General features: G+C 41.8%; 1 protein-coding gene across 1 annotated transcript; it reads left to right on the top strand.

Annotated features, from left to right (window-relative positions):
- The first annotated feature begins 3,235 nt into the window (after window positions 1–3,235).
- AP1S3 (adaptor related protein complex 1 subunit sigma 3) lies at window positions 3,236–60,144 on the top strand. Its single transcript, XM_032480343.1, has 5 exons — window positions 3,236–3,407; window positions 43,231–43,409; window positions 45,252–45,360; window positions 53,705–53,842; window positions 58,182–60,144. Exons 1-5 carry the CDS (start codon window positions 3,405–3,407, stop codon window positions 58,215–58,217), a joined length of 465 nt encoding a protein of 154 aa, XP_032336234.1. The 5' UTR covers window positions 3,236–3,404; the 3' UTR covers window positions 58,218–60,144.
- The last annotated feature ends 3,418 nt before the right edge of the window (window positions 60,145–63,562 follow it).

Below are 63,562 nucleotides of genomic sequence, written 5' to 3'. Positions count from 1 at the left end.
TTTGTTTTAAAAACTAAATTTCTTTCTCTCCCCACCTCTGTGCCTGTAAAATTCAAATCTGAAAGTAAATACACCAAATACAACAGTAGTTGTTCCTTGATGGTGGAATTAAGAATAGGGCTTTAAAACAACACTTGCCTGTGTTTTCCAAATTGACGATGAACGTATAACATTTTTTAACCAAAGTTTTTCTTAAAATAGTCTTTAGAAATATTTTGGATAAGGTTCTTTTATTTGGAATAAAAATGTACAGTTTGGAAAGAAAAGGGGTTTTCTCAAGAACATAAGGCCTCAAACCAAAACTTTCTCCATGACAAGGGAAATTCCTGAACACCGCAGAAGGGATTGCTGGAGATGCTGATTACCTAAGACGCTAATATCAAGGCCCTGAAGAAAATAGCAGGGCCAGGCTTCAACCAAATGTCTGCAGCTGGGGAGGAATGGCATAGGCTGGCTTTGAAGTTGGTCTCTCTTTGCTTCTTTTAGTTTTTTAAACTCGTAGTTCAATTTCCAGAAAGTTGATATTTTGGTTTGTGGACTACCATCATCACTTTATTAGCATGTTTCTGATTTGTAACCCTCGCTACCACCAACTTCCTGGACTCCATGGTGGCTCTTTCTGGATTCTCTGTACCTTCTGTTACTATGTAGTTAGGGAATGATGTGAGAAGTGAAACTCATACATTGAGTTGACCTAATACCAGGGCTTTTGTTGTGAGTAGATGTACATGCCCGGAATCATACCCATCAGCTCAGAGACAGCCCGACCTGAAGTATATCACACACCGCGCTCCCTGGCTTCTGCTTATGATTTGGAATCTAGAGGCCCCTTCAGAACTGGACCATCTTCGCTGTGGAGCATCTTGATTTACAGGGTCTCTGGGTCTTCACTGGGATCCGACTCATTATTGGTGGACCAGCTGTGGAGTTTGAAAAGGAGCAGGGATGGGATGGGGAAGTCAAGATTCTAAAATGCAAGTTATGCCACTAAGACCCATGGACGTTCTGAATAAACAGTGCTTATCCCCCACTGTGTGTCCTAAGCAGTCTGCTGGGTGTGAAGCTTCTGTAGGAACCAGCTCAGTGCCTCGATTCCAGACTCAGCTCTGCCTCCGATTAGCTCTCTGTGCCTGCGTTGGCCTTGCCGACTCTGAGACTGAGGCTCTCATCTGTTCAGTGGGCACAGCACCTGTTTCTTGTAGGTTGTTTGAGGGTCAGATAAGAGAACCAATGTGGAGTGTGGAGCCCTGAGGATGATTTGAGGTGTGATGTACGAATCTGGAGGGAAGAACATTAGGGGCAGAGGCCCAGGAGAGCGTCCACTGCCCATCTCAGCGAGGTCGTGAGGGAAGTCAAAGATTCCTCTCATTCTCCAATCACCCTTTTCCTAACATGGGCCACAGAGTAAGGGAAGTTTCTTTTACCCTTTACTTAACAAGAGCATTGAGATTAGCTTCAAGGCTCATCATTAGCCTTCCCCTCTCTTTCCACCAGCAACAAAATCTTTAACGCACAAGCTTCACAGATCGGGCAAGGTAGGGGGAAGAGGGCTGGGGCCTGCCCTGAAGTCAGATGGAGGGGAGGCGGCACAAAGCTTAGACAGGAGCCAGAACACCCAGCAGGGGAGGTAAACGCACCCTGGGGGTAGAATTAGTTTAGCAAGCAGCTTTCCTAAATTTACATTGAATTGTGGCTTCTCTGTCAGGAGGCGAACTCACTCCATAGCCTGGAGTTTAATTATTTATTAAATAATCCTCTTCTAGAGTTCTCTGGCAGATGCTGTGACACTAGGGGTGGAAGCCATCGGGAGGTGTGTAGCATCTGCAAAGCCAGGGCTAGGAGGCAGTTGAGCTCATTGAGTTTTGAGGTTGAAGGCTGAGGTTGTCTTGGGGCTTTTAGTGCACAGGTTGCCTAAAGGTGGGTGGCCTCCTGGCACCCTCTGACCTCCTCTCACTTAACTCCAGCCACAGAGTCCCTCTTTGGGTCTTTTGAGGACAACTCTTTTTTTCCCATTCAGGGCACTGGCTTCTTACCTCTTCTCCCATGTCACCTCCTGGGCAGCCACCCCCGACCCACAGCTACATAAATAGCTTCCCCTGTGCCTGTGCCTGTCCCAGCAACCTGTCCCCATCGTCTTTATAATCTCACTTACTTGGCGCTCATTACTTTGTAATTGTTTATTTGCTTGTTTATTATTTGTTGGGCCCCTCAGAAGGAAGCGGCTTGTTTGTTCCCGGCCGGACCTCCCACGATCCTGCAGCCTGGCTCGGCAGCACCAGTGCGCGGAAATAATGCAAGCCACCTGGGCTGGACCACACCCCCCGGAAAACATCCTGAGAAGGACTTTCATCAATTTTGGCTTCCAGAATCCACTCAAGCAAAGGTTCTTTACCTTTTTAGGGTCACAGGTCTCTTTAGGTATTTGATAAAACTAACCGACTCTCCCAAACGAACATTAAAATGCACTCAAAACTCTGCTTACAACTTGGGGGCTTGGAGACTCCTAAGGCCCCACGTGGAAACTCCAGACTTAAGAAAAATCAAGGGGAGGAGGAGAGATTAGAAACTCGACTCCACACTCTTAGGGGAGACTCTTAAAACCGGGACTGCTGACGTGACATATGTCCTCGGATTGCAGTTATATTATGTAATTTACATATGTAAAGAAAGAAATCGGAGGCAGGAAATCGCTTCTAGTTCCGGCTCTGCCAAAGGCTCCCTCCTTTACGCGGTTTAGGGCAAGACAACCTAAGACATTTCCCGCAAGTCAGGTCTGATGAAACGTTTGTGGAATGAATGAATGTTACATTCGCACGGCAGAATCAGGAAAGCAGCCCCCTCGTAGAACCCGCGGGGGCCGGCCCACCCGCGCGGGGGCAGAGCAGGCCCCGCGCCGGGGCGCGCGCGCAGGTGTACTCGCACCTGCGGCGGCCAGCGCGGCGCGGGGCGGGGCCAGCTGCGGGCGCGGGCGGGGCGGGTAGGAGGAGGGGAAGAGGCGTGAGGGAGGGGGAGGAGATGGGAGGGGGAGGAGATGGGAGGGGGAGGAGATGGGAGGGGGAGGAGATGGGAGGGGAGAAGGGAGGAGGGAAGAAGAGGGGGAGGAAGGAGACGAGACGGAGGAAGAGGAGGAGGGAGAAAGAGGGAGGTAGGAGGAGGGAGAAAGAGGGAGGTAGGAGGAGGGAGGGGGAGGGAGGAGGGAGATAGGAGGGGCGGGAGGGGCGGGAGGGCAGCGGCGCGGGGAGGAGTCTGCAAACTTTCACTTCGAGGGCATTGTGGGAAGCAGCCATGGTCTGAGGCGGGCTCCTCACCTGTCAGCCGCGCCGGCTCCTGCGCTCGCCTCTGGCCCTCGCGTCCATCACCGCGCTCACCTCTCGCCGGCCGGGGGCCGCGGCGGCCCGGCCACCATGGTGAGTGCGGGCGAGCGGGGCGGCGGGGCGGACCGGGGCGGGGGAGCGGGGGGATGGGGGCGTGTGTGCGCGCTCCCGGGAGGCACATGCTGCGCCGGGCCGGGCGCGCGGCCGGGTAGGGGAGCAGCCTGTCCCGCCCGGCCCTGCTGGGCACCCCTCTGGCCCGCGCTCGCCTGTGGTCCTGGCGCCCGGAGGATGAAGACGCGCCCGGGGCACCAGGAAAGCCGGCTTGGGACGCTCGCGGCCACCGAGCGCTGCCGCTTCATTCATTCGACCGTTTGCTGAGCGCTTAGTTTGTGCCAGGCAGGGTGCCAGCCACTGGAGATGTCGCGGGGACCAGGTAGATGATAAGCTATCCGGGACTTACCGTCTGGGAGGAGGATGTGGAGGCAGGGAGTTGAGTAATAAATGCACTAGTAATCAAGGTAACTTCCGAGAGTGAGTGTTCTGGAGTCTCAGGTACAACCGGATGGAGGGATGGAGAGGCAGCTCCACAGAGGGCACACAGCAAAGGCCTCTGAGGAGGGGACATCTGAGCTGTTGGTGGTCCTGGGGGGAGCACTGAAGGTAGTGGGCGCAGAAGGGGCAAAGGCCAGAGAGGAGGGACTTGTAGCGAGAAAAGTAGGCAGGGGCCAGATGTTATAAGCCAAGTTAAGGAGACTGGTTTTTATTCCAATGGAGTGGGGGAGCCTTCGGAGCGTTTTAAGCTAGAGAACTGACTTTATCTCTTCTGTACCTTTAAAAGCTCGCTTTGGCTGTTTGTGGAGACCAGAAGGGTGGGGTAGGAGGAGGGTGTCAAAGTGGAGACAGGGAGACCAGTTTGCAGTGCTCTAGGTGAGAGATCCTGGTGGCCGCACTTGGGCGGAAGTAGTAGCTCCAGGTTCCTCTTGTTCTCACCTTCAGCTTAGGGTAGTGTTTTGAGAGGGCAGTGGGCTGAACTCACGACCCTCAGTGAGCTGGCTTCCCAAATCCAAGGAGAAACAGAAGTGACCTGCGCCCTGGGCAGGCAGGGGCAGGAGCGCCATGCGGGTTAAGAGAGGCAGAGCTGAGCACTTAGGCAGGAAGACCACAGGTGCTGGTTCTTAGGAGAGGTTTGGCTGCCCAGACTGGAGGCACTATTGTGGTTTGTTGAGGGTTCCTTGTAAATACAGCGTGGTGTAAAAAGGAGGCTGTAAATAATGGAGCAGCTCTCTTGGCTTGCTCAGGTTTCCCAAGGAACAAGGTGACATGTGTGCAGCCTGCTGCATCATTTCCCTAATGGAGGGTGGAATAAGGTCCCAGAGTTTCTGAGCAGCAAGACACTGCTTTCACCCTAAGGGCTGGGGCTGCGTCCATGCTCTGGACAACACCTGCAGTGGAGTTTTATTTTTTCTTGCTGGTGTGCTGGTGTCGAATGAGTCATTCATCAGAAATGTGCAGTTTCCCTAGCTTTTCCACTGTCCCTTGCACAATGGGAAATACTCATGTTACTGAGTGCTTGTGATAACCAAGCAGAATGGTCAGCTCTTTACATTCATGATCTCAGTCAGTCCTTGCAACAAACAACCAAACAAGGGTATTATGCTCTTTGCGTTTTACCTGCTCTGACCTGTCCCAGCAATGTGTCCTTGGACCATGCCTTGACCTCCCGATGCCAGGTTGCTCATATGTAAAGTGAAAGTAATAAATGTTCCAAACTCGTAAGGCAGTGGTTCTCTAAGTGTGGTCTGGGTACCGTTCGGAATCATGAAGACTTTCCAGAGTTCGACAAAGCCAAACCTATCTTCATAATAGCACAGTGATATTATTTGCCCTTTTCACATGACTGTTCCAATTTTCTTGAGGCAAACGTGACCTGGGAGAGGGCAACAGACTGAATACAAAAGCAGTTAGGAGAGTCCAGCTGTCTTCTGTTGAGTTAGGCATTAAGGAAATTTGCCAAAATGTATAACAATGCCTCTCTTCTCACTGATTTTTTGCTTTGTGAAGTATTGTTACTGTTCATAAAAAAGTTATTTCTGTTAATGTGTGATAGATTGGTTATAATTTTTAAGTGAATTAATAAGTATCTAAAATTTTTCTCTAGTTAAATTCATAATACAGTAAACATCAGTGGTTACAACCTACATAAACAAAAGGTTTTTGGGGCAGAATTTTTAAGAGTGAAAAGGAGTCACAGACAGGTTCTGGTACGTTAATGCAGGTGTAAGTGCTCAGCGGCTGTTGCCTCTCATCTGCCATTATTGTCACGTGGTAGGGAAGCAGAAGTGGCCCTCCTTATTGCCTGGCACCTCTAGGCCTTTTGGTGAGGGCCACTTTGTGACTCCCTGTATCTCCCCTGCTTCAGTCCTGACTCTTGCTGACTCTTACACTAGGAAACTAGAAGATGCTTACAGCATCCCGCCTGGTACCTACATACAGAAGATGGTCCTGGCTTCCGCTGGGCCAGTGATCCAGGTTTTTGGTGCAGAGATTTCATACCTTGTGCATCCTGGGGATGTGTTTGCACCTGGATATTGCTGGTTACATCAACCTTGTACTTCTACACCCTGCCTTTGTTTAGAAATCTCTGCTCTGGAAAACAATGCTAGGGTTATTGTGTTTGGGGATCCCCATGGTTCTGAGCGCTGTGCACTTCAACATTTTACTGGGAAGAATTTACTATTGAATGATTGACAGTGTTGATGGAAGGAAGATTTTAAACATTTGTTCCTTCATTTATTTTCTTCCTTCCTTCCTTCCTTCCTTCCCTGCAAAAAGACAGCAGCGAGGATTTATAGGGTGAAGTTTGAAAGGCTTTGGGAACACCCTTCATAAAAATGCATGTGGATATCGCTTAATGCAGTCCGAATGCTTCTGAAAAGTTGAGGTGACTTTTAAAACCATGTTGTGAACAAAATAGGGAAATTACCCCTTGAAAGAAACTCAAACGGTGCCCCCTTTTGAAATATGAGTAAGCATCTTGTGTTGCAAATCCAATTCTCATGTGTGTTATTTATCTAAAGTGAGATAGACTTATGCTAAAAAAAAGAGGAATTTTTGTGTGTGATTTTTACATCTGACTTGAGAGAGAGAGAGAGACCTTCTCAAGCTGAACTGTGAAGTCATTCCTTTATTTGAAATCATGTTGAAAATAGCATGAGTTTTCCTACATCGAGTAATTCCAAGTTTCTCATGTTCATCATAATCTCATTGTATTACAGAGAAATAGGAAAGGTGAGAAGAGGTTGCTGAGGGTGAGGGTGGAGGTACCTAACTGTGAGCCGGGAGATCCTGCCATGACCCCCCCTCCCCATCACAGTATATCAGTTTTATTGTCTGAGGCTTAATGGTGCTAAGTGTGTGGTTATTTAGGTGGTTTAATTTCCAGCTGAAGAGTGAAGTAGCCTGTTAGAGCCGCGGGAGCTTTCCTCCTCTGGGCTTGGTCTGGGCTGCTGGCCCACAGTTCCCGTGGGGTAGAGGGGTTGCGAATAGGGTTGGAAATGACCCTCCATGGGGTTTTACTTCTCCCAAGAGCGCTCACCCATAACAGGCCCTTCCCCTGGGTCTCCCAACACCACCAGTGAGACTTGTATTCACCCTTCACCAGGATCGTTACTTCTGAGTTCCCAATACTGGTTTTTGTGACAAACACTGTCAACAGCTTACAATTTTTAAGTAGTATTTTACTAACAGCAAGTGGAAGGAAATGTTCAGCAGAGTGCAGATTTGCCACACTGTTTCCAATGTCTGTCCTTTGGGGTCCCATGAATTATTTTATTACGGACAAAGACATAATAGATAAAGGTAAACCTCCCCACCACACAAATAAAGAAACGCCCTGTAGGAGTCCCCAGAGGTAAGTGTGTCTTGACATCTCTATGAGTCATTCTTGAGTTTTATTTTGCTGTTGCTGCACAGAGATTCTCCCAGGGTCCGAGACTTCCCTGGGGTTCCTGCTTTCCTGGGGCCTTTCCTTGCGAGCCATTTGCCCAGGAGAAACTCCTTTTCTACCGTTTGCAGCCCCAGATCCTGTGATGTAAAGGAGTGTGTGCAGATATCAGAGGCAAACACCCCTAAAATCCTCTCAGGGATCTTCTAAACTGTCTTGGCAGCACTCTGGCTAGCCAAAGAGGACTTACTGCGTGGCTGCTAACAGTGGGCTAGAGGAAGGATTTTAACAGTGGCAAGGGGGTACTGCAAATTGTTGACGTTAGAAATGAAATGCCACTGACTGCTATGAGGAAGCTGGCCTTCAAAAAAATCTCTGACAAAGTCCCAGGTCTGAAAACTTCCCAACAGGTAGAGCTGGGTTCTAAAATAGCTCCCTCTAAAAAGTTTCTGAAAACTGCCTGGGGGAAAATAATACAGTCAGCGCGCTGGGGCGTAGACCTGTGTTACATTCAGTCAAGAGCAAGGACGTCAGGATCCCACTTTTTTTTTCTTTTACTATATTTGTTATTAAAGTATAGTCAATGTACAATATTATATAAGTTAGAGGTGTATAATATAGTGATTCACAGTTTTTGAAGTTTAGACTCCATTTATAGTTATAAAATATTGGCTATATTCCTTGTGTTATACAATATATCCTTGTAGCTTGTTTTATACATAGCAGTTTTTTTTAACATTTTTTATTGATTTATAATCATTTTACAATTATACATAATAGTTTAAAAAATTTTTTTTATTGAGTTATAGTTAGTTTACAATGTGTCAATTTCCAGTGTAGAGCACAATTTTTAAGTTATACATGGACATACATATATATTCATTGTCGCATTGTTTTTCACCATGAGCTACCACAAGATCTTGTATATATTTTCAGGATTCCACTTTTAATGCTCTTGTTGGATCTCCTCTAGCAGGGCATCTGGACTGGTGAGAGATGGTGGGTGTGGGGTGAGGTTCTGTGACCTCTTAGATCCAGTGGGAGCCTTCCTTTCACACTGGGTCTGTCAAGCAGCAGGAACTCAGGCCTCAGTTTACAAACTTTCGAGCTTGGGCCCTTTGCATACTCGTCCTTGTGTGGTGTGGAGGTGGGTGGGCTCGGGTGGAGGCAGGGGATGGGGGACCTCAAGGAATAAAAATGACTCATCCAGATCATTGTAGATTAAAAATTTTGTTTTGCATTAAAACATTAATATATTTGGGTCCAAGATGCAAAATTCACATAAACTTTAAAGATAAAAACCTAAAAAATAGCTTGTTTATGGCTAGTGGCTTAAGGCTTACCCTCTGGGTCTCACAAGGCTCCCTGTCTTTTCTGCTGTTACAGTTATTTGGGTAGAAAAATGTGAGACAGTGTTCCAAGGCAGGTGTCAAAAACATTTTCCCGTAAAGGGCTGGGTTGTACATATTTTGGGCTTCATGGGCCATGCAGTGCTCAGTTCTTCTACAGTGGAGCAAAAGCAGCCACGGACAAGATGCAAATGGCTGTGACTGTGTTTTAATAAAACTTTACTTACAAAAACAGATGGCTGGCCAGAATTCAGTGGAGGCGATTGTTCTTTTCTTTTCTTTTTTTTTTTTTCAACTTTAATCTAATTTAACTTTTCATGAGGGGGGAGGTAATTAGGTTTACTCATTTATTTTTAGAGGAGGCACTGGGGATTGGACCCAGAACCTCCTGCATGCTAAGCATGCACTCTACCACTTAAGCTATACCCTTTCCCGCCGTTTTTTAAAATTAATGTTATCTTTTTATTTATTTATTTTTGTGTGAGGGGAGACAATTAGGTTTATTTTAATTTATTTATTTATTCTTTAATGGAGGTACTGGGGGTTGAACCCAGGACTTTGTGCATGCTAAGCTTGTGCTCTGCCACTGAGCTATCCCCTCCCATGATGTGGTGGTTTGTTCTGTAGACCCACGTTCTAAGGCAACGTCCATTAATTCATGCATATGTGTATTTGACAAATAAATTGGTTACCTGCCCTATGACAGGCAGTGTTCCTGGCGGGACTGGCTACATAGTTTGTGATGCCCAGGGCAAAATGAAAGTGTAGGGTCTCTTCTTCAGAATTTATTGAGAATTTGGAGACAGTGGCAGCCAAGCGTTAAATCAAGGGTGGTGCCCTTCTGAACACAGGGCTCTTGTGTCTGCAGAACCAGGTCTGGGTGTAGGCCCCTGAGGTCATGCTTGACAAGCCAGGAGCTCCCCTGTTCTCCTGGAGCCTGCATTCTCGGGAGAAGGTTCTCCAAACTTTCTGAGTATGTATTTTGTACCCAGCACAAAGAGGGTTATGCCGTAAAGCATTCGTTACTCATCATCTCACTTGTACTTAATAGGAGTTGCAGATGTGGTGTGGGGGCCCCTTCCAGGCCTGTGGAGCAGGGAGCAGGACTGGCCTTGGTGGCCACTGGGGGCCCTGTCACCCCATCCCTTCATGGCCTGAGGGCTGGGGCCATTCCTGCAGCTCTCTCTGCCTGGGCTCAGTTACTTCCTGAACCAGTTCTGACCGGACAGAGAGTTTAGAACCACATCCATCCTTCCGCCTTTGCCTTAAATCAGATCCTTAGATTAGTGCTTCTGCTGCTGGCGTTGCTTTTGTCCGCGTTCCCTTGAAGCACTGGGCACAGGGCACCATGGCTTCCCTGGCCCCTCCCACATCTGCCCCGATCATCAGATCTGGTGTAATTTTTCAGCTTAGACCTCGTGTGTTATTTCCCCGTTTGCGTAAAATGAGACAGGTATGCCTACTTACAAACAAAACACATCCAGAAGGATATACTAGAGACAGTGACTGTTTCCGGGAAGGGCTCTAAACATCTGGTGTGGCAGAAAGATTCACTCTTTATGGCATGTTCTATTAGACATTTCAGGTTTTTCTATTTGGATGGAATTCCTTTTAAATTATATGAAAAATGACTTTAAAAATATTTCCATTTATACGACTTCTCCAGCAGAACTCTGTTTTGTTTTTACCTTCCTACGCTTGGATGTGTCTGGAATTGGGATGGAAGCAGAAGTTTCCTTAAAACACATACACACACGCATGCATGCATACACATCCATGTACACACATCCACGTATACGCACACAGACATGTTCTCTCCTTTTTCCTCTTTAACTTGGGCTCTTGGCCAGGCTTCCAGGACTGCTGATTGTACCTTGCTTTTGAATGAGAACAGAATAGCTGAGGGAAAAAACGTGATCCATCTTTCTCACTTCACCGACTCTGACCACTTTCGGTAATGAGATAAAATAGCATTTCTCGTCGCTTCAAAGGATGGAGCCATTAGAGTACAGAGATGCTTGTCAGGTCATCTGGGTTTGGCCTCCCTGCATTCTGTAGGCAGTGGAACATTCTCGCAAGCCCGAGAAGTCATGTCCCTGAAAAGTCAGGAAGGACCAGTCAAAGCCGGTATCAGATTCAGATTATGGCTGAGTGTTTCCGCCCCAATTTCAGTGTCTGCTGCCCACCCACAGCTTCCCTCGCCTTCCTTGAGGAAAAAAAAAAAAATCAAGGAAGCGACTTTTCTTTATGTAACCAAAGCTATGAGAAGAGACGTGGAAAAAAATGGTTTCTTTCGGGAGGAATGTCAGAATGTCTTCCGGTGGCGGAGACGTCTTTGTTGTGTGAATGGCGAGCTACCCAACATACATACAGCATCTCAGGAAGCCTTCAGGTGCTCACTTGTAAAGGCGGGTGTGGGTTGTGGGTGTGACAGGCGGCAGGAAATGCAGTGAGGCAGATAGCTCCGGGCCCTGTGTGCAGGCTCTGTGATCCAGACACTCTGCTCTTTGCTCTCATGACCAGGTCACTTCTTAAATTTTCCTGAAGATTAAATGAGCCAATATGGTTCAGCCCTTAGGTGGGGCCTGGTACCTGACATGCACTCCCTAAAGATTAGCCAGGCTGTTTTTAGGAGAAATAGGAAAAAAAAAACTAATGAAAACCTTAAAGATGGTTCTTAAGTTTGTTTGTGTTTTAATGAGAAATTTATTTGAACATATGAAATAAAGAAACAAAATATCACAGACTCCAAATATTGGAGAGGTGGGAGGAGATGAGGGTTAGCGTAGCATCACATTAAAAAATAAAGTGTGATTCCAAACTCACTGTGTGTATACAACGTTTTCCTTTTATTTCTTTTTTTTAATTGCGATGCTTTTATTAGAATATTGTTAATTGCAGATAAAAGAAACTACACGCATGGAAAAAGGAAAACACTCAGAAATGCTATTACAAATTAGTCAAATTAGTAGGAGGAAAATGATTTCTTCAGTGTATACCAGATATAAACACCTGCCCTGAGATTTCCCACAGATGGCACAGTCCACAAGGACTTATTTGGAATAAAAATGTCTATCGAGTCTCCAGTAATAGCCTCTATAATGCCTGCAAACTTCCTTTTATTTCTTGAACAAGTACTTACCTTCAGTTTCTTTATAAGATGTTAGATTCTCAGTCCCAAGTGCCCTGTGTATGAGTCCCACCTTTCTAAGTCTGCTTGGCCTCACGATTTGGATGCCTTAAGAATTCGGAAAGTCCCAGCTACACGAACAATCTTGGCAAAAAGTAAGGGGGCACGGGGAGGCTTGACTGTGTAACAAGGCCAGTCTGTCTCTCACATGGGATTTGGACTTTGAAAGGACGTGATGGATGTGATGGATGTACCACCTCCTACTCTCTTAAATTCTGTTCACGACTGTAGGCATGGCTGTCAAGTTGTGAAGGCCCAGGGGACAGACTTTTAATGAGTGTTGAGTAGGCTGCAGTAGGAAGAGAAAGGAAGGTTCTTAGTAAGTGTTTAGGTGGTCATTACCATGCACAGTGCTGCGTTTAGCCTCGCAATCATAGCCTCTTGTACAAAGCTGGTCCTGACCTCAAAAAATTCACACTAAGAAAGATCAAAGAAAGCACCACTATGAAATATGAATGGGATCCCAAGTTATTAATGTTTCATTCAACTTCAAAGTCATATTGAACATTGCCTGGAAGTTCTGCTCCCTATTTCCAGGTTCTTTTTCCTCCTTGAATGATCTGAAACAGAACCAAAGGCCAGTCTGCCTCTCAAAAGACTCCCGGAGATCTAATTAGGGGCATCGTGACTCTAAGGCAAAATTAAAGCACCAACACGTATTGTTGATATATCCTGAGTTGATTATTCTGTCCAGAGGAAATGATAAGTGGAGAAATAGTATGTGAATCACTTTTGAGGTTTTTTTTTTTTTTTTTTTTTTTTTTTCCCATTTGTTAACCTTGTGCTCTTAACTGGGCAGGCTATTAGAAAAGAAAAGAAAATTCTACAAGTATAAGATCTGTTTCTTGATTACAAGATTATTTGTGTTGTTGGAAAGAAATTTCTTCCAGGCATAGCAAATCTCAACAACTATGAGAGTGGATAATTAAGCTCCGAAGTCTGTCATTCAGATTATATAACCACTGCAGGAATCCGTGGAGGAGGACAGGGGAGGGGCTGAGGGGAGAGACAGGCGTTGGGCTGAGTCTGGAAAGGAGGCAGGTGACCCTGCCTTCAGCTTTTCAGAAAAGGGTGTGCGAGTGTGTGTCTGGTATGTATGTGAGTGGGAAGGAGTTAATACATAGACTACAGGGAAAGGTAGTATTAAGGAAATGCAAATCCAGGAGGAGAGCCAGAACATCTACCACCAGCAACTGGTTTCTTATTGTTTCTTCCATCTCCAACTCCATCCTCCAGTCAACCCCACCAGGAAGTTTTTCACTCAGCATGTGTAGGGAATGATGGCTCTCACATGTGGACTTTCCAGATAATTAAAAATGATGAACTTTTTTTCTTGTTCTTTTAGAGTTAATAAACAATGCCTTCCTTAAACATTTTAGGAAATGGGTCAAAAGTAACTTGAGGCTTGTCCAACGTCAGGAGGAACCTCCCTTCACTTAAAACTTGGGGTTTTGGAGATGAGTTATCTTCTTGGCAGCCAAGAAACAATGGTACTGAAGTTGCAGGTGTATTTAGGCTTGTGTGCGTGTATTTTGTCTCTGAGTGGGTTAGTTTCCTTGTGTATCTCTGAAAATCCAAATGCTGTTACATCCTTGCACTGCCCTCTATATCTGCTCCCACGCTGTCTTCCTCCACCATGTTCATGAAAGTTTTGAAAAAGGAAGCTTATTTTCATAGCATGAGACAAACATCCCTAGAAAGACAGAGGAACATGACGCTTGGATGGGTTGCAGGACTGGAGGATAAGGAGATTCAGGTCCTGCACCCAGCTGTAGGTGGTCACATAGCTGTGACCTTGACCAGGTGGCATGACTTCCTGGTGCCTGTCTTCACCTGTCACTTGAGGTGAGCTGGGGCCCGAGGGCTAATCTTGAAAATCCTTTCTGGCTCTCACAGTCTGTTATCAGCTACAAGAAAGTCATATGCCTCTCCAAGGCCAATGCACATTGTTTTATGAATGTGTCAGAATCAAGACGCACAGACCTGATGCTAAGTTGTTGATCCTTGTGCCCTGGTGCCACTGTGGATCAGGAGCTGGGCTCGTCTGAAGCGCAGCTCGCAGGTGGGGGTCATCGCGGACCGTGAATGTGCCAGGGCCGTGCCGACAGAGCCCATGTCACTGTATGCGGAGTCATCGCGTTGCTCACAGACCTGTTTGTGTATGTGTTGAAGTTCTGGAGAAAGTGCAGTTTTGACTTCAATCAAGTAGAATGTAAAAGAAGCGCAGTGTTACTATTTTGCTGTAGGTCTACACTTCTGAATCCCGACTGCGGCTTTCCCCAGGATTAGAGATGGTTAAGAGATACAAAGGAGACAGAAATGATTTTGCTTCTGATCCTACAGGGAGGGAAAACATAAATAGAGCAGCTGCGTGCTACCCCAAGCTGTGGGTTTCTTCCAAGAAAGTTGGAAATAAAGACTTGGTGGGGAGGGTTTAGGGTACACGGGGAAGTGTACACTGTATGAGAGGCTCTGAAAGGGAGTTTTGGGCTTGGCTCGGTGAGGAGTGTGTTTCAGGGATGGGGCAGGAAGTGGGGAGCTGGTGTGTGAGATGGGTCCTAACAAGACATATTTTAGGGCCTGCAAGCAGGTTGGCAGGGCTGCCTGTGGGAATAAATTTGGAAATCGCATCCAACACACATGCACCCCTCCTGGAAACCTGGTTCCTGAGAAAAAATGGAGTCATTTGGTGGAGGATGTTGAATGACAGAGATTTTCTCCTTGTCATTTTTCAGGAGGACAGTCCAGGAAGGTCTGGCTTTTTTGCATTTCTGTTCAGGAGGATTTTAAAGTGAAATTTAAAGTTTTATGTTCATTTTCTTTTTTATTAGCTAAGTTGAACAATCACATATATATCTTAGAAAAACGAGTCTATCTTTGGTAATTTTTTTTTAACATCTTCTATTGCATGAACCTACTGATTGTCAACTTGGATGTTGGCAATGCCAAATTGCTATAAAGTTTTCCTTTGTATTTCGAGATATAACTGGACATACAACATTATATTAGTTTCAGGTGTATAACATAACGATTCAATATGTGTGTATATTGTGAAATGATCACTGAATGTCCATGATCATTTTTGAAGGAATTCCAGGTAATAAATATTTATATGTTATTGCTTGATAAAATTGAAACCATTAAACTTATTGAAGAAGAAAACACTTTAAAACATAATGGACCAAATGTGAACATTTCAACTCTGGCTCCTTGTGTAAAGCATTTGGAAACAGAGTTATCCAGTGTCAATTGCAAGTCAAATAACTTTTAGTCTGAGAAGAAACCTTTTTAAATTGACTTTCTTTGTAGTAATGGATTTGTCTGAGTAACTGTTGTTGATCCATATTTATTAGTGAAAGCAATATCAAAAGTGCCTTTTAAATCATGATAGAAAGTAATTTTTGGAGCAACCAGCTTAGCAAACGTTGTGTCAATTTTGTTGATAAAATTTGCATTGGTGCAATCTCTCCTCCACATAAGTCAGTTTTGGGGTCAAAACACTGTTATCTGAAAGACTCCACTAAATCCTTCTAACAAGAGTTACATCAAGACTTTTAAACAAAACCAGCTTTTAAATCCCATTTTCCTGAGCTCCTTTTTATAACCAGTGACGATAATTGTGTTTTATCAGTAAGAATTCAAAGAAAAGAATGTTTAAGATAACTAACTATAATAATCATTCTATTTTTAGCAAATATTTACAACGTGAATGCTTCTATGGTATAGTTCCAATTTAGAACTATATTCTGTCCTAGAGTCTTGGCTACAGAAGCTAAACACTTGAGCAAGTGACCAAAAAAAGACATAAATTCTTTTTTTAATTAACTGTGAAATAAGATTCTCACAAAAAGAATAGAACTTCCTTTTCTTTACAAAGCATCTTTTTTTCTCCTTACTTTTACTGAGATATAATAGACCAAAGCATCTTGGGGTGGTACTTTTTTTGGTAACACCCTTGATGGGTTTATAATTAAATGTCAATTTTACTGCCAATTGCCGTAATTATTTATGGGTGCCAATGACTTTATTCTGTAGCTGCACATTCCTAAAATTAGGTTAGATTTCTGAATTTTAAGACAACTGTATAAAATGTTGGACAGGGGAAAGAAATGAGGAAATAGAGTGTGCTTTTCTCCCGCTGCCTGGTTCTCCACCGGGTGGCATGAAGAATGGTTACTTCCAGTAAAAGTGACCCCAGACTACCTGTTGCATCCTCCCTAAAAAAAAAGTCATGCTATTTGGCCATTCTAATGAAAAAAGAAACAAGCGTCCAACATTGACGATGTCAAGTCCATCTTCAGCCCTCTCAGCACATGGCTGAGTGCTCTGACCCCAGATGGGCCAGGCCAGTGCTGGGCGGGGGCTGATGTCCCCTGTGCTGCTTCTGTGTGGGGAGCCGGAGGCCAGCAGGTACAGAACACATGTAACCCTAGCCAATGCTTGTTTATTTACTGCCCACCCTTAATCATATCGCATTGTAAGAGCAGAAAAAGGCCCAGAGAGGAATTATATGCTGAGATTTGAGCAGGAGGCCAGGTTCACCATCAAGTAATTAGCCCTGGAATTACTTGAATGGCAATTAAAATAGAATTAAACTATTTCCCCATGACCGAAGCTCAAATCTGTGACGGTGAAATAATGTTCTCTTCAAAGTAGCTGGTAGTTCTTCATATTTTCTGGGATAAGAACCCTTTTGGAAATCTGCTGAAATTTCTTGACCTTTTCCTTAGAGCAATGCCCATAAATCCAAAATATGCTTTTAGGAAGTCTTCTGACACCCTTTTCTCTTCCAGATTATCCTTAGACTTTAGACGTTTCTTGTAAAGCTGTAGAATCCTACCTGCATTCAATACCTACCCCTGCCACCCATAGTGTGATGACTCCGGGTAAGTCCTTTAAGTGTGTCAGCAATTTAATTACCATTATTATTATTATCATTTTGACTTCAATGTTGGTACATCTCCTAGTTATATGGATTAAACAGTGTAGTGTATATACATGTGTCCTGCCTTGTACCCCCATGCAGCGGGTCATTTTTACTGAGAAATATAATTGTCATGTGAAATACCATGTTTGTATTAATTTGTCAGCAGATTCGAGTCTTCTTGGAGGAAAGTCTCCCTGAGAAGTTAGATGATGATCAGAAGATTCTTGGGGGAGCTTAGGACCAGAGAAGGGAGAGTTCGTGGCCAGTGACAGCATCTCTAGTGTCATCTAACTCATAGCTGTTGTATCTGTCTCCTCTTGAGGTAACAAGGTCAACAGCAGACACTCATAGAGTCTGGATGGGCACCTTTCCCCCGGAGGTGTGCTCACACATTCTTCTAAATTGTCTTCTCTTCCAAGGACTCTAAGTAGACCACTGCTGTCAACATCACTTTTTCAGACAGGCAGCTGTAGACCTGGGGCCACTTTCTGGTTGTCATTCCAGCTGTGTCGTACTCTGACCACACCATGGTCATGTCCATTGGACCAGGTCGTCTATCTTCACGCTGCCTATGGGCTCTTTAATTTTAATTGCCAAGCTATGGGGATTACCTGTAGTCTTTTGTGAATAGTCAGCAGTATGGTTGAGTCTAATGCTATGCATCTGTGTTTAACACAGACGCAAAAGACTCGTGTCGTGTAACCAGTCCCATCGACAGTGTGTGCATATGAAGACTGCTTTTGACTGTGGGGAGGACTGATGTGTGGATGTTGGGAAGACCTCAGGCTTTACAGTCAGATCTGTGCTGGAATCCCTCTCCGCCATTTACTAGCCTTTCAGCTCAGTTGTTAACATGGGTATCAATGGTGCATCTGCCCATGGCCTCGAATGAACACTCACTATCTGTTCCTTGCTGGTGGTTATCATTATTGTGATGGCTGGTGGCTACTTAACATTTCCTGTTTCTCTTAGCAGCGCTGTGGGTTCATGGCCTGCAAAGCCTGGCTTTGCTCAAAAAGGGCCATCAGATCTGTTGATTCGCTTCTGACAAGTGATCGGTTGAAGTCATTGTTTTACAAATGCACAGGGACGGAAAAAATAATCATCCACTGTCTGTCGTGGAGGTTTATCATTGAACATACTATTTACATTCCTAATTTAAACAATTAACCTGGTTGATGACAGAGTTCGTTCTGGTAGTATTGTGCTCTGTGGAATGCAGAGTAGTGTATAAATAAGAATGCTTGGGTTATTTGCTGTCACATTGAACAATTATTAGATTTCCTAGTTAACTAAGGCCCATTACCTTAGTTTTTCTTACAAGGTTTACACATTAGGTTGGTTTCACAAATCTATGCAATGTTCCTGTTAGGTTTGTTTCTACCACAGCCCTTAGGAATTTGAAGATGGTTCATTAACTTAGGAGGGAAGGTGATTGTTATCTGAGAGTTGGGTTAGACCCTAAACAATCATTACTCGGGTCTGTCTGGAACTTAACAGTCTCTCGCTTTCCTTGGATTGTATCCAAAAGCTACCCTGGATGGTTTCTCCTAGAGTTAGTTGCTCCAAGCTCTTCCTCTCTAAGAAAATGTGTTGTATACTGGAGACCACGACTGGAATTTACCAAGCAAGGGGACCAATGACTGTCCTTAGTTTTATAGCAAAAGATTCTCAAAGGTTTTCCAGTGTGGTCTATAGAACTTTCAGAATCAATGATATAGTTTTACTAACTATCCACCCTATTGGTAAGAAGTTAAAAGTCCAGGTCAAAAACTAAATCACATTCATTTAAAATAAAGATTACCTTGAGCAGGGTTTGACTCACTGTTTTTAAAAGTATTTATAAAGTTCACTGTTTTATAAATAAAGTTGTTTTTGAAATAAAAAAATGAAATAAAATGAAATAAAGATTGAGTCCTTGACAATTATTGTTAGCTTGAAATCTCCTGTAGTCTTAGAACTCTTGTATTTTTTAATTTAATGTACAAGCCTCGTTTTGATTGAAGTACAGCTGTGTTTGAAACACGAGACTATACATATTTTGCAAATGATGGATTGTCACATGATCAATGAGAATTTTGTTTGTGAAGTTTGGTAGGGTCCTTAGAAAACCATTCCTGGACACACGTCCCTGATTATTTTGGCCTTGAAAGTGGCCAGGGATGGTTTACATGTTACCTTTAAAGCATATTTAGTTTCAGAATTAGGTGATGTCTGAGAAGCAAAAAGGCCAGCCCTTTGTCATTTTTGCTTCTTTGTTAAGCTCAATACTGATGGGCGGGGTCTCTGCTTGTAGGCTGTGAACTAGACAGAGCAGAACAGAAAATGAGAGGCTGAGAACAGCTGCTTCCCATTGTTAATGGGCAAAACACAGAACAGATTGTGAGATACGCAGCGATGCCAGCCATGTCCTACCGTGGCCTCTTGCCCATGATTTTTCTCTAACTTACTCAGTGCAGCCTTACTCCCAATGAGAGCCATGGGGGTGTCAGAGCCTGGGGACGGTGTGGGTGCAAAGCCCAGGCCACTTCCATATTCTAAAGCCTCTGGCGTGTGACAAAATGAAGAAGTGCTCAAGTAAGGATATGAATATCGTGGCACCTTTTCAAGCCTTATGCTTAACAAGATAACACATGCAGGATGCATAAAATACTGCGCAGTTTCATTTTGCCTTTTGCAAAATATTTTAGGATTTATAAAAATGTATTGATTCACCATGTTTGCCAGGATCTTGAACTAGTAACGGGGCACAAGCTTCTAGCCATATAAAGGATGAATCTGTCTTTCAGCCTGGTTAGAGCTTCTCTGACAGCCTAAGTAATGCACGATTCTAAGTTTGAGACCATATGTGGATATGAGGCCTGCCCCTTCCTGCTTCCCGCTTGCACTCAGTGGGGCTGCCTCTGATTCCGAGGCTGATGTGTTTGTCTTTGCTGTTCTGTACGTTGGCACTCATCATGACCATATGTTGGAAAATGGCTTACAAGGAGGATACAGGGGCTGTGTCACAGAGTGGGCTTAGCCAGGCTGGGTCCTCCAAACAGGGCTTTAGTTAGTAAAAAATACTCAGAGTCGGGGATCTGCTGCTCACCTGCCTAGCTTACAGGCTCAGTTCTACCGTATAGCTGTGTGACCTTGGGCAGGTTACTTAACCTCTCTGCCCTTCAGTTACCCCAACTTAAAAGACGGAGAATAACACAATTTCTTGTAATAACATATAATAGAAAAGAATCTGAAAAGAAGAAGTATGTATGTATATGCAGAACTGAAATCACTTTGCTGTATACCTGAAACTAACACTGTAAATCAACTATACTTCAAAAAAAAAAAAAGATGGAGAATAACTGTTATCCATCTCATGTGTTTGTTGTGGGGATTAAATGATGTAAAGTACTTAGCACAGGGCCTGACATGGAGCAAATGATAGTCCAAGTAATGTACAATAGTAATAAATACTGTTGTTTGTTGTACTATTCATTCTTCTTCCCAAGATTTCAGTATGTTTGTTCTCTTGTTCCTGGGCTCATATAAGGGATGAAGGCCCATGAGTATCCTGAATGGAGATGCTCTGGGCATAAATTCCAAAAGACAGGCTTTGGAAATCGTAGAACAATTGCTCACTGAGATTTGTAACATGCATTCTGCGGTTAAAAGGGCGTACACAAGGCAATTGTAGAAGAAAGCGAATTTTTTTCATTGTTTTTATTGATAGTTTTGAGTTCAGTGTTTCTGTTTTTGTGACATCATTACACATTCCTAATTTTACATTGCCCCTCTCCCTCCACTGTTTGAACAATAAGACAGTGACATTCAAGCAAAGCTCCATGGAGTTCTCTGAAGCCCTCAACCTCTCTTTAACCATAGCTGGTCAGATTTTACTTTTTACTCTTTGTAATTAACTTTTATTTAGATCTAGAGTCTACATTTTTTTTTTAATCTCTCAAGCTTGAAGACTACTTCTCCCAGGGCAAGGGGTAGGAAAGGGAACGCAAGCTTACTGCACCTGCCTACCTACGCCAGGTAAACAGTGGCTCACACACCTACATGCGTAAGTGGGGGAGGACTTTGGTCAGTAAATGTATTTGTGTTTTTCTGTAATATATGGTTTCTGAGACATATGTGAAAATGCTTTGGGACTGCTGATCTGATAATCACTCTCTGTATCCCATTATTTTAAAGAATGTGTGGTTGTCATTGCCTTGTGTGATAGATGTCTAGTGTCAGACAGTTAGAGTTGGAAAAAACCTGGGGAATTATTTCAGGCCCAGCATCCCAGAGGTGCTGGTCAGCTTGCACAGTCACACAGAACTGCCTCTTGGCAAAAATCTGGGCTTGTAACCACATTTTATGCCACAGTACCGTATTGGTTTTCCTAAAACTATTATTTTACTGGATCAATTGTAAATAGAGAATAAACAGGCCTTCAGCTACTTGTAGGACACCTGAAAACTACCAGATCACATATTCTAATTTCTACACCTTATGTCCAAGGGCCCCAAGACATAAACACAACTCCCAAGTCCAAGTAACTGTTAAACCAGAATGCCTCCAGCATCCATAGATTTATGTAAGTGGAGGTGTTAAAATATGGAGTAAAAAATGGCTCAACAAAAACACGGGCAAAGGGCCTGAATAGACATTTCTCCAAAGAAGATATCCAAGTGGCCAGTAAGCACAATGTCACAATGCTCACCATCACGGTTCATTAGGGAAATGAAAATCCAGACCACAACAAGATAGCATTTCACACCCATTAGGATGGCTATGGTTAAAAAAAAAAAAAGAAATAAGAAGTGCTGGTGAGGATGTGGAGAAATTGGAACCCTTGTGTGCGGCTTGTGGGTTTGTAAAATGGTGCAGCTGCTGTGAAAAACAATATGGCAGTTCCTCAAACAATTAAACATAGGATTACCATATGCTCCAGCAATTCCATGTCTAGGTATGCACCCAAAACAACTGAAAGCAGGGACTTGAAGAGATATTTGTACATCCATCTTCATAACAATATTATTCACAATAGCCAAAATGTGGAAGCAACCCAGGTGCCCATTGATGGATGAACGGATAAACAAGATGTGCTATTTAGATGCAATGGAATACTATTCAGACTTAAAAAGGAAGTTCTGACATCTGCTACAACAGAACGAACCTTAAAGACACTATGAGAAGTGAAATAAGCCAGTCGCAAAAAAGACAAACTGTGTAATTTCATTTATAAGAAGTACGTAGTCAAATTCATAGGGACAGAAAGTAGAATGGTGGTTACCAGGAGCTAGGGAAAGAAAGAGTGGGGAGTTATTGTTTAATGGGTACAGAGTTTCATTTTGGGAACAACATTATGGATGCATTTAATGACGCTGACCTTTACACTTAAAAATGGTTAACATGACAATTTTATGTTATGTGTGTTTTTTTAACAGTAAAAATTAAAAAAAAAAAAAACTTAAAATGAAGCCAAAATTTAAACCATAGTAAGTAGATAATGTATTTTCTGAAAGAGTATTGCAGTGAATGGGTCTGTAAGGGAGAAGCCCTAAATGGTCTCTTACAATGCAAATAATGACTACCTAATTACTGGGAGTTTTCTACCCTCCACAAAATATTTGCTGAGCATTTTCTTTGGAGTATGTATATTTTTAAGGTGGGACAGCACATCTTTGCATTTAGGTAAGCAGGCATTACCTGATGTGTTGTTTCAGGAAAGGAAATAATATTGCTTCTTTGGGCCAGGTACAAACTTAAGAGTAGTGCATTTAGAAGACTATGAGAGAGAGGGCGCTGGGATGGGGCCAGGTATCGTTTATTTTTCCACAGTCATGTATTAAGCTACTTCATCTACATTTTCACTGACCCAGCTGTATTTTACTTTGGTCAAAAGACAACCATATTTGAAGTCAGGGTCCCCAGGCTCTCATCCTGACTCAAAAGCTTAATGGCCATGTGACTTTGAGCTGAGGCTTTTCCTGTAAAACTGAGTTTCCATTAGATTCTATCCATCTTTAGCCTTTTGTGAACTCCTCGGTCTGTTATGTTGGGGTTTTTAGTGCATACACAGATTTTAAAACATACTGTTCTCTGCTCTTGATCCGTATAGCTCTTTTCAAATTTCTAAACCCAAAAAACTCCTCCAAGACTGCTTCTGAATGAACTCTGGGAAACCCAGCGGACCCAGTTCTTGGCCTTGAGTTGAGAAGGCATCTTGGTTTTAGAAGCTGTTCTGTTACATCATTCTGCGTATCATTTATAGAAGCAGTGTTGTGAAAACTGTTGGGAAGCCCCTGACACTAGTGCTGATGGAATCAATTATTCGCTCACTCTAGAGTTCCAGAGCTGGTGGACGCCACGCTGTCCTGCCTCTTGTCCTGGAAAAATCATAAGGAGAACAAATGGAAAGGGATAGATGGTGACAAAGGCTTGGATCTTCATTCTGAATTTAGTGGCTTGGAAATTAAAACTTGCGTTTTTCCAACAAAACGAGAAAGGAAAATGACCACCTCTAACAATGGCTTTAAGAAAACCCTTAAATGTCGTGTTTACCTACAGTTTCAAGAGTCCTTAGAGGTTTGTTTTCCGCTTATTATACCGTGGTAACTCTTGGCAGCTAGCTGCATCCTAGACGTACAGTCCGAGGTACTTTTGTGTTGTCAAGACATCTCCTTTGGCCGTTATTTGTTTTCTGATTGCTTATCGTGACTGTGTCGTTTTCTGGGAGGAGGTAATGTTATTGAATATGTTGGAAAACAGATATTTGGCAGCCAGTTGAAAAGTTAAATGTTCATTTCTTCATTTTGCGTTAAACTGAATGTTAAGTCCCCATGGCAATTATTCATGATTGTTAGTCTTACCAATGAATGGGCCAAGGAGATTTTTTTGACTTGGCTGTGATAGATTTTTACTTTTTTTTTCACAATGATGTTTACAGGAAGAAAAATTCATAGTGTTATGTTGCTTTTGGTTGTTGTCCTAGAGTTATCCATCAGAGACTGACACCAGATATACTTGTATGTTGATAGTGTATCAACAGTTTCCAGAGAAAATTAATTTACTTCCTCTCCCACAGGCAAAATCTACTTTTAAAATGCGAAGCAGTCATGGATTTACACATAATTCGAAACCCCTCAATTTTCTGAACATAAATCTAAATTCTCACAGTTCCATTGTAAGTTAATGAAGTAATTACATTCTGCACGTTGTATTTTCTGTATTACGGAACTGTTAAGTAAATCATTGCTTTATCATCTTCACATGAGGGTGGATCTGCCATGGCACTTCATTCATTCATTCAGAATGCACTAGGAAACGTCAGTGAACAAAAGGCAAAATCATTGCCTCCAGAGCTTACACTGTGGAGTGCAGAATAACAACAAAATATAGTAGCAGGTCCCAAGGACTGGGAAGGCCAGTGGAGTGGGGTTTAGTACTAGGAGTGCTGGGGTCGGGGACTGACAGCAGTGCATCTTATATAGAGAGTTCAGGATGGGCCTTACTGAGAGACAGATTTTCTTTAATAGACTTGATGGAGTTGAAGGAGTGATCCAAGCAGATATTTGGGGAAGAGCGTATTGAACAGAGGGCAAGAACAGATGACGACGTCAGAGGCAGACAGGGGCTTACTGAATAGGGCTTTGAAGGTCTTGGTAAGGACTTGGCTCTTACTTGGGGAGAGGGCTTTGAGCAGGGGAATGACCTGCTCTGACCTACAGCGGATCTGGCTGCTGAATTAAGAACAGATGGTGAGGGAGCAATGGTTGAAATAATTGCTCTGATCTTCCTAATGAGGGCTCTCCTAACCCTTCACCAGCCTGTCAAAATTTTATTGAAAAGAAAATGTTGAGTATTTCTAAGGAAATTTAGCTGCATTGTTTTCTGGTTCATTAGTCTACTGCATTCTGGTTGATTTGCCATCAAAGAATCAAAATTGAGGGGCCTCCTTAGGTCTGTCTAAAGGAAAAGATAAGCCATTTAAAACTAGAACTTGTACATGATACAACTTTCTAAGGTAAAAGTGACTGGAAAGAGTCCTTGCTTTTCTAATGTTTCCTGTGGCCTATAGAGTGACTGAAAAAAACAAAAAGCAAAGAACCCTCCCCTTCCATGTGGCATTAAATTCCCATTAATTAGCCTAGAATTTAAAACTTATCCGAAGGGAGGGGGCTGCACAGGGAGAGCAGAGGCAGCCCTTCTCAGCCTGACTTCCTGGGCCCTCAAGGATGACATCGGCCCGCAGCTGCCAGCGATGGGATGACAGCAGGATGGGGTTCTCCAAATCCCTGAAGCTCTCTTCTACCCACGTCACCTTACCCTGCCATCGGGAAGAATTTATGTTACCTGTTTTCTTTTTCACTGCTGATTAAGGACGTTGTTACAAGTACTGGTCATTTCTTGACCTAAACCAAACAACAGCAAAGCCCTATTTCCTTGGGTGGAGGCATCGGGCGGGGTGAGTGGCGGAGTCCTTGCTCCCGTGTCCCTGAGTAATAATAGATCTGCGTCCAGCCATCCAGCATTCCAGAAAGCCCAGTTCTTCCCTTCCTGTGCTGGAGTAGCTACTGTGTTCTGTATTTCCCTGGGGATTGACATTTAAATTTTTTTAAAAACTAATTCATAATTATTATAAAAGTTTTGGAAAAAACCCAGAAATGTAAAGAAGAAAATAAAAACCACCTGAAAGAATGCCTTGGGAGAACCACTGCAATGTTGTTTATACTATTATTTTTTTCTTCAAATATTATAAAAAGTAAACATAAACAATATCTCAGCATATATATGTATGTATTTATAGATATTCTCAATACTGAAAGTATAACGTTAACTTCCAAAGGTAAGAAAAGTAAAAGGGAGAATCTAAAATGATATGAAATGGTATGCAGCTAAAATGATATAAAATACAGCTACGTGATATAAAGTGATATAAAAGTTATCAGCTAAATATGTGAAATGTGTACAGCTTAAGGGATGTAAAAATAAGTCTCTGTTTATACCAAGACCTGAAATGTGGCCGTGAATTTCACAAGTGTGCACCGTGATCAGCAGGAGGGTTACTCGGGTTTGGTACTTCCCGCAGTGAATGTGTGCTGTCATCCACTCAGTTGGAACCTGTCTGGCTTCTTTTTAACTTGGCAAGCATGCCTGCTGGACAGCTTTGCAATTTTTCTAGTGTGTGTACTCAAGTCTGTCTTTATTTTTGTTTTTCTAGAAGTAAAAGTTTGACAATTCTTTCTCTGTCTCTCATTAGGTTACACCTTTACTTGGTACAGCACCGACTCTCCTGTAACATTTGATTCCGTTCTTGATCAATCAGTGTTCGGAATGGAGGTTTCTGGTGTACTCACACTAGTGAAGGCACAGGACGTATTCACGGTTAACCGCAGATTCATCACCATTTGCAAAATTTCTGAAAAAAGTTATAACTAAATTATGTATACTACTTGGGTAAAACAAATACAGCAAAAGGAAAAAGCTCTCTGAAACTTTAAAGTAAAGTAGGTGGAAGAACAGCCTGTGAGGAACCAAAATACATTTTTTCAAATGTATAACAAGTTAGATGTGGTTCTGAACGACAGTGAGGCATTAGCATATTTTTGTTAAAGTAATTTGGAATGGTATTAATACACATCTAAAGTATCTGGTGGATCACTTCCCAGGCAGAATAAACTTTGAGACTAAATCACTTTGTTTTGACACCAGAAGTGTAGCACTATGTATTGTAGACATAAAGGCATAGTCTTCAGAGGTATTTTGGGAAATTATACATCAACATATGTTAAAACTATAATGATCACTATTTCCTACTTCCCATGCCCACTGATGGGTTTAAAGGCTTCTGTTCAACGTTGGCCTTTACTTTGCTGGCCTTTCAGAGGCAAGTTCTTTCTGCACTTGCTTCTCCTGGAATGTTTTCTCACAGGTTTGTTCTCCTTGACTTATTGTTGTACACACATGAGCTTAAAGCCTATGTAATTTCAGCTGTTTAGTTCAAGGTGGTTTTCAACTAACTAGCAATGAAATGCCCATTTCCTACAACACTGCTGTAAAATCCAGTCTTTCCCTAGGATGCAGTGTTGGAGATGGACCCACAAACCCAATTTGCAGATTTTACCATTGATTATTCTTATTTTAGAAACTCTATTTCCTTTCATTTGATCCAGATGATCCCAGTCTATTCTAACCTCCCTAGTTTGGAATCAGTGACCTGGAAGAAAGGGGACTGTGGCTTTGGCTGAGCGGGCAGGCTCAGCTGAGCGTGCGTGGTAGGGTTAATGAGCGGCTCCACCTCTGGCTGGCAGCGCGGATTTGCAGCCACTTGTTTGGAGGGTTTGGCATGCGTGCTCAGCCACCGCTTGATGGCTGCTCTGTCATGCCGGGGCCATGGGTGGGACCTACATTTAGGAGCGTGAACCTCGGCATCACTTGGGAGGTTCTCCACAGTTAGCTTTACCTGGCTGTCACCACACATTGTTCTTTGTTAAAGGGCCATTGTTCAGACTATGGAAAAGGGAGACGCAGGGTCTGTTGGGTCAAAATTCAACATTTAAGTTTGAATAAAGACGTCCTTACACCCTACATTTGTGCTGTCCATTCCACTTTTCAAAGGTCAGGGAAACTGTACTCAGTGTTAAGTATCTTTTGGAGACTTGATTTTCACACCAAAGATAATCAGTGACCTGCCATCCTGAGACTTTGAAGAAAATTTTCTTTGAGTCTGACCCGTCCCCTTTCCTCCCATGCTGGGTGCCGTGCTGTTATTAGGATAAAGCCAGTTTATTATTACATGAAGTGACAGCACTTTCTTGTGGAATTCCGAGCAGAAACATTTGGTGACACTGAACTTGCACCATGAAATCGGGGCATTATAAACCTTGCTAACAGTCTTCATTTTTTTGGTATGCGGTTTTGACTCTTCTTGATTGTCTTGGATATAAATTAAAAAATTAACTGGTGAAAAAAACCCTTTCACTTTCTGATAGAGGAAGACTTTCACTTTCAGAAAGTGAAAGAGGAAGATAAGTGAACTTATGCTCTATTTGAGGATAGACGATTTTGGAGTTGGGGTGGATTGTCTTCCTTGAGCACTAACGATTTATAAGAAGAAAACACCCGACTGCTGATAGATGTGTCTGTTTGCATTTGATAGCATCATTGCAGTTTAAAGTTTCTCTAAGGGGGTTCAAGCGGTCATAGAAAAAGATTAGTCTGATGGAAAACAAACTTATGGTTACCAAAGGGGAAAGGGAGTTGGGGAGGGATAAATTAGGGGTTTGGCATTAGCAGATACAAACTACTATATATAAAATAGATAAACAACAACGACCTTCTGTACAGCACAGGGAACTATATTCAATATCTTGTAACAACCTATAATGAAAAAGCGTATGTGTGTGTAACATGGTTTGCCTTTGCTGCATTTAGGATTTGTGCTCTTAAAATTGTTTAAGAGCTAGTCTTCTTTAATTATAGTTCCCATATTGCCTAAGAATGTAATTTATAATTTGGGGAACTATTTTTTAAAGATAGGGTTTATTACTAGGAATGAAAAAGGCAAAAGGCCATTAATAATTTTTATACTGTTTTATAAGAAAATACTTTTTTTTTGTCGTTATGTTGAAGAACTTTGAAATGATTTAAACAATCTAGCAAAAGTCACTGTTAGTTTTTTCTTACCTGTGAAAATAACATTATTTGGGATCCTCCGTATAAGCATCGCTGATTATGTGGTTTCTTGTTGGAAAATGGTTCATTATTGCAAAATACTGAGATACTCTCAATCTACATAGTATTATTATTTTTTTTTTGAGATGTTTTGAAATGCTCTTCTTTAATGAATCCAAAGTTTTAAAGGAATAGACAAGCAGTGCGGGATATAACTAATGCTGTCTTTCTTGTCAAATTGGGTAGATTTGCTCTAGGGCGGTGATGGGAAGGGGTAAAAAAGTTCGCCTCTTGCTTCATGAGAAACACTGTGGGGTGTTAAACATGGGCTGGATGCTACATGTGATTTTACTCACTTCCTGCGTGGTTTTGGTGAGTCATTTCCTGTCTCTGTGCCTCGGTTTCTTTATTTAAAAACATGGGATGAGGGCAAATGATGTAGAAAGGTTCTTCCAGCTGGACCTCTGTTGGAGGACAGTCTCTGCCTTCCAGAGGAGCTTGAAGCATGACCTGGTCGAGTCTCCAAGCCTGTTGCCACTGTCATGACTGCCCCCTCCTCTTTGGTTTAGCTCCCGGGGTTCCTTGGCTCAGAAAATTTGTCCCCACTCTTGGGAATGATTCTTGAATCTCCTCTCCCTCTCACACCCTCAGCTGACCATGTCCCATTGGTTCTACTACTTTAGTAGCTTAGACCCCTTCAACTTCTGTCCATCCTCACTGCGGCATCGATGGAAGCCACTGTTGTCGTCTCTTGATGTATTGCTCCATTCTTGAGCTTCTTCATTCCCATCCTCCTTAAAGTCCAAGCTCCTTACCACAGCTTACAGGACCCTCCTTCTGTTGGCCTCTGCCACCTCTCCTGTGCCATCTCTCCCCACTCTTCCTTTCCAGTCAATCAGCCAAATGCACTGTCCTCAGTTTGCAGAAGACGCCATATCCTTTCCCTCCTGTGGCTTTTCTTTCCTCAGTTCCACTGTCTGATCATTCTTGCTTAGCCCTACCCTCTCCTTTTGCTGTTTCCATTTGGCTAATCCTCTTCATCTTTCAGATCCTATCTTTGTTTTTTTTCCTTTTTCAGTTTTATTAGAAAGAATTGTTACAATTTGGCTGTACATATACAATATATTGCATGTAAATACATAAATACAATATACTGCACATATTTTTGTAATTTACATATATGTACTGTTCATTGTTTCTAAGAACATTTAGAGCTTTAGCTTTTTAAACTTACATAGTTATCAAAGGAATAAAGCCAACCACAAAAGAAGAATTAATTAAAAAAGATAAATACACCCCGTTATTAGCAACATTATTTATAATTACCAAGATATGGAAGCATCCTAAATGCACATCAATAGATGAATGGATAAAGAAGATGCAGCATATATATGTAAGGGAATACAACTCACCCATAAGAAAGAAAGAATATTTTGCCATTTGCAGCCCTTAATTCACTTTTTTTTTTCACTTCAAAAACCAGAATTTTATAACTGGCATATACATTTCCACTGCACCCAAAACAGCAAGATACCTAGAATAAACTTAACCAAGGAGGTTACCTATACTCAAACTGTAAAACATTGATAAAGGAAATTGAAGATGATACAAAGAAATGGAAAGATGTCTTGTGCTCTTGGATTGGAAGCATCAGCATTTTCAAAATGGCCACACTACCCGAAGCAACCTACATTTCAGGTCCTGTCTTGAAGGTCACTTCCTCAAAAGTTCCCTGAGGAAGGGACAAGTGTAGACAAGGTTATTTTATTTTCTCATAGTTCTTTGTGCTATGTGTGTGTTACCACATCAGGCGCGGATATAATTCATACTGTTTAATTGTCCTTCTCTCTCTGTTGGAAGGTGTGCTCCATGAAGGTAAGAGCTTTTCTGTCCTGTTCTGGGTGGTATCCTCAACTCTTGGCACAGTGCCTGGTACTTAGTAGATACTCAGTAAGTACTTGCTGAATGAATACGTGAAAGAAGGAAACAAAGAAAGACAGAATGCATGTTCAATAAGCAGGCAAGCCCAGCAGGCTTCAGCGGTATTTCTTCCTCTCATTTCCTGCCATCCTCCTCATTACCTCCCACCCCATTTCTGTTAGAAACAGGGACTTCCCTGTTACAGTTATCACCTCAAAGGAATTTTCCCCCAAGTTCAAGTTCCTCATTGCTCTCATTTATATGAGAAGTGGTAAGGGCCCGTGTTTGTTCTGGCTAAACTGCATAGATGGCTTCTGATGATCTTTTTCTGCTAGCAAAAAGTTTCAAGTCCAGGAAACTTTGCTTCAAACTTTTCCCACCCATCTTGGTGTCCCTGCTGTGATCTGTTTAATAGTAGTGACCCAGTGTGATTCCTTGCTGCTGTCATTGTTACCTTCAGTTGAATATTTGTTTCTTTTATTTTAATCTCGATAAGCACAGGCCTTTTGGGCCTTCCTGCTCATTTTTAAGATTGGTACAGAAACTCTCGGTATTGGATAGGGGAGCTTCAAGAACTACCTTCTAGTTATAAGGATGGTCAATATCATATTGACTTTAAAAGTGAAAGTCGGAGCATGGGTAGAGCTCAGTGGTAGAGCGTGTGCTTAGCATGAACAAGGTCCTGGGTTCAATCCCCAGTACTTCCATTAAAATAAATAAATAAACCTAATTACCTCCCCCTACTCAAAAAGGTGAAAGTCAGTGAGGGTGAATGCAGCCTCATTGATGCCAGTGTCTGTATCTTTGCTGTCACCCCACGAGGTGATGTTCCATAGCCATTTATACAGTGGGTTGTAGGATCAAAGCCCAGCTCTAGAACTTTCTAGCTGATTGACCCAGAGTAAGGTACTTAACTTTTTGGGGCCCCAGTTTCCTTATCAATCCAGTGCAGGTAAAAGTAGTATCTATATCTTAACGATTTTAATGAAGATTAAATGAGGTGCTGCATGTAAAGTGCTTAGCATGGTGTTGGCACTTGTTCACATGTCAGTGCTTATAAGTAGGTCTCTGGTATTAGCTTAAGACTTTCCTGATTGTAATTATTCACATAAATGGGAAAAAAAACAGTAGTAGTTTTAACTCTGCCAGAAAAAAAAGTGATTTAAGGTTGCAAGTGCAAAGAGCCTTGGACTGGGAGCCAGGCGGGAGTCTCAACTCTGCCTCTTGCTAACTACACAGCCTAGGGTCTCTGTCTTAAGATGAGGCTTGCACCCAGCCAGCTCTGCTGTCCTTTCTAATGTTACCATTTCGTGAGTCCAGGAATGAGTGGTGATTTCATTTTAAATACCTCAGTAGGGTAGACACTGACTAAATATTTGCTAAGTTGAGTGAGGTCTGCTGACTTTATCTCTGGAATGTAGGTGATTTGGTTTTATGATATTGAACTGTAATGACATAGAAAACAATGGTGGTGATTTTGAGATTGAAAAAATGAAAGACATAAAATTCAAAGCCAGAGACAAGCTGTGCATTAGGGCTGCTGTAACAGCATCACACGCTGAGGGGCTTAAACAACAGAAATCTATAGTTTCACTGTCCTGGAGGCTGGAAGCCCCAGATGAAGGTTTTGGTTCCTTCTGGGGCCTGTGAGAGACAGGCTCTTCCATGCCTCCCTCCCAGCTTCTGGTGCTTTGCCTCCAGTCTTTGGTGTAGATTTCCCTTTTTCATAATGATACCTATCATATTGGATTAGGGGCCCACCCCACTCTAGTATCATCTCAACTCATGACATCTGTGGTGACCAAGGTCATGTTTGGAGGTTCTGGGGTTAGGACGTCAGCATAAGAATTTTCAGGTGTTGCAAGTCAGCCCGTGACAGGCTGCTTATCTGGTCCTTGTCATGTAACTACCCATCTATCCATCCTTCTCTCCTTCCTTTCCTCCAATAAACATTATTGTGCAATACAGGTGGATGGATAACAGACCGTTTTATGAGGAATTTTCTTTACAGGGGAACCTTTAAAGTTTTGCATAAATGGCTATGAACTAATTCTCAGAAGTTGACCTTTTAATTTGTGGATTACTTGTGACTTCTGTTTCTGTCTCATTTCCCGCCCCTGTTTTTTTCTCTCTTACTGTCCCTCTGACTCTACTCTTCCGAACTCTTTCCTCCTCACCCAGTTCACCAAATTCTCCTTCTTCACTGAGCATTTCACTTGTTTTAAGTAGACAGTCCCGCCACCAGATGGTGTGCAAGGACTGGGAAAGCGTATGAAGCACATTGGCCAGTGTAGCAGCTTGTCAACATTTTATTTCAGGAGGAAGCTGGAATAATGAGCCAAAAATGAGGTCCTGGGATTGTGTGGACTTTACTTCTCCATAAACAGTGTCTCGTCCTGTACTGTGGAGACAGAAACCTGAGCTGGAAATCTTGAGGAAAAGAAACCTAAAACATTTGATGAATCAGAGTTAATAGGAGAATAGAAAACACACTTATGGTTTCTAGGGGAAGGGATGAATTGGGAGTTCGAGATTTGTAGATACTATTCTAACTACTGTATATGAAATAGATAAACAAGTTTCTACTGTAGAGCACAGGGAACTCTGTTCAATAGCTTGTAGTAACCTGTAATGGAAAAGGATATGAAAGCGAATACATGTATGTATACATATGAAACATTATGCCTGCACACCAGAAACTGATGCCACATTGTAAACTGACTGACTGTACTTCGATTTAAAAAAATAGAAACAAAAAGAGTTAATAGGAGATGTTGATCTCCGAACAGTTTCAACAATAATATTAGGCCCAGAGGCGGTAAGCAAGGTTCACGGGTCTGAGGGCCACTTCCTCAAATGGGTAGATTCAGAGATCACAATAAAGGGGAAATCTGTCGAGCACAGCAGAGCTGTGGAACGGCTTCCGTGAAACCAGGGGCAGCAGCTGTCACCCCGTTCGGCCGTTTCGAATGAGGCCTGCGGCCCAAATGTAGCTCACGGGCCACAGCCACCCACAGTGTGTGCTTTGTTCAAACAGGGTTTTGTTGTCAGGGTTCCTGTTAATTGCCAATATTAAAATAATCCCAGTACTTCCCATAATCATCCAGATTTCAGGCTTCTTTTGGAAAAAGAAAAATCTGGAGGCCTGGCAAGACTGGCTGTTTTTGTTGGCAGTACGTTGCTATGGCTGAGCTGAGGCTGTGCCTCCAGTGGGAACCTGTGATTTGTAGTTTGACTTTGTCTCTTCCACCCCTTGTTGTATGATGCGGAACCTTGGCCCTCACTGAAAATGTGGCCTGCCTCTGCCCAGCCCACGAAAGGTATCTGACTAGTTGACCCTGCTCTCCTGTTTCTTAGGCAAAGAGATGAGGCCTGGAGAGGGGAGCTGACGGCTGGTTCGGTGCCACACCTGCCCTGGAATTCCCACTGAGCCCTGCTGCCTCCGTGAAAGAGAAACTGGTGGGGCAAGACGGAGAGGGACCCACCACAGACAAGTGATGCAGTTCAAGTAGAGTCGGGAGGGAAGGCGAAAACCTGAACTGTTGTGACTCAATGATAGAAACACAAGTGAAAAAATGGGGAACCCTAAAGTAAACATCTTACAAGGAACTTGGAGAGAATTAATAAATACATGATCGGAACACCGTTGGTCAGCAGTCAAAAGAAATAAAGAAACCCTAAGTAACTTCCCTGCATGTTTGGGCTGTCTTTGGGGTAAACTCCTTGGAAGGTGATTGATGAGACAGGCAAGGTAGCAAGTCAGCTAGAAACTGGGTGGTTTCTGATTATCCAAAGGAACGGCAGAATGCTTTTCTGGGTTCCTGCGAAGTAGCAGTCACAGGCCCTTTCCTTCAGAACATGGGGACCAATTTCTGGAAAAGTGATGGAGTGGACATGGAGTGAATTCAAAGGAGGAAGCAGAGAAGTTTTTTCTTGCCTTAGTGAAGATAAATGGGGCTATAAATGGGCGGGGCTGACTACTGGATGATGTGTTAGCTGTAGCAAGTATGTATTGAGAGCTAACTCTGTGCTAGACTCTGCACTGAAAGGTTGACATATGTGATATCATTGTGTCCCCCTAATGTGACTGATGTCATTACTGTTGTCATCCTCATTTAACAGATGAGGGGACTGAGGACCAGAGAGAGCAGGTAACTGTTCCACATTCACTTAGCTCACAAATGTCAGAGCCAGGATTCAAATGCAAACTCGCAAGCTGCCCATCACCAGAGTCATCCCACGTAATAACCTACTTGCTTAAATGTCCACCACTCGCACCCCTCCCCACCCCTCTGCCCTTGGCCCCTGGGCCAAGGATGTGGCCTGGCCTAGTGATAAATGCCCCACATTTATCCAGTTGGGCTGGCCTAGTGGCAAATGCACACCATGTCCTGGACCAAATCTGAAACAGCGGTTGAGATGCACCATTTTGGCTGGATGGCATATAATGAGTTTGAAAAAACTAGAATTTTAATTTCCATACGGTCACTGTTGTTAGAGGAGTCATTACTTGTCAGTGAATCTTTGTCTTAAGAACATGTATAAATGAATTCTGGGAAACGTTAGTCTGACTCATCTTTCCACCTGGGGCATGCTGGTAAAATCTGTAGTGAGGGTAGATCACTGAAAGCTTGAGCAAATGACCTTTTTAGAGAGAAGGCAACTTGGCTTGTGGAAGAGGGAACTGGAGCCCTTTGAGAAGGTGAATACATGAGGCTGGGGGGGAAGCGGTGGCTAGCCCTTCTTTGTGCTTTCTGGAAGCCCTCCTGATAGGGGTTCAGCCCTGGAGGGTTGGTCTTGTCACTTTCAGAGCAGGCTTAGAGGAGGGAAATCAGGGTAATTGTTAACGGGATCATTCCTATATACAAATATAATGTGTGGGTCCTGAAGGAGTGAGGACCCAGTAAGGTTGCATGTAACATTTTTATAATTGATCTAGGAGAGAGAATTGAGCAGCTGGAGGCTCTTCTGGCCAGAGGACGGTTAAACCTGTCAGGATAAGCTACCAGAAGATCTGCAGATACAACCAGTGATAGTGATAGTTGAGTTTATTGCATCTGGAGAAAAGTCATCCCAGGAGTAAGCTTATGATGCCCAGTAAAACCCTGGGCTTTTTAAGGACAGTCTTCTCAAAAAAACTAGTGTTCTCTGACCCTTACAGAAAACCCAGTTCTCTACTGAGAATATTAATCCAGAGCTAATTTCTGTTTCTCAACATTCAACAGTTCCACCAATATTTTCTGAGTCCCTGTTATGAGCAAAGAATGGAGTTCGACATGATTCAGGAAGAAATATGCAGAATGATGAGGAATTTGAGAAACCCATGGTATAAAGAGAAGCTGCAGAGGTGAACTTCTTTGCTGCACAGGTGGAAGCTGAGTGGACTGTTAGTGCATTAAGAATCTGCAAAAACTCCTGTCAATCCTCTCTTTTTAAAAATTTTATTAGGAATGGTAGAATTCTGGTCGAATGTTAAGTGCCTTGAAGGAAAATCAGGGCATATATTAAAATGCATTATTCTGCCTGGCAGCTGGTAAACTAATGGCCCTCTTATCCATGAACTGGGACAGGTTGAAAAATAAAACTGCATCAGATAAAATCGAATGAGAGCTCTTAACAGATAGTTTAGAACAGTTAATGTATTTAAGGATTTTTCCCTTTAAATTTTTGAGCTTAATATTGGGGGAGAGAGTGGATAATATCTCAGAATATGTTTTTAATGTCACTGTCAAATATCAGTACTCTACCACCCCTTATTTATTTCTAATTCCTTTAAAATTTTTTAATCTAAGTAATATATGTACACAGTCTAAAAATCAAATAGAGTTATATACTTTGTAGTGAAATACAGCAACTCCTCCATTACCACGTTCTTCTCTTAGGGGCAATTACTTTCAATAATTGCAGCCTTTTCTTTTGGTATTTACGCCTGCATTTCTAAGTAATATATTTATGCTGGCAGCTTTCCACTCATTTTTTTTTTTTTTTGCTATTTCATTTCATTACGTTAATTTAATTTAATTTAATTTTGTTTTGAAGTACAGTCAATTACAGTATGTCAATCTCTGGTGCGCAGTACAGTGTCCCAGTCATGCATTTACATACATGTATTTGTTTTCATATTTTTTTCCATTACAGGTCCACTCATTATTCTTTACATTATCCATGACTTCCTGCTACAGTGATTGGGCATTTGCCTCTTCTTTGTTCGCACACATGCTTCCTCTCCTCTCCTTCTCCCAAAGCGGTTTTAAGAACTAGGCGTATGATTTCTTGCTTGTATCGCTTCTTTTCTGGAGTTTATAAATGTTCTTTGCACTTGTCTAGTTTCCTATGTATCTGTCACTTTTTTTTCTCTCCCAATGCACAACAGATCTTTCAGATGGCTATCAGCATTTTTTCCAACTACACAAAGAAATGAAGTCATCTGTGAATTCTGTTTCTCCCTCCCCTGCCTGCAGCCTCCCTCACTTCCCTCTGGAACGGTTGCTCTCTTGGTCTGGTACGTGGCTGTCACTCTCCCCTTTCCTTTCCGAAGCACCATTTTGCTTTGGGTTCCCTGTGCCCTGGGTAACGGTCTCTAACTCTTTCCAGTACTTTGCTGGGAGACGTCTTCAAGAGGCTTCCCGAGAAAGATATACTGAATGCAGATTTCTTTTTTTCTTTTTCTTTTTAGTCTCTGCAAGTGTGAAAATTCAAATTCTCTTCACCTCTTTCTCTCAATTGATAATTTGGTTGGATGTGGACGTCTGGTCCTCCCACAGCTAGCGCTGCCGGTGGTCAAGCGCACTTTTGAGTGCTGATCCGGTGACTGTGAACTTTCTGTCCTCCCAGAGTCTCCCAGGCTGCTCTCCTTGTCTTAAGTATTCTGGCGTTTCAGGCGACTGTGCTTTTAAGATGCATTGTGCTGAGCACTGGATGAGCCTTTCTTATGTGAAGTCTCATGTCGTTAGGCCTAGGACATTTTTTTAAATTCTTTCTTTGAGATCTCTGTTTTTGCACCTTCTGGATTGACCCCTTACTAGTTTTATCTTTCCTCTAATTTTCCATCTGCTTTTCTGTTTGTTCTGGTCTCTTGGAGACTCCTTTGACTTTATTTTGTTTATCATGCTTTTTAATTCTCAGGAGTTTTTTCTTGTCTCTGTTTCCCCACCCTGTTTTTATTTTGTTGATACAGGAACTCCATCTTCTTTGAACTCTGAGCATATTCGTGTGTGAGTGTGTGTGTGTGTGTGTATAACAGTTTGTCCTGTTCCATGCTTTTTTTTTTTTTTTTTTTTTTTTTTACTGTATCCAGCGCTTACTTTTTCCCATTTGTTCTTTTCAGTCTCTTTCTCTGACATTAGTGATGATTCTCAAATATCTGCAGACCCTTGGTCTCTGCTCATATTTCAGAGTGGGTGCTAAGCTGCCAGTAGGCAGTTCTGGGGGCGTGTCAGGCGGCCTGCAAGGCTTCGTTGTCAGGTCTAGGGGTCTTTTCTCTGCCTTCTAGTATCTCCAGGGAGGAATCATTCAGTCTCCCGATTAAGAGATGGGTTTTTTGGTACAAAACAAAGCTGGCGGTAGAGGTGGAGGAACACTTTCCTCTCTTAGCAGAAAAAAAAAATATGGCTTTGCAGGCTCTGAAGTAGGTTTAAGATCCAGGAGGGTTGCAAGTGTCTATAAGCATTTCTTCTTAAAGCCATAGCTAATTTGTGTAAGTCCTCTGATAGGTAACGTAAACCTTAAGTATAGAAGAAGTACGGCATTGCACAAATTTGAGCTGCTCAGGGTGGGTAAAGCCTTGCCTTGTGCAGACAGCATCGTCAGCAACAGCTGCTTGCTGTCCATTACTGACCCCGAGGGTCAGCTTAATTGATGCATCCTGGGATCTGGGCCACCAGAGCAAGGACCTGTCAGGTTGATGGAGTTGAAGGAGAGGAACAGAACATACTCTGTGTGTTTGTGTTTGCAGCTCAGTTCTTGAAACACAAGTAGGTCCTTGCTGTTTATGGCGTGATGGTGTTGGGGATAGGAAAAGTTTCCTGGATAACTCTTTTCTTAGAAGCTGGTTGTGGACCTACTGTGTGAGTTCGGGTTGGGAGCAGAGAGATTTGCAAACATTAAGAATCAGAGGTGCTACAGGAAGTCTTCATTGTTGATCTTCAACTAGAGGGAAGATACTAACACTGATTCAGAGCAACAGAAGAAGTCGGTTGGTACTAATGTGCTTTGTGCTTCCCGTGAAGGCTCAGTGGTGCCTCTTTGGACACGCTTTAGAAATATGTGGTTAAGAAAACACCCAGAGTAGCTTACATCATGGGTCGAAGCGAGATGTTTGGGCTGTACCCAGTTAGGTCAAGGATTGTTCTAGTGGACACCCTGATGACAAGGAATGCTTGGATTAACCTGACATATTTGGATTTGGAGGATCATCTGGGACAGAACCAGGCTGCTCAAAAGGGCTCCTTCCTGATAGAAGGGTCTCCTTCTGAGATAGGGAGGGGAGAGCTCCCTGAAGCCAGATGCCCGCTTGCGGCCTGGAGGATTTGGGCCAAATGTAAGAAGTCAGCGTTGCTCATCACATTCCATTTGATTTTATGGTTATTTGTGGAGTTGGCTTTTCCCAGAAGAGTATTGCCAGTCTCTCCATTACTCCTTTCTTCTCAGCACTATTATTGAAACAAAATTCCTGCGTGTTGTATTCTGAAGTCAGATGAAGTTTGTTTATGACATCAACTTGAATTTAAGTTGGCTCTTTGTAAATACTGGAAAAAAAACCCAAACCCTTCCAGTTGCCTTTTCTCTTTCATTCAAACTAATGCTAATAAAAATGTATTTGATTAACCTCTTGGAACATATTATCCAAATATGCCTTGAATGACTAAACTGACAAATTGGATAAAATTAATTGCTGGAGGTGACGAACTCCTGTGAATCACTGCAATTCATTCTGCAGGTTTTCTCAAGCTACACTCTTAACTCTGGAGAAGGAACAGACACCAGACACCACAACTTGAAGGCTACAGTTCTTCCTCAGAGCACAACTTGAAAGGACAAAATCATTCAACACTGTCCTTAGGCAATGTGATTATTGCATAAACTTGAGCCTCTTTGTTGCTTCTTTTGAATTTGAAACACATTTTTATATCTCATATGGGCATTACAGATGTGTATATTAGGTTCCTGATCATCCTTTCTCTTTGAATTCATTGTTAGAATGAAGAATAGTTCTTTCTTTATTTTCTGCCTTATTGATTTGTGTTTAAGAAGGCAGACACTTGATCTTGAGAGAAGGTTGCAGTAGAAGAACTGGAAAATAATCCACAATTAAACTCAGCAATAGTTCCCACCTCTCACTGGAACTTTTGGGCATTCACCTGAGCTCCTCAAATTAAGAGTAACATTCATCTATGAGGAAATCCTGGAGGAATCACAACAATGACCATTTTGAGATGTGATAATAGAACCAATAAGAAGATGACATGAAACCAGGGTGATTTCTTCTGGAAGGACAAGACTTGGGGTAGACTTTAAAGCCTGCCTTCAAATATGTGAAGAGTTAGTTGTTATTCCAAGGATCATGAAATACTGTCTTTTAATATGCTCTGTGAAAAAAAAACAGGGAAAACTGGTTTAAATTATAACAGAAGAGATTTAGGTTAGATGGGAAGAAGTACATTTTCTGACAGGAAATGTAAAGGGAACACCCAGAACATGTGTGGCTCTCATTTCTCTAGTGAAAATCTGACCGTCACTAGACTTTGGGTTGAATAGTCTTTTCTGTTTGGTGATGACCTGAAGCTGAGCCTTGTTCTCAACTTCCTGAGGTTTTATTATTCTGTCCCTATTCAGTGTTGTCCTTTTAGAATGTCACTTTGGTGATGATCTCTTCTTGGAAACAAAAATGCCTTTCTCAGTGTGATTTTTAGGAAGCAGTAGCTGTGTTCCATTATTGAATTATGTATGCCTGTGCTGAGAGTGAAATGGGTATTTAAGAAAATACTATATTCTAAGCAGGCACTTAAATTCCAGACTGAGGGTGATTTTTTTTTTTTTTAAAGCTGCTGGATGAGCAGGGATTTTTAACCTGCTTTCTTTTCACTTGAAAACAAGTGAAAACAAGGGTTTTCAAGTCCTTGTTATAACAGGTGTTTCCTTTCTGAGACAGACTATATCTTACTAAGAAGGCCTCAAATTCTATAGGTTGGGGGTAGGGGACGCTCTGAGCAAAGAGCCTGGTTTCTGTTGGTCCTCAGATCTCGCCACCTCCTATCACCTTGTGTGACTTATGGTGTGACAATCAGAGCCAAACCTCTTCAATAAAGAGCTGAATATTTTATTTGTAAAAAGTTCTAAAATTTTAATTATTTTGTTTCTAGTATATATTGTTCCTTCCATGACACAATTAACCTCAATAATGAATTTTATTTTTTTAAAAACAAAACGAAGACTCAAATTATGATTCTAAACTTGATCTTCTCATACTATGGATTGAGAAAACCTAATCTCTTATAAAATCAAGATCAGACTATCCGACAATTTCTGGAAAATAAATCTTCCATAGCTCCCAGGCTCCACAGTAAATTTCTACATGTCATAGTGTCTTTTATTCATTTAAAGCTTTCAAAAATCTATTGAAATGTGACCATGCATTTCAAATCAACATTTTGGAACTTAATTGAAAAAATAAGATCAGGTTTCTCCCTAACATGGCCAACACACGATCTAAATTGTTCAACAGTTATTGTAATGCCAGAAATAATTGTATCTTGAGATGATTGTTTCTAAAGCCCTCAGCCTAGTAACCCACAAAGTGGAATAAAGAGCTTACATTTGAGACTTAATTTGATTTTTTGAGAAAGGTGCCAAGGACACATCATGGGGAAAAGATAGTCTCTTCAGTAAATGGTGTTGGGAAATCTAATATCCATATACAGAAGAATGAAATTGGACCCTTATCTCACTCCACGTACAAAAATCAACTCAAAATGGATTAAAGACTTTAATGTAAGGCCTGAAACTGTAAAACTATTAGAAGAAAACATACAGAAAATGCTTCTTGACGTAGATCTGGACAGTGATAGTTTGGATATGACTCCAAGAGCACAGGCAGCAAAAGCAAAAATAGACAAATGGGATTGTATCAAACCAAAAAGCCTCTGCACAGCAAAGGAAACAATGAAGTGAAGAGACCATTTATGGAACGAAAGAAAAGTTTTGCAAACCTTACATCTGTTAAAGGGTTAATGGCCAAAACATATAAGGAATTCAAGCAAGTCAATAGTAAGAAAACAAATAACCCAATTAAAAAATGGGCAAAGGACCCGAAAAGACATTCCTGCAAAGAAGACATACAGATGGCTGACAGGGATATGGAAACATGCTCAGTATCATAAATCATCAGGGAAATGCAAATCAGAACCACAAGGAGATATCCCTTATACCTGTTAGAACGGCTGTTATCAAAAAGACAAGAGGTAACAAGTGTTATGAGGGCGTGAAGAAGAGGGAACCCTTGCACACTGTTGGTGGGAATGTAAATTGGTACAGCCATTATGGAAAATAGGATGGAGGTCCCTCAAAAAATTAAAAATAGAATTACCATATGATCCAGCAATCCTGCTTCTGGGTATATTTCCAAAGGAAATGAAATCAGTATCTCAAGGAGATATCTGCACTCCCACATTCATTGCAGCAGTATTCACAGCAGTCAAAAGATGGAATCAACCAAAGCGCCCAGCAACAGATGAATGGACAAAGTATGGTGTGTGTGTGTGCATACACACATAATGGAATATTACTCAGCCTTAAAAAAGAAGGAAATCTTGTAATTTGTAACAACATGGATGAACCTAGAAGGCATCCCGTTCTGTGGAACAAGCAAGGCCCAGGAAGACAAATACTGCATGATCTTAACTTATACGTGGAACCTAAAAACATCAGACTCATAGAAGCAGACAGTAGGACAGTGGTTACCAGAAGTGTGGAGGTGGCAGACATGGGAAGATGTTGGTCAGGGGGTACAAATTTGCGTTTACGTAGGATGAATAAGTCTAGAGATCTAGTGTTATAACATGACTATGGTTAATACTATAGTGAGTACCAGAAATTATCTAACAGTGTATTTCAGGTGCTGTCATCACACACAAAAACTGGTAACTGTGTGAGGAGATGGTATGTTAATTAGTTTGACTGTAGTGATCACTTCACTGTGTATCTGCATATTGAATCAGCATGTTGCACTCCTTAAATATAATTTTTTGGGGGAGGGAAGATAATTAGGTTTTGTTTATTTTTTAATGGAGGTGCTGGGGATTGAACCCGGGACTTTGTGCATGCTAGGCATGCACTCTACCCCTGAGCTATACCCTCCCCCTAAACATACATAATTTTTATTCAAAAAATTAGGATATGGTCCCCTTCTAGCTTTCTCGCTTTTCCCCATTGCTTCCTCCTTTCTTTACCTTCTCTCCTTTGTTTCTATATTATCATTATGCTTCTACAGTTGTGATATGGAGCAGGAGTATAATTTTTTTTCCGTCCCCAGACGGTAGGGGGATCAGAAGTGTAGTTTTTAAAGTAAACCTGTCTACTGTTTTTAACATTTTTTTGGCTTGTGAAGGAAGAATTTAATATTTTCTCAAAAGAGTTATATTCCTCCGTGATATATTTTTCTCCCTACAAGCAGTTTGTGGCTCATAAAAGGAATTAAAGAAAGAACTTATCTCTCCTCTACAATATAAATAAGCTATGTTTGCAGTGTATGCATTTCTTTGTTCTCTGATGAGTTAAACGTAATTTGTCAGATGAGATAGTTTGCATGCCGATAATTTTCATCTGTTCCGAATCAAAATCCTTTGTAAAGCCTGCTGCTGAATTTCAGTGTCTTTGGTAGCATGATGCTGTTGACCAAATTCTGTTTTTTTTTTTTTTTTCCTATCCTTTGTTTGTTCTAGATACATTTCATACTGCTCTTCAGTCGACAAGGGAAATTACGGCTGCAGAAATGGTACACTACTCTCCCTGACAAGGAAAGGAAAAAGATCACCCGGGAAATCGTTCAGATTATTCTCTCCCGTGGTCAGAGGACAAGCAGTTTTGTTGACTGGAAGGAGCTAAAGCTTGTTTATAAAAGGTGTGAGTAACTTTATGAGAACTGAATCTCCCGTTATTGCTTTGGTTTATTCAACCCTGCACATTGTAGATTGCAACACCAACTCTATCGTTTACTGAAACCTTGGAAGGCTGGAGCCCAAGTGTTTGTACCCATAGACTAAACAGAAGAGAAATCTCATTTGTTAAAAAGGCTTTCCGTGTGCCAGGATGGATTCTAGGGACTTAATTTTTATGTTGATAATGCACACGTGCATTCAAGAAGTATCTTAAGAGCACCTGTTATGTTCCCAGCACTGTTCCAGTGAGTGTGGCTACAGGAGTGAACAAGACACAGAACATTCCTGCTCTCATGAAGCTTATTCATCTGTTAAGTAAACAAAACATTTTCAGTTAGTAACAAGTTTTATAGGGAAAAAAAGTGCAGCTTAACGTGATCCAGGGATGGGCAGTTCTTTATTATGGTCATTATCCCTCATGTTTGCAGATGAGGAAACTGAAGCCACAGAGAGTTTAAGTAATTAGTCCGCAGCCCCAGTAATTGAGTGGTGATTGGCAGAGCCAGGATTCAAGTCCAAGATTTGTGTATTCTCCCTTTACTGAACCTGCTTGCCATGGCAAGACCATACTAGAAAGGGATCTCAATTTATAGGTGAGGAAACTGAGGCCCTGAGAAGTAATTTCTCCCTTAAAGACCCAGATAAATGATGCCTAAACCAGGACCAGAACACAGCGATCTGATCCTGGATCCAACATCATACTGCAACTTTCGGAAGGAAAATACACAATAGAAAGGCTCTCGCAAGGAGTGGTTATAAAACCGGAAGGGGAAAGAGAGGTAACATCAAAGGCTATATTTAATGGAGTAAATTACCAGAAAGTGCCTGGGCAAAGCTGCTTCCGCTGGGTCCAAGGTCAGAGCTTTGAGGACTCGCATCATGAGAGATGTCAGCAGAGGCCCCTTAGAGCAATCAGCATCTCAGGGGTGGGAAGGCAAAGTCCCAGGACATACCTGAGGACAAGAAGCTTGTCCCTACTCTCTGCCTGCTGGTGTCTAAAGCTTTGGGTTCAAGTGTGATTTAAGCCATTGTATAAAAAAATAGGCTACAGCAGTTCTCTCAACAGGTGTTCACAGGTGCTGGATAAGCAATGGTGAATAAGACAGACTCGGCACCTGCCTTCAGGAAGCCACTGAGCCAGTGCGGGAGAGACAGGCCGTGCAATACAGAATGCAGAGTCCTGGGTGCTCTGTGGAGGAGGCACAGGGGTGTGTGTCAGGGGCATCCCGTGCAGTCAGAGAGGACAGAGGTTTCCTGGAGGAGACGACATCCAAGCTCAGAGCTGCAGGAGAAGTAGGAGTGAGCCACACGGATGGGGAGGAGAGGAGTATTTTAGGCAGAAGAAACACACAGGAGGGGAGGACTTGACAAGCTGAGGCTGGGAGAGACACTGCAGTACAGTTGAGGTGAAAAGATGAGTGGGGACCGTAGGCTCTGGGACCCTTGGTCAGGGGTCTGGAGGTTAGAAAGGCCAGTTCATAATCTGTGGCAGGAGGTATAAACAGGCATCCTGATTACCGTGGGCCAAGGACTCTGTCGCCTGATAACAGCTCCTCAAGATCAAGTTTTTCTGAAGACCTTTCACATAATTAACAGAAATAATCCAGTCAGCACCGTATTTTTATATATCCCATTTTACATTTTGGAAGGATATTGGATGTGATGAATAATGATTTCTCTCTTGGACGTGGACAGGGAGAGTCTCTGGAGAGGAGGAGGCAACTGCGTATTCATGGAGAAAACCATCTATCTTCAGGGTCCGCGATGCGCCATCATAGTTTGCTTTCTCTTTCTTTCTTTTCAAGGTATGCCAGTTTGTATTTTTGCTGTGCAGTAGAGAATCAGGACAATGAGCTCTTGACGCTAGAGACTGTGCATCGTTATGTGGAGTTGCTGGACAAATACTTTGGAAATGTAAGTGGCTGTCCTGGCCTCCTGGAAGTAGCCAGTCTCCTTCCCAGCTCTGACTTCAGTTCTGTCCTTCCACACATTCCTTCTCTCTCTCAGGTCTAAAATATGAGCTGCATTTGTGCCGAAGATCAGAAGGCAAGGCTCTCCCCCTGCCTTCTTGTAATTCTTCGTAAATGGAAGATCCGGAGCTTTCCAGAGGCAGGTGGCGTGTGTATCTTCAGACCACAGCCACACCTGACACCTTGTTCCAATGAACTGGAATTTAATGGTGAAGAATTCCTTGATGTTTCGTCTTTGATTCCCCACTGACTGTTGTTGCTCTTCTATTTTGACTTGCTATCCCCTCTCTGGTTTCTTTTACTAAGCGCCAAGTGTTCTTTAGTATTGTTTATGCATTAAAAAAACCACCAGACAAATAAACAAAACCAAAATCCTTTTTCTTCGCATTGCTTTTCAGTCTCCATGCATTTGCCACCAAGGAACAGACTCTTAACGAGGTGCCCTGATCCCCAGATCTCATTCACTCCGAGGCAGCTTACAACGTGGCTTCGTCTTTACTGCTGTGAGGTGCTCATGCGGGTCCACACCAGCGATGCCTCTCCTGTCCTCACCTGCCCTCACCTCTCTGCAGCGCTGGACCCTTGCTCATCACAGCCCCTTCTTTCAATCTGCTCCTCTTGATGTTGCCCTGACGCTGAGCTCTGCTGATTCTCACCCCGTGTTTCTGAAGCCCTTCCTTGGTGTCCTCTCTAGCCCCCTCCTCCCCGTGCCCTCTGAGTGCCCCCCTGTTCCTTCTACTCTCCTGCGTGTCTACTCGACATTCCCCCCTGGAAATCCATCACCAGGTGACGGTCTTCACTAAACTTCTCATGGTCCTCTCAGCTTTAACGTGACAAGAACTAAAGCTATTCTGTCTTGTGATTGAAATGATTATGTCCCAAGAGCCTTCAACGCAAAAAGATAGTGTTTCTTACGTCTTTCCCCACCCTTTACTGAGTCTGCCTCTGTCAATTCAAACTGGACTAAAATTCATCTCCATCTTTCACTGTTGCCAATATAGTTTGGGATACAGGTTTGCTTTTCTTTTAAACCTCATCTCTGTCCCTTTCTTGGCCTGTTAGTTACCATCCTTCCTTCCCAGGCACAGATCTCGGGTGACATTCCTCCTCAGTCACTCTCCTTCATATTAAATGAATAAAATTCAAATTTCTTAGCCTGGCATTTAGCTTGCGTTCTTTCTTTCTTTTTTTTAAGTGGGGGTACTGGGGGTTGAACCCAGGACCTTGTGCCTGCTAAGCATACACTCTATCACTGAGCTATTACCTTCTCCCCATCCTGCATTTAAGTTTTCTAAACACTGGGCCCAGACCACTTCTCCAGCCTTCTAGCTCCTCTCTCTTTTTGTCCCTGACACAGCCAGTGCTCCAGCCACGTGGACCACACTTGTATTATCCTCCCCTTTTATGGGATTTGCTTGACCACCAAATTGCAAGTCTGTTGAGATCATGACCTGAACTTATTTGTTTTTTCATCGCTTGGAACCAGCTCAGGGCCAGATTTTAGCAAATGTTCCAGAAACATTTCATCCAGTTTACAGTCTCAAGAAATGAATTGGTGGATTTGGAATATGTTTTTTTTCTTCTCAGTAATACTTCTCAGTGATGTTCCCTTGCTCACTGAAGATTTTTATCCAAGTGCTGTTAGGAGAATTTGCTTTCAGAAGAGTTTTCTGTGCTGTATTCTATGTGACGGAGCAAACAGCACTTGAGGTGTTGGTTAAGGTTCTGTCAGATTTGTTGCAACACTCTTCACAAGGATGAGGACCTGAAAGGTTTTTGAAATAACTTTGTCTCCTTCCCTCCCTACCTTCCTCTCTTTGATTCTTCTTTTATTTCTTTGTAAATGATGTTATAAGACCTAAATATTACTTCAGGAGTTTCAGATTGTTGGTAAGTGTATAAAAGTGGTAAGACAGCCAGACCTTTTTTCTCTTGCTTTCTCCTGGTTTGCCAAGTTTATTTTTGTTTTTTAAAGAGATTTGCGAATATATAAGGGCATGTTTTCAAACTGGAGGTTAATTTTATGCTTTCTATTATTCAAATGAATTCTGACATTGGGGTACTTTCTTTGAAATAAACTGCAGGCTTCGCCTTCAATGCAAAGCCCTGAAGGAGTCCTCCTCACGCCGGGGCCTTCCCGTAACCCGCCTTCTCCTGCTCATTTTTCCACTCTGGCTTGACCTATCGTGTCTTCTGAGGTTTATCCATCTGTACTAATGTGAATTGGGGTTGAATTTTGACCTCCATCTTATCTGACCAAATTTCAGATATTTCAGAACACGTTGCTTTGTCAAGAGATATGGAATCACCTTCAGAATTGAAATGCATTCCTGTTTCTCTAACATTAATTTTTTATCCTATTTTGGCATGCCTTTAGAAGCTGTCTTTGTCATGGGCCAACATTTAATTCACTAAAAAAAATTCAATGAATCTTTCATTAAGCTAAGAGCGGCTAAGAACAATTCAAGACTCTGTGCCCAGGAGGTGTTCAGTTCTTATTAATTAACCGTGAGGTGCAAACCCAACAATACTGATTCTCATGACATTGTCTCAGGAATAACATTTTTCTCTTTGGTTTTCTTTTCCTCCTGTGTTAGTATGGAAGGTTTCCTTGAATTCTGCCCTTATATTATCCCAGAAAAAAACCCCTCTGTGCTGAACTTCTCATAACACTAGAAAATATTCCTATAGCAGATTGCAAAATCTCTGGCTACTAATTTTTTTTCTTTTTTTTTTAACACTTTTCAATTCCTAGGAGATTTACAAGGATTAACTAGTTAAGTCTTTTGGCCTTCAGTAAGTAGCATTAACCCCAATTTATAGAGGCTAAGAGGCAATGCCTCAGAGTCTCCCAGAGGTAAGGGTCGGTTTGAGGATTTAGGCACTGCCACATTTTCCCATGACGGGCTGCTGTGTGAGCTTTTACTGATGCACTCAAGACAGTGTGCATGTTGCCGAGCCGGAGATGTTTGATCGTGACGTGGGGAGCTTTCATGTTGTCAGCGGCCGGGCGCTCTGTGTCCTGCTGGACAGCTCATTCACTCACCAGACCCCGGGTTTTCCTCATCAGAGATCTCTATTTCACAGATAACAAAAGTGGCACCCAGAACGTTTCATAGAAATATTTACTTTGCTAATCTCATGGGGGCTGTTGTGAGGATCCAAGAGATGGTGTGATTAGCAATGCTTTATAAACTGTCAGTTGCTATGTAACTGCAGCTTGTGTTATTATTTTATATATGGTTTTATGCATTTGTTATATGTAACTTGAACTTGTATTTACTTTAGAACAGAATTCACTAAGAGACAATCCCTTTTAGATTCTATCCAAAAGGATTTATTTATTGAAATGCCAGAAATAACCTCAATACATCATGTGTTCTGCTGCGAGTCCCTCAAGCCAAATTATAGTAAAATTATAGTAAAGCACAATGCTAGGAGATCAAAGATAAAGTTAAATTACTGCTGTTTCTTCCTTGTATAAGCTTTCTTCCAGAATACAGAGACACAAGGAAAAGAGAAAAAAATAAGTAGAGGGGCTCATGTGTTTATTAACACAAAAGCCATGTACTTTTGCATAATTAGATGGAGTGCAGTCATTTGAGCATCAAGGGCACATTTTTGATACACTGGGGCAGCGCCCTGAAGGTAGAATTAGAAATAGTATTTGCATAATTAGTAGCTGAAGAAACCAGCATTAGGTCTTAGGTTCTGAAATGTTTTCTTTTCTTACTCTCTTCTTACATTAATCCACTTGGGTTAGACTCAGAGAATAGAAAATAGAGTAGCATTTGGAGTTGTTACACATGAAAGAGTTGCTCTGTTTGTAACATTCTCTGTAAAGCCAGTAGAACTTGTGTATCCATTTCCCTTATGATCTGGAGGTAGTAACCTGTGAGTGTGAGTGTGTGTGTGTGTGTGTGTGTGTATGTGTGTATGTGCGTGTGTTGTGTCTGTCTGGCTTTGCATACCACCTTACCTTATCCCTGTCCCTTGATACTAGGTGTAGTAAAATTGCCCCATGGCTGCTGGTGAACCCTACAATCTTGGGAGGAGTGCGTTGCTGCCTGGAGAGTGGGGTGTGAGAAGTTCCCAGGGAACTTGCATTAGTATCTGTCAGGTTCACTTTGCAGGATGCTGGTTGCTGGTTTCTCCTAATGAGGTTCCTATCTATCTTGGGTCCCTGGCCTCCACCTGCCTTGAACTCTGGGGTTCTCCAGCTCTTGCTAGCTATAAATCCTGACTGCCACCTCTCCTGATTTCTGGTAACGGCTTTCTTGTCATACCTTCTTTGATGTGCATGGATATTTGATCTACTGTGCTTTCTTTTTGTGTATCTGTATTGTTTAAAATTGCAAAATAATGCATATTTTTACATATCCTTCTAGAATACACAGTTTTTTTAATGAAAAATAGGATCATATTATGCATTTAATTCTGCAAGTTCCTTTTGTTCCCCTTACCAGTCTATCATAGAGCTCTTTCCATGTCTATCCATGGAAATCGACTTCATTCTTTCCAACTTCTACACAGAGTTCTCATGGCATATGAAGCCATACCCAAGGTGGGGGTGGACCATACTTTATTTAAACAATTCCATTATGGCTAGACTTTGAGTTGTTTCCAATTTTTATGATAAATGATGCTGCCATTATCCTCGTTGTTAATATATGTTATTATGCACTAGTTTGGGCATCGCATAGGAATAAATTCCTTGTGGAAAAGATTTGTGCATTTAAAGTTGGTAGATGCTACAATTTGACCCTTCAAAATGGCCTATAAAATTTACAGATTGCACCAACGGTGAGTGTGAGTACCTATTTATTCATACAATTCCCGACAATGGGTATTATCTCTTCTTAATAGTCAGATGGTCATTAATTTAATTTGCATGTTTCTGATTACTAGTGAGACTATGTATCTTATTAGATGAGTATTGGGTTTTTCCATTTCTTGCCTTGTCTATTAATTGCTTCTTTTTTTTTTTTAACATTTTTTATTGATTTATAATCATTTTACAATGCTGTGTCAAATTTCAGTGTAGAGCACAATTTTTCAATTATACATGGACATATATATATTCATTGTCACATTTTTTTTCTCTGTGAGCTACCATAAGATCTTGTGTGTATTTCCCTGTGCTATACAGTATAATCTTGTTTATCTATTCTACATATTAATTGCTTCTTGACAGACTTCATTTGATTTTTTTTTTATGTTGTGATGTTTATCTTAGGGACTGCCAAGAATTCTTTCTATATCATGGATACTGTGCTTTCCTTTCTGTTATATGTGTTGCAGATTTTATCCCCAATCCATCGCTGTACTTTTAACCTTGTTCTTAGCACCTAGCCCATGCTGTACTCTGATCTCTCCACGGTTTTGCCTGGGCAGCTTGGTTTCATTGTCACTCAAATTCCTGGAATGAGGGTGTTCTAGCAATAAAAGAAAAGGTTAATAAGCTGAGAACATGTCCTCTTCTGATGCCATCCTTTTTCTGATACTTGTTCTCAAGAAGGAACCCTAAAGGTCTGGGGGAAGTCCTGGGGTATAGGATTGTGTCTCAGCGAATAGACTGTAATTTTGAATCGGTCATATATATATGCATATATGTACATGTGTGTATGTATAGATAGATAGATGGAGAGAAAAAGAGGAAGGGAGGGAGGGGAGGAGGGGAGAGGGTGAGCGAGTGAGAGAGAGAGAGAGAGAGAGAGAGAGAGGGAGAGAGTGGGAGAGAGTCAGGCTCTCTAGGGAGAGGGGATGGAGGTTGATAATTATACAGACACACGTGTTGACTTGATGCTGTTTTCTAATGAATGAAGAGACCATAACCTTTGCAGGTGAGTTAGGTTAGTTCTTCTGAGTTGGCCATTTATTACAGTGGTATTGTATTTATTTGTTCTCATGCTTCTAGATTCAGTTGGATCTTTCAATATAAGCCATTTTCCTTGTGGCATCTACAAGTTTATTGACCTACATCCTAAATATATGGAACAATTTGTGAAAATATTGACATCCACTTTATGTAAAGTCATAGGGTTCAGTAGGATCAGAGGACTGTTGACCTGGGAAGCCATGAATCCCCAGCATCGTAAAAACAAGGCCTGCATGGTGGCTGACTCGTTCATTTATCCTGCAGACACTTACTGCCTCCTACTGTGTGCCAGGAACCAGAGATCTGAGGATGACTAAGTCAGGGTCTGAGCCGGAGCCCTCAGTACAGGGGCAGTGATGAGAAGTAGGCACGCACTCCTGCACACAAGATGGAAGAGAGAACACAGGAGGCGATGCAGAATCCCAACGAGAGGAAAGGGCATTTGGAGCAATCATTGTGCCCATAACTTTGGAATTTGGCCATGAAAAATGAGCTTGAGTTTTTGCCGGCAGAATGAAGGAAAGGACATTTGAGGCAACATTCCAGGAGTTTCTGGAATGTACAAAGGGCAAAGGCGTGAAAGAACAGGGTGAGTTTGTGGACCGTGTGGCTGTGGCTTGGGGTGAGCGCCAGCATAGGAAGCCAGGGAGCAGGACCTGGGCGGGGCTGTGAAGATCCCGGTGCGCCATGCTGAGGAATTGAAACGGTCCCGAACAGAAGACCTTACATGGAAAGGAACTGGATCAGCATTTTAGCAAAGTGTTAGGGGTCCTTGGCCCTGTGTGGGCACAGGGCCACTGCGAAGGTCACTGCAGTGGCTTAAGTGAGAGATGTCACAGGCCTGAGTGGCAGCAGTGACAAAGTGGGCAAGAGGGGGAGGGTTAGGGGTTTCTTTACAGGATGGGGTCAATAGGAACTGGTAACCAAATGGACAGGGATGAGAGTGGGAGGGGGAGGAATGATAGACGGGGAAAATAAATTGAGCTGTAGAATGGATTAGTTGGAGCCACTAGATAGGGGTTGCATGTACTATGCAAAATAGGAACTAAAGGAGAAAAGACTATGGTTGACTTCACTCTGGGATGTGGGGACCTGGACTGAGGAATATCCAAGTGGAGATGTCTGGTTAGCAGGTGGAAATACTGGATTAGCACTGCACAGGGAGATCAGGCCCAGACATCTAGGTTTGTTAAGCCACCTGCATGTGACACATGCTGTAGAGAGTCGGAGTTGTCTAGGAGGGTGCATGTGTTGCAGAGAGAAGAGGCTCTCTTGAGAAACACCAGTCTTTAAGGAGAAGGTGGGTCCCTGGAATGTAAGCATCCTGCCCCAGAGATGTTTGTTTTGCTGACTGATGTGTCCCAAGCACTTTGTAAATACTTTCTTAAACAAATGCAAGATGGTGGGGGAGAGGAAGAAAAAGCATCCAAGGAACCTGAGAAGAACCATCAGAGATGGAGGAGGGAAATGGGCCTTGAGTAGTTCTGCAAACATCAGGCAGCAAGGGAGAGGAGATTTTCAAGCAAGAGACTGGGGGAGAGTATCTGATGCTGTTGAGGGGTAGAGGTGGGACGTCCAGCTAGACCTGCAGGAGGGTGTGGACGGGGGAGTTGAGGAACGTGTGAGAAGGAAGACAGCAAGGACAGTGCCTGAGTGGCTGTGTGTGGCTGAAGCATTGGAAGCGAGCCTTATCTGGATTGCGGGGAGGGCTCTAGCTCCTTGCTACAGTTAACCAAATCCATCAGACTCTGCTTTGGTCTGTGGCAGTGACCGTGGTTCTCGATGGTTCTCCCGGACCAGCACCATTAGCATCACCTGGAAACTCCTTAGAAGTTCAAACGCGAAGACTTTACCCAGACCCACTGTATCAGGGACTCCGGAGGTGGGGCCCAGCGGTGGGTGGTTTAACAGGCTTTCTCCGTAATTGGGACACACTCTGAAGTTTGGGAACTACTAGCCTGTGACATAATTTTGAGAGGAATTAGCACAGTTGAGCTAATTTGCCTCTGAAGCGTGAGCTTCTGAGAGTTCTGAAGCTGGCAGCCAAATGTACAGATCAGAGAGGAAGGGAGCGCTGCCCTCCTGCCTGCAGTGCGGTGGGGGCTCAGCTTTTATCTGTGAGATGGGAGGATGAGCAGGGCGGCCTCCCCCCTCGACTGAGCCTCAAATTTCCAGCTGTGACATTAAACAGTATTATCTAAGGACGCGCTCTGCTTTAATAGAATGCCGTTTTACTTTCATTCAGGGTCTGGATTTCCCTAGTTCTACTTTTCTGGCCTTAAAATACCCTCTGATATTTTTCCCTTTGGTGTGCCACCTGGGGGTCAGTGTTGAAAAGTTTCAGACATCAGTGGATGTTTCCCCTGATACTGCAGCAAGTTAATCAAAACATTTGTTTTTGACCTACCAGGTCTGCGAGCTGGATATTATCTTTAATTTCGAAAAGGCTTACTTCATCCTGGACGAGTTTATAATGGGTGGAGAAATCCAGGAAACATCCAAGAAATCCGCTGTCAAAGCCATCGAGGATTCTGATATGTTACAGGAGGTCAGTATCCAGTTTCTGATGCCCTGGGAGACGATGATGATGGTGATGATGGCATCAGGACAGTTTCCCAAGCCCTGGGAAAAGGTGGTGGTGGTGGTGATGTGTTAGCTGACACTCACTGAGTGCTTACTCTGTGTTGGGTACAGTTTCTAAGTAACTTACATATATTAATCTATTTAATTATCACAGCAACTCTAAGAGGTGGGTATACTGTTACCGTCATTTTAAGGATGAGTAAACTGAGGCACAGAGAGGTTTAGTGACTGCTTAACATCACACAGCCAGTAAGTGTGGAATAGAGATTTGAACCCAGGCAGTTGGGCTCCGAAGTCTTTGCTCTTCATGTTTGAGCTTTTCAGTGAGCTTTTCACTGTCAAAATGGCATTAAACACTAGGTGCTATTCTTTTCAAGAATACTTACTTGGGAGGTATAAAAAGACTTTCATTAAAATGTCTGTGCTGGCCTGGGAAAGGAGAGCAGCAGTACATCGCTGTTGTGTCTGCCAGGAATACTAGAACTTTGTTATTGAAGACGGCATTTATCATTTTAATTAAAATTTCCTACCTTCATGGAGAGGCTGTATGTGTGCTCCTGTCTGCATAAATAAATTGGGAATTTGTGGCTTGCTAACCAAGGTATGAATGGGCCCTGAAGCATCATTTGGTCACACTTGTATGAAATACACTGGAGCTTTTCTCATAGTGCAGTCCAGCTTTGCATCGTCCCTAGTAAGCAAACTTACCTACGTTAGCCCCTTCATGTCCTGCCCACTTCAGCCCACTGACTTCTGCCCTCCCAAATGAGATGCTCTGACCAGCCCCTGCTCAAGCGTGCCTTTGAGGGCCTGGGTTCCCTCCCAGCTCTGCCACCTCTGGGTTCTTCCCACAGCATCGTTGGGTCTGTCTTTTCTGTTTTCTTAAGAGCAGGTCAGAACATTCCAGAGCATTATTAAGAGTCCTTAAAAATTGGTGTGAAGCCCTTCTGCGCACTGTTTGGAAATAAGAGCCTGCTTCGGCCTATACAGCAACATCTTTGACGCATCTTTGAGCTGATTCCTTGCTCCTGCCCATCCCGGGAGCCAGTCCTCGGAGAACTGACCCTGGGAAAGACGCAGGGCACCGCCAAGCCTCTGGGTGTGTTCCTATTAGGAAGCTAATGCATTTCTTTCTAGAGGGCTTATCACCTCAAAAAATGCATTTCAGCTTTCTGATGTTTACTTGGCTCTCTCCAAATGCCGCAGGAAGGGAATTTTACAACGTACTTGAGAAATCAGTGGCTTGGAAATTCCACAGAACAACCTTTTTAAAAATATGCTAGGGATTATTTATAATTCTATCCCCAGGGCCCTCACTGTGGAATCACCTTATAGGAGAAACAGACATTTAATCGGGGTCTTTAGCACTTCAGTAATGAAAGCTCCTTGAGTTGGGGCCAAGACATAGCTGGGTTATTTTGAATTGCCCCCTTTGTAGGAAATAGTTTTAAAGAACTCACAGGGTTCCATTTAGAGCTGGGAAGCAGATATTGCCTGCTATTTCAAGAGAGAGGCCTTTTACAATTAAACATTTATTGGTCGTTCATGTCCCTGGTTATTAAGTGGAAGGTCTTGATAGGTGGGTCTCAGGGGACCCTCCATTAGCCCCTGCGTCCTCATGGTGAGCAGGCAGTATCATGACTGCCTTCTAAATCTCTCACTGAATTAACAGCACCCGCCAAATAGAAACAGCGTTACCTAGCGTTCTCCTGGGCTCTGGTACTTCAGCTAAGTCAGTGAACATTGGGGGAGCTCGTTGAAAAATTGACTTTGTATATGTGGTTTGCTGTGTATAGCTGGTTAGAAAAGGTTAGCATGAATAGACACAAGTAATATGATTGCATAAGGAGAAAAAAATGCTGTGGTTTTTTTTTTTTCCCCTGTCTTTTGGACCTAAGCATGTATTGGTAGTTGCTAAAGTTTGAGGCCTTTGTGATACTGCTTTTACTTTTAGTACAACTGAAAATCAAATCTCAAAGTAGCCCTAGGACTTTCCCCTGACCCTTACTCAGTAAAAAATTTTTTTGAATAAAAAGACTGTCTCCATGTATTTAGTAAGAAGAGGCATAATCTTAAACCTTTGTATGCTCTTAAACTTTTTCTAAATGTACTGGGGCTAGAAGTTGATGATATGGAGAGAAAGGAACAGTTTAATTGATTGGGGATGACTTTAAGAGGTACCTTATTTTGAAGGTACCTGTGGACAATGCTGCAAAAATGATTGGAAGGAAAAAGAAACTGAAAGAAGCTAGTGATCTTCAAATGCAGAGGTTGCAATTTCTGGAATCACCAGTGGGGGCGACAAACAGAAGATGGTAGGACGGCAGAATAAGAAAGCAAGCTAAGAGCGGAGGGTCAAATGATACCTCATTAGGTCAAGCAATAAGGTACCTCATATGCGTATGTGCAGATTCATGAGAAAAGGCTAGGTGCACCCCAACACTGTCACCTTAAAAGCAAAAACCATGTTAAAACAGCTAAGCCAAACCATAACACAGTAAAAAAAAAATAGTGTGTATATGACTAAATACACAAGACAAACACTGCAGTGCTGGATGGATAACTGGAGGGGTCCCAAGGTACTCGAGTCCGCTTGTGAAAGGCCAGGGCAGAGCACTTCAAGAATGTGCCAGTCCTGTTCCAACCTTTCAAGTGACAAGCTCGAGAAAGGATCAACCTCAAATGTCATTGACTCATGTAACCTGAGTCACAGCACAGCTCAGAAGGGGCAGCCAGTGCAGTCCTTAGCACGTTGACTTCTCCGGTGATGTGGAGCAGAGCGCATAGCTAGAGGCCAGTCAGCTGTGAAGCCAGAGAATTGACAGCTCTGGGGCCTTTCCGGGTCCAGGCCCCTTCCCTGCAGGCTCATAAGGTCAAATTTGCAAAGGTAGGTTATCTCGGCTGCAAAGAATTCATGGCCGTGTAAGGAATGTATAAGATGTTACAAAAGTGTGTCAGGCACTTAATGAATGAAACCCTTATGCTCTTGTTCTGGATTTTGCGATATTTGTCCAAAAAAAAATTCGTAATGTACTCTCATTTCTTGTCTCATTCTAAGTAAACTCTATACCCAATTTTGTGTTCCTGTTTAAATGGTGTAAACTCTAGGTACCACGAAACAGTCATGGACCTCTGGCCAATGTGCTACCCCTGCCAAGATTAAAACACAGGCAATGTCTATACAGGACAGAGGTCTTAAGGTGGGGGCTTCTCTTGGCCAGTGCTCGTAGAAGGGACATAAGAGCCTTATAAGAAAGTGCGGATGATGGAACACGAGTGTTTTCAGCAGAGGAAGACTGGAATTCTAAGCAGAGCTGGTGAAAGCCAGTTAGAAAACCTGGTTTCTAACCCTGGTATCCTTTGAGCCATCTTCCTTACCGTGGTCTTGGTCTGTTTGGCCCACGCTGGGCGATGTTTTCCCTGGCAGGTGCACGTGGATCACGTCCCCTGGGGTTCAAGCTTGAGAACAGGTTGAACATGGCTGATTGCATTGCCTGTGACTTACATGGAAGAGGTAGGGGTGTTACCTAAGGCTACCCCCTTGAGATCCCTTATTGATTCAACCCAGGTGCCACTACGTTACACAGATATATTTGTTTATGACAGGAGGGAGTGCGAGAGAAAGTCCATCCTGTCACGCACGAGAAAGGGCTTACAACATCACTGTAACTTTCAGCTTGCCTGTAATTGTGAATCTGTTCAAACATTTTTTTTTTTAAAGTACTAGGAAAAAATTATGGCCTTGTGGCCTGTTAGCAAACTTGGTAAGTGATGAAGAGGATAAGGAAACAGAATTTGTATACTTTGGAGGGAAGCATTTTCAAAATACGTGGAGGAAATTCTTAAGAAATGTGCTCTGTTTTCCGTTATGTCTTGGCAATAAGATGTTCTGTATCTGTAATGATACACATTATACAAATACAATTCAGATTTCTCTAATACCTGTGCCTGGAGGTCATCCTCATGACCATCTTAGCAGGCACGTTTTTCTGAAGTCAACAGTGATAGCTTGGCAGCTGTTGCTTCAGCCTTTCTCTTATCAGACATTCATTTTATGGTCAAGCTTAGCTTTTTCTCTTGTTGAAAGTTATTTAATTCCAGCCATATGGATGTGTTTACAAATCATACTCAAACGTTGAACCACCTTTCTTGAGTAGAATACAAAGATTTATGTCCATGTACACTTCCAGAAGCTTCTTTTCAATAATGGCAAAATAAACATGTAGAAGAATGAAGAAGTTTACAAAGTCTGCTAAAGGATGTGGTTTGAAGTGAAATTGTTCTAATATTTGGTTCTTTTTCAGACAATGGAAGAATACATGAACAAGCCTACGTTTTAACCACATATCAACTTGAAGACTCCAAGCGCTGCATGTTGTGAACCTGTAAATACGCAATGCCTTGCATCCAGTTATTTGATAGAGCCTTCTGCACCAAGCCAAAAATAACTTAAAAGGGATTCTTGTTAACTAAGAAAAGTTAATGTTGTTTAACATAATATATTTATCATTATTACATGCCTGTATTATATTGTATATGACTACTTGGGTGTTTAACTGCTTTATAACGCAATAGACTGAATATTTGTTTGCAATGTTTTAACTCCATGTCATATTTTTGAGCTATTTTAAATAAATCTGTTGCAATATACTTGTTGCATTTGACCCTCTGCGGACAGGCTGAAACTGTATTGTAATAATCCATGATTTTGAATGTAAAGTGTATCTTCTATCCATAATAATTTTTCTAGATGTTTAGCTTTTTAAATTGTATAATAATTCAAAATTATGTTAATAGTTCAGAGGACATTTTTAATACACTTAATACTGTAATTTCAGTCCAGATACAATGTATCTGATTTTAATGTCCTGAATTCATTAATTTTTTTCAGGACTGGAATTAAGGAAAATAACCAAAGATAGAATAGGATATAAGTGTTTTTGATGCCTTGGAAGCTGCTATCTAGGCTGAGATTTTAATTTCACCTTCTGATTGAATATAAGGGGCATTCCAGTAAGGTGTGTTTTTTACAAACTACGTATTTATTAAGGTTTTGGGACATCTGGAGATAAAGTGTCTATGACTTCTCTTATAAAAGTAGTATAGCAAAGATTAATAGCAGTAGCAGTAATAATTATTACTACTACTATTTTCATTGTCTTTTATGTTCCAAGCACTCTTCCTTGTTTGAGAAATTTTGTTTCCAGTGTTTTCATGTATATGGAATATATTTGAACACTTAGTGTTTATTAGGCTTACTTGGAGCACTTGAGATTATTGCAGCCTATACAGTAGGTGCCTTTTCTCCTTTTTCCTTTCCTCATCTCCTAAGAAGATATTTGCTCTGACTGTTACCATCGTGACTATGTCTCGTTCATGCCTCCGGGAATGAAAGTTCTATGAAACTAGGTGGTTTAAGCGATCAGACGTTCTCGGGAACCAGCTCGTGCCCTTCTGTCTCGGTGCCCCGCTTTTGATGACTTACCTGTGCATTTTCAGTGTTAGTTTTGAGGTCTAGTATCACCATTGCAAAGGTTAGGGTCCCTCTAGTGTTCTTCCTAAGAGAAGAGTGTTCCTGCTGTTGGAGAATCCTCTTCAATTCATCCTGCCTGACATATTTAGGGGAAAATGGCAAGACAAGAGTGGAAGAACATGAGGAAAAATTGACCAACTCCTCAGTATAACCGTTAGTAAAAGGAAACAAGTCAGATTAGTATATGGAGTAATTATGGGGCTTTTAATAGGCAGTATTTCCCCCAATTAATTATATAATTGTAATTAGGGCATCAGATTGAAGTTTGTCATTTTTATCACTTTGTTTACTTCAGATCTTTGATTTTGTGCTTTAGCTTTCTTTTTTTTAAATAAAGCAGAACTCTTTAAAAAAACATTTTGTAAAGGTAAACTTTATGTAAGTGGATCTAAGTTTTTCTGGTTCTTTTGAAGTTTTCCAATATTTTTGGATGAAGGTACTGACTAAACCTTATTTAGATGTATTCCACCTATTCTGGGAAGTTTCACGTTAGACGTTTGAGCTACAGACAGGGTTCCTCAGACTTCGCGTGAGCAGCACACATAGAATATGGGCATAACGATACGTCACTCGGGTGAATTCAAGGGATTTTGGGGACATCTTACATGGACCTTGGTGAAAATAATCATTATGTTTTCTTTATATTATATAATTGTAATAAAACTACCAAGTGAAAGAAAAGATAATAAATATTAAATTTGTATAAAACTTCCAAATAAAATTTTTTAAATTTTTAAATGAGGAACTTGAGTGTGTTTTTATGAATATAATTTTTTTTAATGTTAGTTATTATGCTTGAAATTGCTACCCGTAATTCCTGGTGAAGTCCCTGTAATATGGCTCTTCATTTTCTCAGGCACTTACCATCAGGGAGAAACCTCATAGGCAGGTGACAGAAAATGAGAGAAGAGAATTTATTGCTTTGCTCCTATTGGCTTCTTTCTCACCATTTCTACATTTTGAGAATCTGATCTCTTTACATGTATAATCATTGATCATTCTTTAAACCTACTAACTCCTTTTCTTTCATTAACAGATGTAAAGTGAACATTTCTTGTGATAAATCAAGTGACTTTTTAATTCAAACTTTTTCCCATATCAAGTCTCCTAAAATAATGACAAAACATTTTCGTCAAATATACACATGTTGTTTTTCTACACCTGCTAATTCTTTACGAGTTGTATTGTCCTCCCTATGAAACATCACTGACGGACTGTGTTGTTTACTTTTCTAAGGTTTAATGAATAAATTTATTGGTAAATGTTACTGCATTTTTTCACATGGTCCTTGCAATTTTGGATTAAGTTCAGAGGATGCTCTGGAATATATGTAAAGCAAGCCAATGACTGTTTTTCAATAATTTGCAAAGGGAGGGTCATTACATTTTTTCTTTTAGTTCTTATTTTAACTTTTGACAAACTCTTGAAAAACTCTGCCCATAGACAACGTACTATGGTATTCAATAGTGATAATCTTTTTTGTCATATAAAGCTAAAAACAGAAAGGACTGTAACAGCCAGGGCTGTGTTAGATTCACCTTTAAAAATATATATATAAATATGGTTTTTTTTTCTTTAATGGAGGTACTGGGGACTGAACCCAGGCCATCTCACTCACTCCCCAGAGTCACCTTCTGATAGTTATATTTAATGTGGAATTCAGATGTACTTTTACTCTTGATAAGTTTTTGTGAATAGACTCACACATTAACTGAATCCAGGGTTTCTCCTTGTATCTGTGCCATCAGTACATAATTTATATACTGTCTCCATTGTAACTTACTTGTTTCAAAGTGCTAATTTACTCTTTGATTAGCTAGTTTGTTTTGCTACATTACAGAATAAATAATGATCTAAGCATTTCTCTTCAGGGCTTCACAGCATAGTTCCTAACAAGGGTAGATTAATACGAGATTATGATTTAACCATTTTCTAGATTAGAATTGTTTTTGTGTCTTTGTCATGTCTTCTATCTAATAGTATTATTCAAAAGTGGTGCTTTTTGCTCATTCCTTTGGAAAATATTGAGCATTTTCATGGAGGCTGGTAAAGTGGGCATTTCTGCAACCATGTGTGGATTGTGTGGGCTTTTGCTGTTATTAGCATGCCCTTAGAACTTGGTTTATGAGCTACACCTGATATTGTTATAATTTGTAAGAGAACTCTGCTTCTTACTTTATATTTGCACATGTTTAAAATGTTAGTTAATCTTGTGTAAAGTGGATGTTTCAGAGAAAGATACCAGCATAATTGACTTGATAATATTTTGAAGTAAATAAGAGATTTAAGCTGAAGAAGAGGAAGAATTACGAGAACACTGGGTTCCCAGTGTGAGATAATTCTCATACTGCTTCAGCAGTGATTTAAACTCTTTCTTATACTATTTTTTGGAGGGAGAGACATCTGTTGAATTTGTGAAGCTGCTAGTTTTAATAAAATATTTCCACTATGGTGGAAAGATGTCTATAAAATTTAAGACTACATAAATGTGAGGAAAAAAAGTACTAATGTACTTGTAAGGGGTTTATGGTCAAAAATTAAGTTTCAAAAAATAACTTAGATCTTTACATGTTTTAGAATGGTACAAAAATAAATTTTACAGTTATGATAAAAATATAATTTTGAAAATGCAGTAGAAATTGGAAGTATTGAAATACCAATTCTTATTTAATAAAATAAACTTCTAAAGATGTCTTGAAATATAAATATTACTTTCCTTTATGGAGAATTAAATAATTTTGGGGAATCTGTATTAAATGAATTGTTTAAATTATATTTTCCTATTTTTAAAAATAACCATTTTTATTTCTTGAAACAAATTTTTAATGATATTTTACCAGGTCAGAGTTTGGCTAATTGTAATATTAAAAGCCAAGCTGAAGTGATGGCTGGATGAGTGAATAAACCAAGCCACATAATAAGAAAAATGAATAAAATCAATTACATTCTACTTAAAATACCCAATCTCACATGGTAATAGCAGTAGTTGTAAAGAAAATAGTGTGCATAATATTTCCTCTATTAGTCAAAAACTAAATTAAACATGTAAAAGCAGAGAGCAAATTGAGTTGGAAGAAAATTTAAATCTTTTACCTACATACACAAAAAAAGCTCAAAAATGACAAATTATAAAGTAAAAATCAGGCTAACTCCTTACTTTGGGAAGTGTTGCATGTGTACATTCTTTTACTTACACCCTCCCTGCTCTCCGTGCATTCTATATTCAAAATCTTATGAGCCAAAATACACAATCACTGAATTTGGGAATTCTTCTAAGGCAGCCACCCAAAGGCTATTTGAATATCATTTCAACTCTTGTGAACTTCTGAATCAATGGGAAATTGCTTATTTTTATTTTTTAAATTTCTACATAGGATTTTCAGCCATCAGTGTCTCAGTACAGAGTGGGCCTTAGCTCACTGGTAGGGATGTTCTGAGCCATAAGGCTCAGTGTCCCGTTTACGTTCAGGGCATCAAAATGGCTGAGTAACTGGGGACCTTCATGGGGGTCCAGAATGTGCCCCTGACAAGGTGCATGAACTTGCTCTTTGGAATGGATGGAACATCGGTGTCAGATGGGATCGTGGAATTGAGCTAGTCTAAACCACTCATTATACAGAAGAGGAGAGTGATCAGTACATTAACATTTGTGCTCTGATCAGGTCCCAGTGAATCATTTGTTTAATTAAACCTTGTCTTGATCAAAGGTGTTACCTCATGAAAGTTTTTGATGAGCTTGTTTTCCTGCTATGAAATAAAAGCCTAATGACACTCAAGCATGTTTTTCACCCTTTTAAATGATACAAGTGAAATATACTGAGTGCACTTTAAATGAAGTATACCATTACAGGCGTAGGAAGAAGAGCTATGCTTGGAATACAGATAAAGTGACTTACCAAGGGTGTGTGGTGGGGTTTTGGAGGTAGAATATCTTATGGTTTCACAGGGAAGGAGAGAATAGAGGAATAATATAGTTTTTGACTAATATTGAATAAAAGGGACCAATGATCTTGAAAAATCATTGAACTCAGAGACATTTCCTGCATTTAGCTAAAGCTTATTATTCCAACCTTGTTTGTACCTAACTGTGAAATAAGACCTTCACATTTGGTTCTGAGTCAAGGAACCAGTGCTGAATGAAGCCAAACACTG

Source organism: Camelus ferus, chromosome 5 (genome assembly GCF_009834535.1).
Source record: "Camelus ferus isolate YT-003-E chromosome 5, BCGSAC_Cfer_1.0, whole genome shotgun sequence".
NCBI classification, from domain to species: Eukaryota; Metazoa; Chordata; class Mammalia; order Artiodactyla; family Camelidae; genus Camelus; species Camelus ferus.
The sequence above is the reverse complement of the archived record's forward strand: the minus strand, read 5'-3'. Positions and strand labels throughout refer to the sequence as shown.

What these genes read in the sequence shown, in the direction of transcription:
- AP1S3 (XM_032480343.1), top strand. An exon ending in CTAAAGCTTGTTTATAAAAG is followed by an intron (nt 43,410 to 45,251) that starts GTGTGAGTAACT and finishes TTTCTTTTCAAG; the next exon opens with GTATGCCAGTTTGTATTTTT. An exon ending in ATTCTGATATGTTACAGGAG is followed by an intron (nt 53,843 to 58,181) that starts GTCAGTATCCAG and finishes GTTCTTTTTCAG; the next exon opens with ACAATGGAAGAATACATGAA.